This window comes from Poecilia latipinna, unplaced genomic scaffold (assembly GCF_001443285.1).
Source record: "Poecilia latipinna isolate Pla-1442-1.1 unplaced genomic scaffold, P_latipinna-1.0 Scaffold655, whole genome shotgun sequence".
NCBI lineage: Eukaryota > Metazoa > Chordata > Actinopteri > Cyprinodontiformes > Poeciliidae > Poecilia > Poecilia latipinna.
In genome coordinates, this window is record NW_015113271.1 from 180,417 (window position 1) to 231,997 (window position 51,581).

The 51,581-nt window shown below is 40.1% G+C and overlaps 2 protein-coding genes across 2 annotated transcripts in view; one reads left to right on the plus strand and one right to left on the minus strand.

Moving 5' to 3' along the window:
* Positions 1–202: 202 nt before the first annotated feature.
* On the plus strand, positions 203–37,378 carry agps (alkylglycerone phosphate synthase). Its single transcript, XM_015043882.1, has 20 exons — positions 203–493; positions 6,325–6,414; positions 7,511–7,601; positions 7,701–7,821; positions 7,913–7,987; positions 8,698–8,769; positions 9,746–9,825; positions 11,560–11,640; positions 13,279–13,404; positions 13,942–14,050; positions 18,991–19,118; positions 19,324–19,375; positions 21,473–21,549; positions 21,641–21,753; positions 23,630–23,699; positions 26,074–26,135; positions 26,915–27,004; positions 28,780–28,879; positions 29,976–30,033; positions 34,894–37,378. The coding sequence occupies exons 1-20, from the start codon at positions 297–299 to the stop codon at positions 35,013–35,015; spliced, it is 1,914 nt and encodes a 637-aa protein (XP_014899368.1). The 5' UTR covers positions 203–296; the 3' UTR covers positions 35,016–37,378.
* A 4,373-nt stretch (positions 37,379–41,751) lies between these two features.
* pde11a (phosphodiesterase 11a) overlaps positions 41,752–51,581 on the minus strand; it is a 44,585-nt gene continuing 34,755 nt past the window's right edge. The window contains exons 15-20 of the mRNA XM_015043883.1: positions 50,242–50,342; positions 49,997–50,074; positions 49,843–49,906; positions 49,543–49,617; positions 47,811–47,894; positions 41,752–44,452 (exon numbers count right to left, since the gene is read on the minus strand). Of these exons, the coding sequence (XP_014899369.1) occupies positions 44,219–44,452; positions 47,811–47,894; positions 49,543–49,617; positions 49,843–49,906; positions 49,997–50,074; positions 50,242–50,342 (636 nt within the window). The 3' untranslated portion in view covers positions 41,752–44,218. The remainder of the gene's footprint in view (positions 44,453–47,810; positions 47,895–49,542; positions 49,618–49,842; positions 49,907–49,996; positions 50,075–50,241; positions 50,343–51,581) is intronic.

A 51,581-nucleotide genomic window follows, 5' to 3' on the forward strand; every position in this document is an offset into this window, starting at 1 on the left:
ATGAAGCCTCCTGTTCAACTCCTCTGGGATTTGGAGTAGATACTAATCAGTTGCTCCTAGTTGTAAAAACAGTAACATGTTGCCGCGTTTATTCATTATAACTGCTGCCTGAAAGCTTGAAAATCTGAAATAATAATTTTTTTTGAATGTACCTTTAAATACCATGCCAATGTAAACATTGTGGCATGAAAGCGACATTTCCTGCATGATGTGAAGGCAGCACACTTTCTCTGCGCTGACTTCTGACAGGCGAGCTCCGTGAGATCAGTTCCCTCCCTCCACAACACGGAAGCAGCATGGCGTCCAACAGCAGCGGAGACGAGTCCAGCAGGCATCAAACAGCACGGCACAGACTAAGCGTTATCGCCGGGCATCTACAGAGACCCACAGACCGTAATGCGGCCCTCCTAGCCGTGGACTGCAAAGCCCAGGGGAGCCAACCGAATGTCAACACCAGTGACAGGGGCGAGGGGAGGACGGTGCCTAGGAGGAGGTACAAGGCTGTGATGGAGCGGTCCAGCTACTGTCCATCCTTCTTAGCTTTTGCTTGCTGTTTAGTTTAATTAAGATGCTAGACAAGACCTAAATGTGCATCGCGTAGCCACAGACTGATACACTCTTCCTCTCTGGACTTAAATAAGGCTGACGAATATTGATAAAGCGGATATAGGTTAGCTTGATAGGCTAGGCTAACGCGTTTCTACCACAGATGAGCCATTCATTTGCTAGTGAGTGGGTGCGGCTTGGAGTTTGGTGTAAACTCCATGAGCTTATTATATGGTTTAATTTGTCATGCGAGACTCCCTCGGAGTCAGCAAAGTTGTTCAAGCCTGTGGTAAATGTTGACATAACAGCTTATTCCATGTTTAGCTCCCGAGATAGCAAACATTACGAAACTAGGAGGCGGAGTGCCACTTAAACCCCCCCAACTGGTCTCTCATTGAGCCAGTTACTTTCGTAAACTTTTTATCTTTTTATTATATTCAAATAATTTAGGACTAGCTACGGGGTTTGTTTTGTGTTAAGTTATTGGGTACTTTATAAATGTTTGTTGTAAAGTATGTCTGCAATAATTAGGTTTTATGTAGAGAACCGGTGAAAACATATCGCTCAGATGAATGTCAAAAACTTTGGTCCTCTCCAATGATCTGATTGGCCAGGGCTGGTGGTGGCCTGACTTTCAACCTATTATCAGCTGCGTTTCTGCTGAGGAAATGGCTCCACTATATGCTGACATCTAGTGTTAGTTTAGGATAATGATTGTGACTCCAAAATGTCATGGATTGGCCTTGGTAGAGTACTGTCATCATGTTGTGACCCACATGAAACTGATGATTGTTTTTACAATATTGTGTCTTCATCCTTATCTGTTTTTACTCTGCGATAGCTTGACTGTGACATAATTTGATTAAATATTTGTTCATTAGTGCTGATGTGTTTCTTCAAAAACAAGATTTTGTTAAGCCTCGACATTGTGTCAAGCTTTAGTGAGGCATTTAAGTTATTCAGGATGGAATAATGATACATCTTCAGTTTATTTCACATTGACTCTACAAATTTTAGTAATCCAGATATTCTCAAATCAACATAAGCCAAAATATATTCATACAAGCTGAAATGTATACACATCCATTCATTGATCCATTCATCAATTATCTTCCGGTTAATCCAGGGTTGGGTCAATGGCAGCAGGGTAAGCAGGGAAGCCCAGGCTTCCTGCTGTCCACCCACTTGGGCCAGCTCCTACAGACTGGTACAGGGCCTGCACCATTTAAGACGCCACTCCAATCTGTCTATCCATCTCCCACTCCTTATACATAGGCCTCACTATTATTTGCACAAGTATTAGAAAGTTTCAGAGAAACCACTTTTAAAGTCACCAACCAGGTTGCAAACATCTGGCATGATGTGGCCAGATAGTTTAAATCGATTTGTTTCTTGGCTTGGACATCATTTTTGAGCTTAGTTCTCAAAAATTTTGATTTCAAGACCTTTCCTCGGGCTTAATGTTAACGTCCTTTATATCCCAGGCTGATTTTTGCTGGGTGTTTTGAAACGGTGTCTTATTGGAATACCCAGTTGTTTTAAATTTTCAAATATCTAACTGAAAAATTGTGACTTTTTTTTTATTTTATTTTATTTTTTTTATAAAATTGGTGAATTACTTAATTGGCCACTGGAGAAAAAAGATTGAGCTGTTTTGGTGACAGTAACAGGACCATACGGTGAGGCTTTCAAATATAAGAATAATGGTCATGAATAGTGGTGGCAGCATCATGGTAAGGGCCTGTTTCAGTGATGCACAAAATGGGTGGGATTGATCTATTCAATTGGTGTGTGTATTTCTGAACATTGACCTTCTTAACCCAGTGCTCGCAAACTGCCAGAGTCCTGCCACTTTTAGATCTGTCCCTTGTCCTACACACTTGAATTACATGATGAAGCTGACTCACTTCCATACAGTCATGCTCTACTGAGCTCATCAGCTACCGTAGGAGGACCGCAGGAGTCCGGCCCTCGAGGACTGCAGTTTGAGACTCCGGTTCTAACTGGTGGCAAACAGTACCTGTTTGGGATCTTCTGTTACTTCTAAGATAAAATAAAAATACTGAACATAAAAATAAAATTGGCTTATAGAGCAAAATTCTAAACTTTTGGTGGGGTGCCTCCATATTCATGTTGAATCAACAAGTAGGAGGCGGTTTTAACACTGGTGTGTTTCAACACCACCACAACCCCAAACACATCCAAACTTGTTTCGGAAGGGAGAAGCCAGGTTATCTCAACGCCTCTATTATTACCCATATATAAACTGTTTTGAAAGTCTATGAACAATGTTTAAAAGCCAGCTCCATGGCTTAAAAAAAATGTTTAATGAGCTTTAACCCTTATGAAAGGAAGAGTGGTAAAATATCTATACCCCTAACTTGTTATGACAGGAGCTTGTTGTTGGTTACACACAGGGTGTGGTTTCTCTGCAATGAGCTAACGGACATTTTAAAGCAAATATTAGTGGAGGTTATGAATTTGAGCTCTGTGTATAATTTTGACAAGCATTGAAATAGGTGAAATTTAAAATTCATGTCAAATTTTCACCCAAATTCATCTTTTTGAATCTTATTAAAAATGTCTTTTGTTGTGTGACTATGCCATCAACATGAATGATGGCTTCACGTGCATAACTAAAGTTAACCTAAAATGAATGCAGATGATGAGTGGTCAGAGCCGCAACTGTTAACGGTGTGTTCAGGTCCACGAAGCAGGTGTGGGATATAATCTTTCCTCTTTGACTTTTGCATAACCAAATACCTCTCTGCGATCATACAATATGTTTTGAGATCTATCCTTACTCAGACTGTTCTTGCATTGCTACTTGGATGCTTTCAAGCTAAAGCAATGCTGAATTGCAGGGTATGCTTGCTCTGTGAGTGCATGCTTCAGGCACTGCATCGTCCACTGACGCAATGTTAATGGGATACTTCCTTTGCCAAAGTCAAAAGCTGAAGGCAGACATAGAAGTTTAAGAACAACGACTTGCTTGAACTGGACTATGTTACAGTAAACCTGGTAGATGGAGGAAGTGGTAGTTTGATTTTGGTGCAGCTTAGACTTAAGGTGCAAAGGAAAGCACTGAGAAGTACCTTGGAAAGGATCCTTCTGCCAGATGCTCATGCTGAGCCCCATTTGTTAACTTTCCTTCATGTTGTATCTAATGATTAATTACTCTTCTTTTTGTTTTGTCATTAACAGCACAACACCTGGCATCCATTTTATTTATTTATTTATTTTTTTACGGCTTAGAAACAACAAACCGTGGGAAACATTTTAGTGAGGGATGGGGTGCATAAACTTCAAGAAGAAAACTTGAGTTCACATCTCAAGTTACAGAGCCATGTGACATAAACTTGCTTATTGGTTACTACACAGCTACGACCCAACGTTTTGGCAGAGGCACACAAACGCAGCTTTCAGAGCTCAGAGTTTCTTTGGCTTCATTAGCTTGGACAGAATTATCAGTTAACTTTATGTCTGCATTTTATAATTGGAAACGTATGCAAAGTAGGAAGAGACACCAAACAGTAGCTGAGCTAATTAGAAATACAGCAATCGTCCAGGCAAGGATCAGAATAAACCCATTTTCTCTTGACTGGCATTGATTGGTCAAAAGCTGAAAAATCCCCATTTCCACTAGTCACTAGATACTGAAACATTATTTTTGATCCAGATGCATTAACCAACAGTATGGATTTTTAAGTTCAGTTTCATTTCATTTGCTTAAGAGGGATAAGGTGCATTAATGAACATTTTGAGCAACGTTCTACACATCAACTTTGCATTTCTAGAGCTAATTAATCTTTATAGTTTTGTGATGGCGTCAACTTGTTTTGACTGCAGCAATCTATTTTTTTTCCACAAACAAAGCTGTGTATCAGATGACCCGTGCCAAAGTAATCTGTCCGAAATGTGAACTGACGTTTCTCCAAAGTTTACTAGTTAAATAGTAAAAATAGTAGAATAAAAATCTAAAACAACCATTTCTTCTGCCATCTTTTCGGACAGTATAAGGGTAATTACACCAAAACTCTGCAGTGCACAGAGTTACACAGCTACACTGTGGCTGATTTTTGGATTTCTGTAAACTCACTTCATAATGGCCTTGAATGGTTGGCTGAGAAGGTTCTGCTAAATTTCCTTCAGCTTCAGTTTTGGCAAAAAGCTACATGAACAAGACAAGCAGTGACAAATAACCTCCCTCTCATACGTTTTCACTCCTTTTTCTGTCATTTTTCAGTACATTGCCTAAGTCTTCAGGTTTTGGGGGAATCTTTTGCTAAAATCATAAGGATTAGAGTTAATATTTTAGCGTGCTTCATGTTCCAGTGCCTTCTGGGATTTAAGATTAGTTTTAAGTGGTTTGTGTTTAATCTGGTGGCCCAGATAAACTCGTGAGCTGTGGACCTTGAGCTTGACGTGTCTGCAGTGAAGCATCACCTCCACATGGAAATAAATTGATGTTTACCTCAAAAGATAAACATCTGTCTCAACCCTTCATGGTTACTTTTTATACTGTGAAGAATGTAGAGTAAGAAGAACTTCGTACTTGGGGAAAACAAGACGGAGATGGAGGAGTTTCTTATAAGTTTAGGTCAAGAAGGCAGACATATTAAAAAGAAATGCTTAATGAGTAGGCATTAGGTTCACGCAGTATAACAACCACAAATGAAAATACTAAAATCACATTATTTACTCTAATTAAGAATCATCTATTGGCTTTTTGTTAGGACTTAAAACAATAGTTGTTCAGACTTCTGCCACGATAATGGTTTTGATTATTGCATTTCAATTATATCTGGTCAGTTATTTCAGATATCTGCGCAGCTATTCAGACTGAAGTTATCAGCTTCACAGAAATGGCACTTGCAGTTTCAAAACTGCTTTAACATGATAACGGTAATTTATGGCACTCCACACTGACTGTGTTATTTGTTTTATTGTTTCCACTGTTTCAGTGTTTTTGAACAGCTGGATCTATTTTTATCATCATGGTTGAACTGTTGCAGCCTTATTTCAGCCAGCTGAGTGGCAGTGCACTTGTGGAAGAGAGGCACTTTTTGTGTTACTCTTTGCTCTAAGCAGCTGTAGAAAGTTTTGGTTCCTCAGTAGTGTGTAGCGTGTAGAGTCATCATTTTCTTCGTAGAAGCACCATAATGAAAGATTTGAGCACTTATGAAACCCAAACTTTGCATAACCTCATTGTCAGGACCAACTCATCCCAACTTACAACTCAGACAGCTCTTTCTGTAGCTGGATATTCTGTTTTGATGTGTTTCCTTGGTATTGTGCTTTTATAAAGCAGTGTGCAAAATATTTTTGGTTTGATAGGCACTCAGAGGATATAAAATGTTTGCCCGCCTGCCAGATGCAGCCTCCTCCACTAATAAAGTGGCTCCTAGACGGCCTTGTTTTTAGATGAATGGAGAAGTTTTCACTAAATTTCCAAGAGTGTAATATTTCCTTAGTTCGACACAAAGAATTAGGGTTTTCCTGTTGTCAAAATAGAGATTCAGAGCATGAACAGAGTTATTTGTCCTTTTTGTTTAGAAGGGAAGATGCTTGACAGAAATGTGTGGATCCATTAATTATTTAAAAGGTTGAAGATTAAATAATAATATGTAAAGGTTTTGACAGGTTAAGGTACCTGAAAATAACAGTCACTTGTGTGTGTTTTTTTTTTTTTCAATATAATCTGCTCTGATACTTCTAGACCAAGCTAAAGAGGACGAGTGGCTTTACAAACCTGTTCCAATATTTATTTTTCCACAGGCAGGAGATTATGAAATGGAACGGCTGGGGATACAGCGACTCCAGATTCCTCTTCAACAAAAAAGGCCAAGCTGAATTTACTGGGAACAGGTAAAATGGAAAATAAAGTCCTTTCCTCTGATCATTCTTATCAGTTTGTGACTCAGAGAGCCATGTTTGCTGACTTTATTCAAAATTTTTTAAGCTTCCTTTTGTCTGTGTGTGACTTAAAGCCGAAGCTATGCAGTGATCTCTTTCACAGTCCCAGCTTTGAACTCAGCTTGTGAAATTAATCAAGTTCCTCCTTCTCTCACAACAGCGTGGTGCTTCTGCCACCTAGTGGTTGGCATTTAAACGGCTCATTGTCATTTGAGAAGGTTATCAGTTGTGATTCTTCAGCCTTCCCAAACTGTTGCTCATTAACAGGAGCGACCTTTCACCCCGTTCAGTCGCCAGTCATTTGGTATTGGGTGAAAATATTTAATTTACAGGTACAGAAGGAACAGAGTACCAGTTTAACTGGATGGAAGCGGTCAGGAATGAACTCTGTTTATTCCAAATGTTTAGAGTAGAAAATAACGTATTCAAAAGTCTACGTGCCTTCCGCAGTGTTGGCAGAAGTTGAGCAGCTTCTTGTTTTTGTGGTCAACACGGACATCTTTTGTTTTTTCCAGGCAGAAACAGAACACAGAACTAGAATTACATACACAAAGATGTACCTTCGTTATTATCTAAACAGGATGTTGCATTTCTCCTTTCCTGCTGTCGAAGCACGTCCACTTCTTCTCCTATCCACCTACTTATGACCTGTTGCAAAAATATTTACACAGCCTGCATATTTAGGGTCTTTATCTTACTGGAAGGTGAACCTCCGCCCAAAGTCTTAAGTCTTTCCAACTTCAACATTAAGATCTGGTCTTCTGCTCCTCGGTGTTTGCTGTGACAGAAGGTTTATCAGGATGAAATCTGTTCCTCGGCGTCTGGGACACTGCTGCTCCCCGATGGGCTGGCCCAGTCTTTGCCAGCAGCTCAATTATGCAAGGAACAGTGAAGGTGATCAGAGGAGCAGGACTGTCACTGCTGTTCTGCCCGTCTAACCTCTCTGGACTCGGTACTCTGTAATTAGTCACCAACTTTCCCCCCCCGACTCAACTAATGCACAGTGCTCTGGTGAGTTTATACTCACACTGTTTCTTTTCTAACTCAGGTATAGACTGAGTGGGATGATCATCCCTGGGCTGAAGGACTGGATGGAAGGCACGTTTGGTGCCAATTTGCAGCATAAAACTCAAGCAACAGTGAGTCCAATTCTTTTTTTTTTCTCCATTCTTTCCATTGTGTCTGCAGTGAATAGAAGCACACAGCAGCTGAAACCACAATGTTTTCATTTGTTTCAGCCTGTTCTGAATACCAGTGCTGTGCAGCCTCCTACGCTAAATGAGGCCTTTGTGGAAGAACTGAAGTCCACAGGTATTCCTTTCTCTCATGAAGCAGAAGATCGGGTGTTTCGTGCCCACGGTAAGAAAGCTCACTTTACCCATTTCAATTTTTGGTTTGAAAAAGTTTTATTCATAAACGTCACACTTTTTTTTTTTTTTTTTTGCTGCAGGCCACTGCCTACATGAGATCTTTGCCCTGAGAGAGGGAAAAATCGGCCGTGTTCCAGATATGGTGGTGTGGCCAAGTGAGTGGAAAAGCATCATTATGGGGTGGGAGGTTGTTTTTCCCCTCCACCCACCTAGCATAACTGATCCTCCTGCTGGCTTTGGTGATTTAAAGGGTTAATCTCTGCAGAGGCAGGAATATTAATATGTATGAGTGGAGGCTTAATAGGAAGCGTCAGGGGGGAGGACGGTTGTCATCCTATCCTCCACAGTCTGGCCCTCCACACTACAATCATGAATTATGTTTCTCAGATTGGTTTTCTCTTGTTATGGCTGGCACTATTTTATCATGCAAATGAGTGTTGACTGATGGCTGGAACTTGATTAGCAACCTCCCAAATGGGCAGCAAATCACAGAGAAACTGCACCCAAACTCGGATGAAAACCGGTGTGGAATATTCACTCTCCAGCCCTTTGAAGCATGTGCAGTTATACGATTCAAATAATTATGCTTGATCTATGATTTTTATTCAGGGTTTCTCCTTACATGGAGCAGCGTATTCAGTCAAGAAAACGATAGGAAAGGAAGCATTTTTCATCACCTTTTGAAGCACTCGAGGGCAGTCGAGCACAGACATTAAAAGATACCCAGTGTGACTGCTGGTTGCTTGATGTAATGATCCAGGAAATATTGAGTAAATCTGTATATTATGTCGTAGTTGCTTTGCATGATGATTACGTTTCTGTTGTTTCGACTGGTGTTTTTAAATAATGGTTGCTTTTCTTTCAGATTGTCATAATGATGTAGTGAAAATTGTGGAGCTGGCTTGCAAACATAATGTTTGTTTGATACCTTATGGAGGTGAGTCATAGAATCAAAAGTTTCCATCAACCTTGTAAGTTTCTGCATTAATTTATGCTTCTGAAACATGCTTCAAAAGCTTTTTTTTATTTATTTACTTCTCAAGTTGGAAACAAAACAAATTGTTTGGGAATATCGATTAATAGTGCATTGATAGAAAATGTGCAATAATTCCACATTTTGGTCATTTTTTTCCATCTGTGCTTCCATTTCTCTTACCTTTGGTATCTTCAGTACAATCCTATTCCTTTTTTATGGGATGGCTGAGATTCCATAAAACAGACTTAATGTCACAATTGTATGCAAACTGTCTACACATAACACTGAAAGTATACCAGCCATCAAATACTGCATCTAGTGTTCTGAAATGTTCTTTCATTGATACTGTGATGCCTTTTTTTGTGATGCCATTGTCCAGTCGTAGAAATTTTAACAAAGTTGCAGAAATAAATTGGCAAGTTGCTCTTCTGACAGTGTGTTGTTAAAATAAAGGTGCACGCAGTGCTGCTATTTTGCTATTTTAAAATATACTAAGTATTTTTGGAACATGTTCCTTTAATGTCTGAATTGGAATTCCATGCTCTTGTATTTCTAAAAGAAATCTGCTCCACTACAACGAGAAACTCCCGCTGGATTTTTAGCTGGCAACAAAAATGCACTTAACTCAAGAGGGACATCATACCTAAAGTTATATCCAAGACATTTGAGCAAAGCATGAGTCTAGAGCTTTTGGACACAGGGTTCAATCACAGTTCATAGCTTATTTAAGAGCTTCTCCCACTGACCTTTTATGTGAGAGTTTGTCTCGCGAAAACCTTTTTATTGAAGATGGCTGTATTCCGGTCAACAAAAGTTTTTTCTTTGACAAATTTCTATCTAATGTAACTTAAACAATCCCTGATTCTACTTGCACAAGCCTTACTATGACAAGACTGAGAAAAATGTGTGTTTTTAAAGTGTTGTTTCTCTTTCTCAGGAGGGACTAGTGTGTCTAGTGCCCTAGAGTGCCCACCGGAGGAAACTCGATCGATTGTCTCTCTGGATACGTCACAGATGGTGTGTAAATACTCATGTGTTTCATGTGTATGAAATAAAACACACAACACATATTGTCAGAACTATTTAAGTAAATTGAAATTTAAAATCTCAGATGAGTTTGGCTAAGCAGTTTTGTACAAGTTTTTTTCAGTTTGTCAATAAAATGTTTGCTCACTGTATGCAGCAAGGGAATAAGAGTTGATTAATTAGGACATAATGCTCAAACAAATACCTTCAATAAAATACGCCAAGCTATTCATTCACATATCCATTTCCATGCTTTTCTAAGGAGGTTTTTTGGGCATCATGCATAGAAAGAAACATTTTGGTTTGTGACCATTTTACTGAAAAGGATTGGAAGTTATACATGCACCATTTGCTGAAGAGAAATTTATAAATATTGCTTTTTAAAAGTATCAATTCCCATTGAATTGTTGCAGATTTTGAGATGCTACAACCACAGCCTTTCAGCCTTTTATAGGAACACTTACTGGGCGCTGCTTTGCAAAAATAAATAACTATCTAAAAAGTGTGGCATGCAGTTGTATACAAACCCATTTGTTTTGGGTTTGGATGCAACCAGGATGTCAACCTAGAGATTCTGTGAGAGCCTTGGAGGTTTGTTGGAGAACATTAGTGAACTAAGATTATCATAAAAACCAGGGAAACTGCTAAGAAGGCCGTCTCAAAAATGGCCACCATCTAAGAGTGGTGAGGCGAAAGCCAGTATTGTCTTTAAAGTTTGCCACAAACCATGTGGAGGAAACGCCCAACATGTTTTAGAAGGTGCTCTGGTCAGATCAGATAAAAAATAAAAAAAAATCATCCCTAATACAAAAGACAGTGTGTGGAAGGAAACTTAACAGTACAAATGGCCCTGAATACGGCGCTCTGAAACTCGGTGGTGGCAGTATCATGCTGTGGGGATGCTTTTCTTAAGTAGAGATGTAGAAGTTGAATGGAGCTAATTAAGCTAAAGCTATTTTGCAAAAAAAAAAAAAAAAAAAAAAGCCTCTAGATTTGCAAATCTGGTTCAGACATATCAGAACAAACTTGCCGGCGCAACTGCAGTGAAAGGTTGTCGGTCAAAATACCGTCTCGGGCATGAATACAAATGAAAACCGCATTTCTCAAATTTAGGCCTTTTTAAATGATCCAGAAGAAGTCACTGTAGCCATGATAATGCTTTATATTCCACTATGTAAAAGCGCAATGCAGCCCTTTGATCCGGTGGTGATCTACAAGCTGTTAGGATGCTGTTAGAGTTGCTTGGTTCCATAGACAGCAGTGATCAGTGTTGGGTGTCAGGGGCCAGAGGTAAAGCGCCAACCATGAAATCACATGAAAGTAGCAAAGTGATAGGAGCATAAAGTTTATTACCTCTGAGGAGTGATTGATGGCAGAAATGACATGACTTCCTGCAAGTAAGGCTGAGCTGCATGCCCAGGGGACCGAGCAAGAGGCTTGCATTTGGATTCATATGCTAACTTCAATTAAGAGAACTGTTATCTCCATCCTGTGGCACATCTGCATGCTGTTACCCTCAAATACCAATGGAGAAAATATGAGCATCGTTTAAAGAATGGTGTTGGCCGACTCTTTCTAAAGAGTTGACCAGGTCTGAGGATTCTTAGCGGCACTTTTGATTACAGCCGTTTAAATGACACAAAACCTTTTATATTTGTGCCTTAAGGTTAAAGCATTTGTTTAAATTTTTTTTAACTTCCTCAATAATTTCCTTGCCTCTTCCAGAACCGCATTTTGTGGATCGACGAGAAAAATTTAACTGCCCACGTGGAGTCCGGGATCGTTGGTCAGGATCTGGAGAGACTGGTAAATACAGCTTATCCATCCGTAATGATTCTCACAAAGGGCTAAGACGGGCTCCGAACTACGCCAGCGCCCCAGCTGTGTGTCCTTTTTGATGCTGCTGGTTCTTGCCTGCTGACCTTGGCTCTCTTTGCTCAGTAGATTTCCTGGGATTTAGGAAGGTAGCAGAGAACAGAGTGCTGAAGGAGGGAGATTAGTGAGTGAGACGGTGGTCGTGAGCAGATGGCACCATCAAGCTAATTCAGAAAAATGGAGCGGGAGCAGGCGTTTGATGTAGAGGAATGCGTGAGCAGCATCTAAAGCAGACGCCACCTCTGCATTTAGACTGAACTGAGGTGATGGAGCAGATGGGTCTGAAATATAAACTGCTTTCCAGAGGGTGACTGTGATAAAAACAAAACCTGACTTTACTTTGGTGCTTCTGGGGAGTATTGTTCTTATTGTTAAAGGTCTTTGTTCTCATTACCGTTCACAATCATGGCTTAGATATTCTCCTAATGACCTAAGCAATATCTTGAGGGACCGTTCATGAATACCACCAGTGGTTGTTTTTAACCTCTCCTGTAAGGTTTGTTTTTCACAAATCAAGTGCATTTTGAGGTGCATTATAAAATTGCACATAAAGTTTTACATTGCATTAATATAATAATTCATCAAAAAAAGGGACGTTAATATAGAGGGAGAGAGATTGTCCACTTCCTGCCCAAAATGTTGGATCAAGGTCCTGACCTGTGCCTTTTTGCATGATCATTATGGGAGTCCCAGCTAAAACAGTTGTTGAGTTTCGTGACATTCAAAGCAAAGTTTCTTCTTTAGGAAGCAGGAGAACAGCTTTTCTGTAGTTTTTGTCTTTAAAAGCACGCAAATATTCTGATTTAGACATAATTATCCCCGAGGGACAATAAAGTTTCAAAAGAATCATTTTAAAACGGAGTAAACATGGTCATGTTCAGACACGCACAAACTTTGTCACTAGATGTGATTTTATTGAACACTTACAATGTATTTTTTTTATGTATCCTTTTTATTTATTTTATTTTTGCACATCAAGCTTCAGCTGTATCCATTAGTCAGATATATCTTTAGAACCATAAAGGCGTTCAGTTCAAGCCATGCTGGTGCACCCATAGTACCTCTAGTCAATGAGTAAAGTGAGATGCAGTCACCAAAGTAGTGTAGACCAGGTAATACTGAGGAAATAGTGTTTCATTCTATCGCGCTTTATAGGTAGTTTTTTTAAATGTTTACGTACCATTGACTTTTTTATTATTATTATTGAGGCTGAACATGTTTTGCTGTAGGTTTATAAGAAAGTCCAGTCCAGTTTAAAGCCTTTGTTTTACATATTATATTAGTGCTACATGAAGACTGTTATTGTTTGCTTTTTTATTCCTCTTGGCTGATGTGAAGTTGCTGTAAATATCTACAGAGCTATAAAGCCTAAGTTTATACATTGCTGTTCAACTATAAATGCAGCTACAGGGCAGTAATTATATTTTCCCCCTCTGCTTGCTCTTTTTTTTTTTTTTTTGTCATTAAAACATTCTTGTGGCTTTACAGCATCAAATGTTCCCAAGCATTTTTGCTTTTTTTTTTTTTTAACTACAACAACAGACACATGCTCTTTCACTTTTATCGCAGCTTAATGAGAGCGGCTACTGTACGGGGCACGAGCCCGACTCCATGGAGTTCAGCTCCCTGGGGGGGTGGGTTGCCACGAGAGCATCGGGCATGAAGAAGAACATCTATGGCAACATTGAAGATCTGGTGAGTCACCTCCCTTCCCTTTTGCCTTGCTGTGTGTTTGATCCACACCACGCAACGAGGGAACACAAGTTACAGTGCAGTAATTAGAGAGAACATAACTGGCAGCAGGGTTTTTGACTCTGCCTTCATTTCTAAACTTATGTTTTGCAGTAGTTATGGTATAAGTTATGAAAAACGCACTACATGAGGGGTTGGTACACAGTCTGGGAAAGTGATATTTATGGAAAAAATAGCTCCCTCATGCTTTTTTTTAACTTCCCTCGAGTTCTTTTTTTTCTTCTTCCCTTTAATCCTTGTATCCTACCTCTGTCTCCTTCCCTTTGTCCTCTCTCTGTTTTTTCCCTCCCCCGTCATTATTTTCTTTCTTTCTTGTTTTGTTTCTTCCTGTTTGTAGTTTTTCCAGATTTCATGTCCCAGTCCTTCCCACTAAGGGAATGGCCATTGTTTCATGCTTACATTTTCTATTTAAAAACAAAAGAAGAGAACAGAAAGCTATGCAAACGTATTTGATTGTTTTGATGTTCTCTGTTTGAATAGGTCATCCATATTAAGATGGTTACTCCTCGAGGTGTGATTGAAAAGAGTTGCCAGGGACCACGGATGTCCACGGGTCCAGACATTCACCACTTCATCTTGGGCTCCGAAGGTTTGCTAACTGGCTCGCGTGTTCTCAGTACACATTAACTTGTGCATATCTGCAAGAGCTTTGAGATAAAACAGCAACATCAGGACAGTTCTCAGGTGTGGCATTTTTTTTTTTTTTACACATTAACTCATCTGAAGTGGTATATGTAAGGAAACAAGGGGGGGTTGTAAGCGCTACTGCACTCCATCTGCAGTGCCCTGTCCTTGTGAATGCCCATGGAGAATAGTGCCATATGCCAAGTTTCCCTACATAATGAGGGGGTTCAGAGAGGCTTGGCATTGCTATGTTAAACAGCTGTGGATACCAACTTTATATTGGCTGTGCAAAGCTCAACAATCTGCTGCCTGGTTTGGCTGCGGATTGCTGCATAAGTCTCAATTTGTGCTGATTGGATGTGCAAAGCAGTATGTAGGATCGAAATCACAGAAATGTAATTTAACACGGCACATTAGTTTAATACACAAGTAAATCAGCTCTGCTCTTGCTACAATGATTTGGTGGTGATACAGATAGACTTGTTACTTTACACATTTGAATAGCCAGGGTTGTTGTTTTTTATCTTTTTTTCTGCCAGCTTTACTTTCTGTATCCTGATTGTGATTGGTTGTTTAATGCCAACTCCTCCTGCTTTGTATGTGCACACACAAACATACACAGCTAAGGTTGGCAAGGCTACTTAGCCTTGCAATTTAGTAGCCTATTTATTGTTTTGATGTTTAAACCAAATAATTTCTGGGTATGTGAAATGAGCTGCTTGTGGCCCTTTTCCACTGAGAGCTACAACCTGGGTTGGTGCAGCTTGGTACACTATTTTGTGGTCTGACATAAGGCTTGGCAATATGGACTTAGTTTTTTTAAATCATATTTTATGTTACTATTGTGATAACAGCAAATGTGATGACAATAACTACCTATTACTTCTATTTTAGGTAACTGTATGGCTGTAAACTTGTGGCAAAACAATCATATCCCCACAAACACAAATACTGCTCTTAAAAAAACATACCAATTTTTAATACACCTTTTTAGGACACCAGTTACATAAAGAAGTGGGATTTGTACCGCTAGCCTGCACACAGTAACTGCACTTAGAGTAACTGTGTTAAACCTCCTGAGTTTATCAAATCAATCAATCAAATTTTATTTGTATTGCACATTTCAGCAGCGAGGCATTTCAAGGTACTTTACATAATTAAAGAAGAAATAAAAACAGTATGTGACAATAAATAGATGAAAAGTAAAGATAAAAACATTAAAAATATTGAAGACATTAAAACCCACACTCTAACCCAAATTTAGCCATAAGGAAAGAAAGAAAAAAAAAAGATAAAACCATACTTTTATTACGGAATTTAAGCATCTGTTGTCGCCGGACTCCGCCGTCCGTTTAACACGGGTATTATCCAGGCCCCGTCGCCTGACAGGACGGAATTTAAAGATTTTTAGTCAAAACGCCATTTGACAAGGATTCTTAAACCTCAGCGTTTTAGTTAAAACACCATCATTCGTCTTTCCATCAGCTCCCTTGACCCTCCTAAAGAAACGCTCTCCCACAACATGATGCTGCAACCACCATGTCTGACAGTGGGATGCTGTATTCAGGGTGATGCACTGTTAGTTTTCCTCAAAACTGTGGTTTTGCACTTTGTCCATAATGTTGCATTTTGCTGTCCTTCTCACCTGAACACATTTTTGTACATCCTTGCTGTGTCCCACTCATGGCTTTGGAAAACGTAAAAAATAGCTTTTAAAGTATTTTGTAAACAACTACTGTCTTCATTCCACTCTTATATAAATGCAAGATCTGCAGAATGCAGAACTAATAGTTGTCCTGTTGACAGATTTTCTGTCCTACCTGAGCTGGCAGTTACTACCGCTCCTCCTAAGTTACCATTTGCTTCTTGGCTGCTTCTGAGATGAATGGTTTTCGTAGATCTGCAGTTATGGCCATACTCTTTCCATTTAAAGGTGATAGACTGACCAGTGCTACGTCAGATGTTTCAAATTTGGGACATTTTATAATCTGACCTTTAAGTTTCTCTACGTTGTCCTCAACCTGTCTGCTGTGTTACTTGGTCTTCGTGATGCTGATTGTTCGCTAATGTTCTCCTGCAACTTCTGAAATCTTCCCACATAAAATCCCAGCTGGATTTATACTAAGAATAAATTACAGTCTCAGAATAAGAATATAATTTACGTGGACTCTGTTAATTAATTAGGAAACTTCTAAGTGCAGTTGCATGCATGGGATTTAATTTAGGGGTATCAGAGTAAATCAGTCCTGAAAACAAATGCTTGCCAACTTCTCAGATTTTTATTTGTAAAAAATCATTAACTGTGATTTTCCACATGCTTTATAGTCAGACACAACTTTGTGTTGCTCAGAAACATAAAATGCCAGTAACATACATAGAAGTTTGTATTTGTTACTTTTACAACAACTACACGATATCTGCTCATATGACAACTTTATGAATCAGAATTAAAATCATAAGCAACTTTTATTAATGTAAATCAGATCATCACCTCCACATACATCCCTTACAGTTTGGGTTTGAACAAAACAGTTATTGTTAAGTTGAGGTAGAAAATAAGCCGGCTAAATGGGGCCAGTGCACAACATGGAGATAGAACAGGACTACATCACGTTTCTTGGACTTTGCGTCTCTCTGGGAGACCTAACACTGAAGCTAAAGGTCAGCCCACCATGTAGCCTCATTAAAATGATCAACCTCCTCAAGCTAAGAACGCCTCGCTGCAGTGTGACAGTAGGCCACTTAAACAGCAGCTACGCTGCACCAGCTATGCCCTGCATGCTAATAGCACCACATCCATTTTATTAGGAATTTGTCTGGAAGCTTAATCTGCTCATTCTCTGCACAACAAAGGGAACTGTTTATCTCTCTGACCTTGGAGTAGCCTGAATACAAAGCAGTTCTTCCTCCTGACTTCAACCGGGAGGAAGAAGTATTGGATTGATCACTAATCTCTCCAAAACTCCTTTCAGTGAAACAAACGAATGAACTAATGCTCAGAGCCAAATGATTATTACATGAGGGGAGGGCGTCACTGAGGTGATTGTTATGGAAAATCTTGTAACACTTTATTTACAAAATGTTGCTGCATCACAGCATTGGTTCTTTGTATTCTCTCTCATTTACCTCCTATTTATCCTCACTCCCTCATTCTCCTGCACTTTGTTGCGCTACAGCTCCTCCTCCACCTCCCTCCATTTCCCCTTTCTCTAAATCCCAATCCATGCTCTGACGCTCCTCCTGCCTAGGAGGAGGAGCAATTGAAGTCATATGTTTTCCACTGGGCCACTAGAGAGCAGCGTGTGGCATATATATCCACTTTACAGGCGCCATAAAAGCCACTATATGATTCAGAATGCCAAGTTATCTTTAATATAATGTAGTAATATGGAAATCAACGTATCCATCTAAATAAATGTGTTGCATTTATTACAGACTGAGCCAGTATAGAAGAGCAGAGAAAAGTAGGGCCTTACAGATAAGCGTTCGCTACGAGCCCCTGAGGATATGTGGAAATTTCCACATTTCTGTCAAGAGGATACGCAACAGGCAAAATAACACAATGGACTCACCAAAAAATTCACAGATTGACATATTTCCAGATGCATGCGGTGGCTTGCTTGTCACACTATAAGCTACTGTAAAGATACTTTATCTGAGGGACTATGAAAAATATTCCACAAGTCCAATTGATGTGCAGAAACTTTGTTACCATGGTTACGGAACATGGGTTTAACGGTAATAAAATTTTGAAACGCTTAACCCTCTGAGATTATTTTACCATGGTAACCATCCCTAATCCTCTGTATCCAGTGTGTTTATGTGTTATATGGACAAATGTGAGGTTCTCTATTCTCAGGGATTCCTATTGCTGCAAATATAATCCAACATATAGATTACAATTATTTTTAATGCTCTCCACATCACGATCTTGTCATTTTGATACATAGTGTTAACATGTGGAGCAAACACCTGCTACATTTGTTAGATGCTCTTATGTAAAAGTGCTTTTTGGATTTTTTTTTTATTTATTTATTTTTTTTTGCTATTCTGATATTCATAAAGGAAAACTTGGACTTGGATTATAACATTATGTAACATAATTAGTTAGGCTATTTTTATTGTAACCAAAAGAAAATATTTCTCAGTATTCCTTCAAATAGATTGACACTCTGGCCCAACAGGTGAGCGAGGGGCAACACTGTAAAACTCTATGCTCTATACAGTTGGAGTAAACCTCCTCCACCCTATTCCTTTGTTCTGGCACCTCACTTAAATTACTTCAAACTGTTGGACCTGTACGATGGAGGTTTAACTTAACGTTTTCAAAGAGAGCTTTGTGTCTTTTTCAGCAGGAACTTGAAAAAGACTTTTGCAAAGGTCATAATGTCAGCCAGTGGCTGCTTTACGTGTAAATATGTTGCTGTTGATGGCCCCCCCGCTGCCCTTGATAGGGACCCACTTTATTTCCTCTTGCACTCATGCAGATAAATCTTAGCTTTCCCCCCTGCGTGTGGTAGAGCACCAGACCTACCGTGAAATGTGAGACCAAGGTCATACGAATGACCCAGAGGACATGTACCGGACAGCCTTGTAAAATACTTTTAAACTCTGCTTTAAAAGGCTCAGCTGGTGTAAATTGCATTCAGATACAGAAAAACTTTATTGGTCCCAGGAAGGCAGCATCTGTAGCTTAACCATAAACAAGCCTGTGTTCTCACACGCTTAGGCATGTTCATAGTAAACGGCGTCAGACGTAGAGAAGGAAGAAAAACAAAATACAGATGTTTGCAAGTAGATTAACAAATGGCTAAAGTGAAACAGAAATACACACTTTGACCCAGATCTGAATCAAGTTGTTCAATAATAAAAACCATGTTCAAAAAATGTGTTTTGTTCCTCTAGGAACCCTTGGTGTTGTTACTGAGGTAACAATTAAAATCCGTCCCATGCCAGAGTATCAGAAGTACGGCTCTGTGGTGTTCCCCAATTTTGAGCAGGGTGTTGCCTGTCTTCGAGAGGTGGCCAGACAGGTATGAAGGGCGTTGTTTCTTTATATTGTTCTTTGTTACAGACCTGTATGTCACCAGTTCATTTTAATGTTTTACTTTCTTAATGATGTTATTGTTAATTTACATTATAACAAGATAGCCTGATCTAAACCTTCAACCTGAAATAACATCTGAATTTTTTGTTATATAATGTTTTTATGTATTTGAGCTTTATTTTGCTTTCCAGAGGTGTGCGCCAGCATCTATACGGCTCATGGACAATGAACAGTTTAAATTTGGTAAGTTTAGTTTGATTCTTCATGGTATGCTCTAATCTGACATTTTTCAAGTATGTTGTTATTCATGCCATAAATACTGTATTTGATCACTTTGACTACTTGTGTGTATGACCATCCAACACTTGAAACCAAATGCTTGATTAGATGAGAGGATTTGTGGCCTAGGCATTTTGTCTTAGGTTAAGTGGGAGGCTTTAAAAATCATCAAAGATATAAGAAGGAAATTGAAAGGAAGCTTTTTATTATTATTATTATTTTCAAGATTTTGAGAGACCATTAACAGATACAGGAAGGTTAAGTATTTGTTTTATCCTTTTGCACTTTAATACATCCTTTGCAACAGCGCTCGCTGGATTTAGAAATGTTGGCACCTCTTGGAAAATCTTAGTTAAGGTAAAGAAATCTTTTGGAACACCCATTAAGGTTGCTATACTAGCAATGCTAACTGTGGTCAGAGTTTAGTGTGTTGAGTTATTCTTTATATCTTTATTTTAAATTGAGTTTTCTCAAACTTTTAATTCATGTAAATGTATGTTTTAAAAAGAGAGTGCTGCAAACATTCATGCCACTTTCTACAGCTCCAAATTGTTAATCTGATTATTGTATTTGCAGCAAAACCGCAGCATGTGTACGAAATGAGACCAGGACTGAAGGCATAATGACAAATAACCTGGGCCAGAATGAAGTAGTTGCTCTGTTGAAGTTTTATGATGTTGTTTCCTGAGGTCTTGTGGAATGCATCTGGCATTACCGGAGATCTCTGTAAAGTTCCCCCGTCCCCAGGGATCTCGTTATCTCCCCTGTATTTCCACTTTTCATGGAGTAGGCACTTCTTAGCATTAAGTAGGAAAGATGAGGTGACCAATGGGTTTTTTTTCCACACTCTTTTTTTTGTTTTTTGTCTTTATACATTTATTTTTTGACCCCTACTTCAAACACAAGGCTCTCTTCTGCATTCATTGGTTTTAGTCATGTCCCCCCTACTTTTAATAATGCTGGCTACAAATACCTGACCATTGACATCACCTATATATTTTTGTACGTTACGTTATTTAATTTAATATTTTTTTATATGTTGACTAAAACATTCCGTCGAAAGAAAGGAATAAATAAGAAACCTAGAAAACCCAGAGAAAAGAGTTAAGCAAGCTTTTGCTTATGTGTGCATCATTTTGTGTCTGGATTTTTGAGTATTTAATTAACGACTTTGATAGCTGTGAGAGACCCCAAGACCCGCAATCAAATTTTGGAATGGAAACAATTAGGACACTAAGTGATGAAGAGACTTCGGCGTGGGGGGAAATAAATGAACTGTTAAGTCTCTGCGACATCACCCATGACTTCCCTGCTGTGATTGATAACCATCCCATCGGCCCCCAGCCCCTCATTTTCGCTTGTCCACAGGCGCTTTTGTGCGTCCGATCAGGAATAAATCAAAAAGTGAGGGTGAGGAAGACTGATATCACTGCGTCAACCCCACTACCCTTTGGAAACTGCCTGATTTATAGTTGCTGTCGCCGGCAGCTATTGGGCCTGTTATGAAGTTATTCAAATGTTACTATTTATATTTCCTTTTTTTTTCTGGTTGAAGCCCAAATACATCAGACCATCTCGTCCTCTCCGAATGGGAAACGATGCAGCAGAAATAGCTTGTCTAAAAATCAGACAAAGGTCAGTTTTAGTTCAAGACTTAGAGAATTTTGAGGTCAAATATGTAATCTCCGTTTTTTTTTATTTTTAAAACAAGCTTTAACAGCACCAGTGCTGATTTTGGAGGATTTTAATTTCTCTTTAAGATTTATAGTATAGAGAGAAAAATGTTAACTATCTTAAACTATTATTTCATCCCTTATAAAATCATTAATTATTTACATTAAATTCATAAATACTGGTATTGACCGACTTTTTTTTTTTTTTTTATGTCTTCCTTCGTGAGCAAGGACTTCCTTACCAAACAGTGTTAAAACTCAGCAGAGTTTCTGGGCTTGTTTTTGAGTCATCAGTCTTGGACAATTAACCTGAAAATCCCAGTGAAAACTTGATTGTTTTTAGTGTCGGATTTACATTTATTTGCTTTTTTTTTTTTTTTTTTTACAGGTCATGCCCTGAAGCCACAAGTATCTTCAATTTTCACATCATTTCTGGACGGACTAAAGAAGTTTTACATCACCAAGGTAAAAAAAAAAAAAAAAAAAAAAAACCCCGAACCTTTTTTTTTTTAAAAAAAAAAAAGAAAAAAAAAACATTCTCCTTTTTAATTTTCAGTTCAAAGGGTTTGACCCTAACCGCTTGTGTGTGGCCACCCTGCTGTTTGAAGGACCCCGCGAGAAGGTGCTGCAGCACGAGAAGCAAGTTTATGACATTGCAGCGAAATTTGGGTGCGAACACTTGGTCTATTCTGTCCTTTTAAATGTATTTAAATGAGGAGGAAAACACGCCACGTCTCCCTCATTGCAGGCTAGAAGAAGGAGTAGCAGTGACTTGGGTTAAAAGAAAACTGTCACACACTTTGGTGACGCAGTAGGTTGTATCTGTGTGGACTGTTGAGTCACCTCTAGATGTCCTCTTTCCAGCACAGTTGTAATGTTAAAGCGAGTCTGCTGAGGGAAGTGATAGTAGAGCAGCAGTCCCCTGAGGACAGCACAGAGAAAGATGACACAGCCTGGTAGTCCTCAGCTGATATGATTGATCATGTTACTGAACAGCTGGGACTTCCCACTATAGAGGAAACCACTGTCCCAGCCCCGCTTTTTAAAACACCGGCCTGTTCAACTAGTTCAACCTAAAGTTGCTTTCGCATGTTCAAGACCTGAGTTTGAAGTTGAAATTAAAAGGGAATTCTTTAGCTACAACTTCCTATTTATTTTTTAAATAATAGCAGACATTGCAGTTTAAACAGACAGGCTTGTCTAAATATTTTTTTAAATCTTTCTATTAAGTTTTCTTTTGGGAATAAAACTCCTCCTCTTGGGATTTATTTTCTGTTACCTTTAATTTGTTTTCAGCAATTTCTAAGAGTCTCTGAAGATTCAACAGAATTTATTCAAAATGTGTTTCTTTACCTAAGGTTAAAACAAAACAGACAATGGAAACTGAAATTTGCTGCTTCTAACGGAGCTGATTTATATTTATTTATTTATTTGTTTGTTTTTTTAATTAAATAATGGTTCACAGCTTTGATCTTGAAGAAATAGAGCAGTTTATGGAATCACAACATTTGCATCTGCTGTGTAATATTTATGCAATATATACTGTGGATGACTGATGATGCAACAATTATCACATACAATTGAGAATTGTATATTAGATATTAACAATAACTTTTAATTGATGTTTGGCCAAAAATGTAAATTTCCTGCCACACCGTGTCTCTTGCTGAAAGGTGTATTTTATTAGTCACTTAACCACATTATAGAAATCTGTTTTAATTAATTTGTTGTCAAAGTACGGTATGTATAAAAAGTCCACAAAGAAGATGACAGTCGACTCACCAGTTGGCTCCTTCTTGTCCCTATAAATGTTTTGCACAATATTTAGAAAAAAAAAAAAAAAAAAGGCCCCCCCCAAAAAACTGCTTGCATTAATATTCAGCTTTTACTGTAAATAAGTGTGATGTATTTGGTATTTAGCATGTACCTTCAGTTTTTAACACATTCCAGTCATCAACCTTATGAATGTCAAAAACCAGACTTTGTAGGTTACGTGGTGTTGAAGCAATACTTCACCTGTCAATGATTTCATCTTGGACGATGCTTATTTCTAACATCCTTCCTTTCTAGTTTTGCTCTGCTGCCTTGTGCTCAGACTTCCAGGCTTCCTTGGATCATAGAAAGCTATTAAAGCAGAAAAGGCGCATCAGTCTCATGTAGCATCCTCTCCATAATTGCATTATTTCAAAGAAATGGTGAACACCCATCAGATCAAGTATCAGTGATGGATTACTTGGGTTAGGGCAGTAAGGAATGCTTTCCTCTGGTGTAAGGAAACAGGAAGACGGGTTAAAAAAAAAAATCAATATAGCGATTTTCTAATGAGCTCGGCCTGATTAGTTTGGATGGTAAATGAAAATGTGATTACCCACAGCCGGTGATAGATGTGTGGCTGACCTGTGGCGATGCGTGGAGCGCAGCAGCATTGATCTGTACATTGTTGGAGTGACGAGCTCCAGGACAGCTGCTGTGAGGGCCATCCGCCTGAGCAACAAAGCTTGAAAGAAAGGAGCGGTTAAATATTAACCATGTTGTGTCTTTCTAGGGGCCTGGCAGCAGGAGAGGACAATGGACAGAGGGGCTACATGTTGACCTTCGTCATCGCTTACCTCCGGGTGGGTCGCCGCTCTGGCTTTTTCTCCGTCTGAGCTGATGGGCAGGGAGGCTGAGGGTTGACAGCAGATAGGATAGAGAATGAAGATGATGGGCTGCAGAATATGACCTCCGGAGGTCCTCCATCAGATCCGGTCACAGTTATCAGTGCGTCTTAACGCCGTGGAAGGAGGGCGCAGTGGCTCCTGACACAATAACAATAGAGAGTTGACGCAGGTCGGTCCTGAAGGAGGCCGATCTGATGAGCACGGGTGTGCATTTCAGTAAGCGTCTTACTGACAGCTTTATCCAAGGATCTAAATTAGAATTTTAAATGGGAGACAAAAGGGGAACTTATTGGAGGTGTTTTCATCATAAGTAATCATTTTTTGTATTTATGAATTCAAAAAGGTCACAGGAGGGCATGAGTGGCTTCATATCTTTATAGTTTTTTTGTCACTTCGTCTTATTTTTTCATCTTATCTTTCAGTCATTAGTTTGTTGACTGATTTGTTTGCTTCTTTGGGGTGCAAAGTTGATGCTGTCACAGTATAATTTCTTTTTTTCACTTGATTCCTGCTAGTCTTCCGTTCATTCTAGTTACAGGACTTCTGCAAATCCAAATAACAACAAGCTGTGTTTGATGACATTTGCTTCATTAAATGGAGTTGCATTTGCTTCAGATATTGTTTCCATTAGAGATTGAGTTTATCCAATCATTGAGGTTTTCTTTAGGTTTGTTTTAAAAGGATTATCTTCTATTAAAGAGACATTCTTGGAGGGAAATACAATTGGGGGCAAATTTGTTTACTGGTAAGTGTAAAAGATACCTTAATCTATTGTTACAGCAGCACACAAGAAATTGGAAATGTTTTGATTCATGAAGTAAAAAGCATTAATATCTTTCTGCTTTTGGTTCATAGCAAGCATAAACCGCAGATGAAGAGAAAAAATTAAATTCATTGTTTTTATTAATAAAGCTGCAAATGGTCATTCGATGTTTTGATACTGAAACAACTTATAGTTTCTTCACAACTTGGCAATTTTACCACCTCTTTAGCCTCTAAAACATGTATGCACCGCATTAAACAATGAGTGTCACCAAATATTTTACATTCATAGAGTCAAAATTTATTCTAATCCAGAATAGATTAGAATAAATTTATTCCAATCCAGGCGGCTTGTTACGATATACGTACTGTCTGCAGAGATATGGGGAAAATGATAAATTTATGATATATTTTGTATTTCTAGGTGGCTCAATATTTGACACTCCTGCTCTTAATGGCTCATAAAAACCACTTATGCCAATAAATAGTACGGCACTTAATTCATCAGGAGCAGACACAGAGGGGTTCTGTTTTTCATCTGGGGACTGAGATGGTCATAGGAGAAGAGCTACATGTATGTATACGTACCGTATTTTCCGTACTATAAGGCGGGGAAGAGAGACAGAGACTGCGGCGGCAGCGTGTCAGTTGGTCTGTGTTACCCAGAAGGCAGTTGGGCACAATATCGCAACACCAACACCTTGAGTGAAACAATGATTGGGGCAGCCTACTATATAAAGTACTCAGGGACCGCTTCTTTACAAATGTGTATGTGTAATAATGGAGTATGGAAAAATCACGTCCCATATAGGTTCAATACAGGACGGGTGGCAATCCTAACTGTAGCGTCTATTCTATGCGTCTTATAATACGGTGCGCCTTATATATGAAAAAAAGTTTTAAAATAGGCCATTCAATTAAGGTGTGCCTTATAGTGCAGAAAATACAGTGTATAGATTTATGTTTTGTATCAGTATAATGTTGAAGCATCCGTTGACAAGCTATTTTCTGTTTAATGGCAGAGTTTTATTAAAATTGAGTTGCCACATGTTCAGAGAATTAGAACAGAAACATACCCACAGGATCACAGATCCTCCACCGTACTTAAGTGTCTGTGAGGGTTTTTTTTTCACATATTCCTCCCTTGCTTCAGGCAAAATTCACCTGATGTGTTACCAGTGAAGCTCAATCGTGCTCTCATCTGACAAGATAGATAGTTTTCTGTTAACGTAAAGAAAGTCATTGATTATTAATTGAAACATAATAGAAACTTTGATCCCTTATAAAGGTAAAGTATACTTTACAAAAAACTTCATTTATGTTAAAGGAATTGTCAAGGAGACCTACAGTTGTTCCACTACTGAAAACTATTATTTCCTAACATAGAAAACACAACTTCAGACATGTTTAAGCTATATTTCACACTAAATCCCACAATTTATTTTGACTGGGTTAAACTCTTTTGAAGCGACCAAAGGGTCAAAAAGTAATTCCTGCCAGGTGCATGTAAATATGCTGAATCCATTAACTTTGCAGACCCCCAATGTTAATACTGTATCCTATGCAGGACTTGGGAATGGACTACTACGTGATAGGGGAGTCTTTTGAAACCTCTGTGCCTTGGGACAGGTAAGTGCATTAAGAAGGGCTGCAGGCTTTCCTCTGTTAATTTTTAATGCATTTTGTTCTTTACTCCTTCTGAAAGACCACTCTGCTTCCTTGACGACCCTCTTTCTTTTTCAAATTCCCAGCCTCTCTCTTTGACATTCACCTTCATGTCTGCTTTCTCTAACCATTTAAACAACTGCATCAAAGGCTGCTTTTCCTTCTCAGCTTTACTGCCACGCACACACACAAACACACACACACACAAACACACACGCACATATATAAAATGACGTGGGTTTATCACCACATGTGCTGTGTGGGGGCAGTGTAACGTGTATACCATGAGCCGCTGATCTTCCTCAGATCCATGTTGTGAGATCTGCAGTTCCAACATGTTTTATTACCCTGCTTTCTCGCACAACAAACACGAGCACGTGCAGCTCCCTGTTGTGTAAGATGCCTGACGGGAGAGACCAAGAGATCAGGCACTGAGGCAAGCATATGTGCCTGGCTCATTAACCACCCTCCTCCCCATCCTGCACAATCCACACCCGGCTGCACATGCTTAGGACTGGCGGCCATTTCCACACCAGTGGGAATCTCTCGCTCAGTGGTCGTCATGTCAGTCAGTCTGTTGTCCTCCTCCTTCCTGGCTTCCTGCCTTTTTTTTTCCACAAAATTAACCCTTTTTGTGCCATTAATGAATTCATTCATATGGATGTTCTTTACAAGCATAAAGGGCTACGAGAAAAGAAAAGAGCTCTTGAATTTTTGTGTCTTTCACATGAATTTTCTTTCAGGGTTTTGGACATTTGCCGGAATGTGAAGGCACGCATCATACGAGAGTGTAAAGACAAAGGAGTTCAATTTCCACCTTTGTCAACTTGCAGGTAACAAAAAAAAAAAAAAAATTTTCTGTGAAAACTAAAGGTGCACAGAAGGGATGTTTATGTGTCACGTAAAACTGTCAAACGAAACTAGAGATGCTGAGATTTTCTGGCCTTCCCCTGCTGTCGTCCTATAGTGTAACAGCAGGGGAAGTCTTGCTCACTCTCTCGCAGCCTAAATAAACCAGACATTCTTTTAAATAGTTTCTTAAGCCTCTGTTCTTCCTCTGACTTCATTTTAATCACATCACTGATACTGAAAGTACCTATGATAATTCCTCACTCTGTAACATCTTCCACAACGAAGAGTGTTGCTCAAACTTTGACCTGGTGGCTCTTGGTGTATGTAGTGTGCATATTTTAAAAACAAAACAAAAAAAGTCAAACCAGCGAGGTCCCTCAAACAGTGGTCTGGCAGCCATTTGTGATTATGTGTGGCCCAGTACCACAATTCAAGGATGGATAAAATTTGCCCTAGTGCATTGCTTGAAAAACTATTTTTTTGGATCCCATTTTCAGAAAAAATAAAGGTCTAAAAATCTATCTATAATTGGCAGTAGTAGGCCCGAATTCAGGACTTGCGTTTTATGAATATTTTATTATTTCATATTAAACGGGGCCACAAGCATCCAGCAACTTTTATTCAAAAGCAGATTTGGATTTTCTCATTCTTTTAAAAATGGCTAAATACAGTCGAGAGTGATCCATGACCTGTTGATATTTTTAGCCCAAGACTATAGAAAAAAAATCCATGCAAAACATTTGGACATTGCTAGTCCCTTTTTTGGGTTTTGGCTTTACAATGATTCACAGATCCTTTGCCTTCAAAAATCCAACTATCTTGTTTTATTAAAATTATAAGTTTATTTTTGAGAACATAATTTAACAAGTTCTTTCAACTTGAGGATTTTGCCCCACTTGTCATAAACAAGTGGGGCAACTAGTAGAACACTTTTTCTATTAGAAATAAAATGGTACTTCTGTTAGGGTTTTATAGTCATTATATATGCAAATCCACGATACAGCAGTAGCATGACTTATCTTTTTTCCCCCTTCTTGTAAAAATCACTTACCCTTCTGTAAAATGTAAAAATTTCCTCCGGAAATGTTTTTTTCTGTACTCCCGTCCCAGTTGCCTTGATCAGACGGACAGTGGGACAGACAGACGTCTGGCCGGCTGGCTGAGGAGCACCAGGCTGCCGCTCGCAGATTGCGTGCAGATTAAGCCTCGGCCTGATTATGCTGCAGCCATTCATTTCCCGGCTGCAGTCTGTCACATGATTGATTTGTCCATTTAACCTCTAGAACAGTCAGCGTGCCAGGTGATGGGCCATGTCAAATGAACAAGGGCTCTGCACCCTGCGCCTCCACAGGGAGCAGAGCCAGAAAATAAAACCACACACAAACTGGAGAGTTTTGTTATAGCACAGCGGCTGTTGAACTTGTTTACAACACCTGAGCTGTTTGCTTTGTTAAAATGCAATGCAGATGAATCTCTGATTTTCTCCTATTCAGTATGGCAGTGCTTTAAGATTGTCTGTGGTTTCTAGTATGATCGGAATTGAGGTCAAAGGATCACTGGAGGATAAATCAAACCTCCCACCTTCTCATTATCACTATTATGCCTGCTTTGGCAGACAGATTTAAAAAAAAACAACAACAAAAAAAAAAGAAAAATTCAATTGTAGCCTATTAGAAAATGCAACTGCTAAGTGTCAGTCTAAGATTTTCAAAGTTTCTCACTGAGGAGTTTGTTTAAACGTGTCCCGTTTGTGCAGAGTGACTCAGACGTATGACGCTGGCGCCTGTGTCTACTTCTACTTTGCCTTCAACTACAGAGGACTCAGTGATCCGGTGCATGTGTATGAACAAGTGGAGGTGGGTTCAGCTTTGGTTTCTATTGTATTCTTTCATGGGCAAGTTGTTCCGTAATCATGAGTCAAATGATTCTGGTTTCAGGGTATTTACTCAAAATTTATGACCAAAACTTCTAAAAAAAATATATATATATCTGACTGAGTAGTTCAGTTACTGTTTTTGTGCTGCATAACCCAAGCAAATAGATATTCTCCTTTCGGGTTATTTACTCAAGAGCAGAATTCCTTGTTCCTTCAATTGCACCACATTGTGAAGGTCCTGAATTGGCAAAGAGATCCTGATTCGTCACACTTCCACCGCCATGTTTGACTGTTTTATGTCAAATGTAACAGAATACACACTTATCACAAAGTTCTAATTTTGTCCACTGATTATTTTCCCAAAAACTCTTGGAGATGATGAAGATATTCTTTTCAAGCTTTTATTTCTCGAACGTCCTGGAAGTGCTATGATGCGGCCTTGGAGTAATTTTGGAGTCCGTTGATAATGGCTCTCACTGTGGAGGGCCAGAACCCTTAGATATGGCTTTGTGACCCTTTCCAGTTTAAATGCCAGTGACTGTTTTTCACCTGTTGTTTAATTTCTTTAGATGGGGCCTTGATGTGTTGTATTTTAACTTGTTCATGTTACCAGACGGTTTATATTTAGGTGATTTAAGACAATAATCAGCCCTGTATAAACACTGCTGCTAAAACAAGGGAACATATTCATTTTTGTTAAAAATAAATGAATAAAGGAATGATAATCGAGAGTAAACATCAGCTAAATTTAGGAATAGTACCAAAAACCAATATATGTCCTACCTGCTGCAAGAGAGAGAAAAAGCTGTATAGCTTCAGCCAGCTGACCGGCAGCATGCAGCCGCAGGTTTAGAAGGATCAAAATCCAGACCAGATATGTTGGCAAATTTTCCAGTGTCTTATCAAAACAACTAAATTGTAGGAACCACAGGACTACCTGTTAATTTTAAGGCCTTGATATTGGTAATCCGTCTGATTTGCCTTCAGCGCAGTTTGCCTCAGAACATTGATTTTTCCTTTCTTTTATTTTTTAAAGTAAATCTCTCAAACACTCTTGTTTCTGTCTTTTCTTTCAGCATGCAGCTAGAGAAGAAATCCTTGCCAACGGAGGGAGCTTGTCACATCATCATGGAGGTACTACAAGCTGAAAATTTCACACTCAAAACATTATCAGTTGCCCCAAATATACATAAACCTTCCTACTGGATATTCTTCTGTCCATCATATTTAAACATGTTGATCTGGGGTGCGCTGATAGCGATGCGGCCTGCTGCATGCCACGGAGCCGACCGTGCTCTAAATGTGCGTTCGGACCCTGCTTCCCTTCACACGTCCAGAATCCGCTCCTGCAGCTCGGATGAATGACTCCGACTCGTTTGTTCACTTCAGCAAAGCGTAAGCGCGGGAGGCCGGCGAAACGACTCCATGGGGCCCCATCAGGGACAACCGAATCGGCCGCCTTATCTATATTGCCATCCGCCTCGCTGTTTTCATACATCACTTCAGGCTATTCATCACACCTGTCCAAAACAGTATGCAGTGAATCAGCTGCAATATTAAATCACAATTTTTCCCGAAGGCGGGGACGGGTTCAAAATTAAAAGATTGCTAATAAAAAGGAGGCAGTGGGTCGGGGTAAATGATGCCGCCGTTATCGCCGGCTCTACGCTGACCTCCAAGCGGTGGCCCCGTCACCCCCGAGCGGCACGGGGGAGGTGACGAGCGGGGGAGAGGAGGGGATATTGATGCAGCTCCTGTGTGCGAGGCCCACTCTGTAATTGTGATTAATACCAGCGGCGCTCGCTATCTGAGTGCAGACAGGCCGGTTTGTCTGCCCACAATCAGCGCTTGACAAATGGAGCCTGTTCCTGCAGGTTTTGTGTATCAAACAGATGTAGTCAAGAATGGTGAGGTGGGAGGGCACTGCAGGAAATCTACATTTCTGTGGCCCCGTGTTCACAGCAGGTCACTGCTGCGCTGAGTGGGCAGAGGAAGGATTTCTGAACACTTCCTCTGCAGCTCCATCGCTCGACCACCTCGCTCTGTTCACCGCTGTTTGACAAAAGTATTTAAAAACTCAGGAATCTGCGTTTTAAATAAAATTATAGACTGGTTGAAAACCCAGAAGTCCAGGGCCTCATGTCATCTGTAACCAGGTGACCATGTTGTAGTTATGAAGAGTTCCTCAGCATCAATCATCAAGGAGCTTCATCAGTCTAGTAACTCCTCATTGAAGCTTCTTGGACAATAGTTCCTGCTCGTGTCCTGGCCCCATTTTGTGAGAGAGGCGCAGTGTTGAGGACCGGCGGCTCAGCTAACGTTCTCTTTTCTCTGCATGAATGAGAAGAACAGCATAACTTCAGGGTGGATTCCTCTGCTTCTGCACTTCCCCGCAGGCCCAGTTCTTTACTTCTTATTAGGATTTGATCTAATTAGCCAGCAGTTCTTAAATGTGACACGGTTTTCATCCAGCCACACCTCTGCAAATACATAGACAGTGCTCAGAATTACTGTCATTTTCAGCATAACAGTAATTATGTGATGAGGTTATTCCTGGCAGTTGGTTGCGTTGGAGTTTAGTTGGGCGTTTCTTTGAAAAACACAAAAGCACATCACACTTTGTAGATTTTAGATTTTAACCTGCAAAAAAAGTACAACTATTTATTAGTTCATGTCGCTTAACAAATATGTTCTACGTACGTTGTCTATAATATACAAACACATTGAACATTGAGGTTTGTTGTGAGATGTCAAAATGTGGGGAGGGAACATTTTCAAGGCGCCGTAGGAGGCAAATAAATGACCTCATTTAGAGAAGTTCACTTCTTGCCTGAACTTCTGTAGACTTTTCCACATGTGAAATATGAATTTCTCTCTCTGTTTCTTTTTTTTTTTTTTTGGGACGTGGGGGGGGAAGAATCTCTGAAATAGCTACCTGCTCTGCTTTGCATGTCTCAGCTGCACAGACCAGGTCTGGGGAGATTGATTGCAACAGAAAGCAAAAAGGAGAGAATATGACAAGATAGATGTGTAAATTATCACAGTGATGGAGGCAATGATGCAGTCCCAGAACCTTCTGTTTTCTTTCCTCTTTGAGAGAAGGGAGGGACGGTGGTGGGACAAGAGAGAGACGGAGTTCGGAGGAGGAGGAGGCTGTTGTCGGGGGGGCGTGGTACGTTCTTGGTTATTGGGCAGCAGCTGATTGGTCCCTCTGCCACCATCTGGAGGTCTGTGTGCCGCCGAGGGTCCCTGGTGACCCTGCTGTCGGCCCTGTTTTGTTAGGAGACGGGCGTTGCTGCCCTCGTGGCTGATCCCCATCTGGGTTTTCCTGGCTGCTGTGTGATATCATGGGGATGTGATGTGTTGAGGGGAGGGTCCTTCCCTTCTGACACTCTTTCAGCACTGCGGCTTCCTGCTAAGGATGAGGAAGAAATCATCGCACTGACTCTGTTTCGAGCTTTTATATCTAATCTCAGGTGTTGAGCTCTGAGCAGCACCTGTTTAAGCTTCTCCTTTCTGTTTACTTTGCGTTTCTTTCACTGACACAACTTCGAATTGTTTATATTTATCAAACTATGGTGGCATTTTTTTATACCCTTTTCTTTCCTGTGCTGTTTATAATAAGTTTTTCAGTAATGCTAATGTTATAGTGGAACCACAGATCCTTTTCTTTTTAACTAAAACTTTTACTTTTGGAAACTGTGTGGTAACTAGGTCTGTAGTGATACAGTAATCTTACGATACGATACACGATATTCTGTCCATGATACGATACATATTGCGATATTCATCAGACGATACAATTCAATACACTTTTGCGATTTTCTGAAAGATTTTAGAGGGACAGCGTATTTTGGTGACACTTTGTGACTGTTATAGAGTTGGATTGAATTAATTTAACAGAAAACTGATTAAAAGCACCAACCTGGCTCTGGTTGGACATGGACACAGACTTAAAGTCGACAGCTGGACAAAATGAATCAAAGAAGTGGTGAGAAAACATGTTTCTTTTAATTGAAACAGTACAAACTGTAGCTTACATGGATTACAAGCACCCTGCTCTGAATAGTTTGATACCTTTTTAACCTTGACACTTATCATCTGAAGGAATCACTCTAAGCCTGATGACCTAATCACTCTCCCGGCGAAGCAAGCAGTGAGTGAGCAAGGTGACAGTTGGATGTTACGATGCTTGAGGTTGAATATCGATTTTTTTCTAGGAAAGAAAATATCGATATATATCGCGATATCGATATTATCCTACAGCCCTAGTGGTAACTCAGTGATTTAATAGTTAATTAGTTTGGCTCTACTTGGCATGGAAGGATGAATCTATTTGTTAGAGATTTATCTTTTTTTCGCATCTCTATAAGTAAGCTCACAGGTGTGTCTGAATTATTTCATGTCTGTAGTTTGATAGAAAAAGTGATATGTATATTGTATGAGTTTATTAGACAGTGATGTATTTACACGGCTTATTTCTTTTAGTTTTGATCATCAGTCATTTGAGCTAGTGACCTGAGATTTAGTTCGAAAGAACGTTATATTACTATACAAGATCTGTAAGGGAAAAAATTACATTAATCTATAAATAATGGTATGACATTTTTGATATGATGGTAAACAGTTTTTGCATAATAATGGCAAGTCACAAAAGTTTATTCTCAGAGAAGCTGTATGCAAGCAACTGAACTGTCATGTTAAGTGGAAAGATAAACATTTACAAATGTAAATGGGATCTCACTGGATACTTCCATCTTAATCTAACTAAACCTGAACTGTTTTTCAAAAACAAATTGACCATTTTCTGTTTCTACATTTGAGAGGTTTGCTGTTTAAATTTATTTTATTGATAAAAAAAAAACAAACAAACAAAAAACTTCAATTCTTTTTGGGGATTCACCTGAGTTCATCCCAGCTCATACATGACCTCAGTTGATGTGGGAAATTATTTAACCTTTGAAAATGTGCATTTAGTTTCTACATGCTGAAGGAATGAGCTCCAGTCGGCTGTAAAACATGGAGTGAAGCAGAAATGTTTTGTTTTTACTTCAGACGGAAATGAAAGCCTGTATTAATATTTGTTTATATTTGCCCCGCGAAGCACCACCAGTTGTACTTGAACCACGGTTTAGGACCACTGCTTCATGCCAAACAAGAAGGAAAACCATTCAAAGCACAGAGGGAGTCCTCGGCTGCTGAGCCGTTTATCTTAGCAATATCAGCTTTCAGCACCGCATTACTCTCACTTTTCTGCCCGATGCTAAAAAAAGTAAATATTTTAAGTTATTCAGCTTTATTGACTTTATAAACAACAAGAACAAGTAAATGTTCTTGGTTCATTTCTTTTAGCACACTTCAAAGTTCCCAACCAGACCTCCTGCTGGTTGCAGATCCTCCACTGGGCGCCGACTCTGATGTGTGTGCGTGTGTGTGTGAACAGCTGCGAACCTCCCAGGCAGCCTCGCCAGGTTTTGTGGCGAAGCTGCTCTCCCTCCTCAGGTTTACGTTTCATAGGGAATCTCGGCGGTGGCGGCGGAGAGCCAAAGTCCTGCTGACAGAGGAACATAGAGCCGGTGTGGCCGTCTCTTGGCCGTCATGCTAACGCCAGGGAGCCGAGCTCAGGACAGCTCGGCCCCGTAGGTCAGGAGGAGCGGCGTGCTCGTGTGCAGGGAGGGAGTTTGACTTTAGCGGCGGTCTCGACCAGTGAGGGAGCCGGGAACGGACCGCCGCAGCCGCCAACCGACCCCTCCTTTGGGAACACACAGAGCCTAATGAGTTTGATAGTCTGCTGAGCTCCATAAATCATGCCATGCAAAACATTTCTCCTCTCTGAATAAAAGCATTTATCACCCTCTGTTTATTCACTCACTCTCACAAGATTGATTGGCTCCCAGCAGCCTGCTGAGCAATCAGCCATGCCGATTCCGCCGTTTCTCCCCCATGGTCGTCTTCCTCCACTTATTTATTTTATTTTTCTCTTCTGCCATTCAGTGGGGAAACTTCGGAAGGAGTGGATGAGGGAGACCGTCTCCAACGTCGGTGTGGGGATGCTCAAGTCTGTCAAGGACTATGTTGACCCAAATAACATCTTCGGCAACAGGAACCTCCTCTAAGTCCAAGTCCCCATCCATTATCTCACCTTCTGTTTCATTTTTTTCTAAAAGCTTCCTGTGCATTTTGGACTAACGGCTACTAAATGTGAATTTAAAACCCAGATGTCCATCAAACATGTCTCTCGGTGCCATTTAATGATTATTCACTCTTCTCTTTTACCATACGTCGCACTTAATCTGCTCAGCTTCTTCTAACAAGATTCAATGGGTGCAGCAAAACATTGACTTATCTCAGATTTGCTTCCTGAACACCTTTGCCAACATAGAAGAAGTTGTGTTATGGTCCTCCTGTGAGTGAGTGAGTGAGTGAGTGTTTGGCACTACTTTAGTGGTAAGTTTCTAAAGCTCTGTGCCTTTCTAAAGCTTGTGTCTGCCTTTCCTTCTCCTTTGTGTCCCACATTTGTCCTTTTCTCGTCTCTTGTCGTTCTGACCTTATGCCATATTAGACGCGTTTCAGGACCGAGTGTATCTGTGGGCGCCTGTCCTCCCGCCCCAAGCAGTTTGGGTCCACCTATTCCAAGCAAATGTTTCGTACGATTGCCGAAAGAAATACGCATACCTTTGTGTGCTTAGTTTTTGTACTGAAAGTTTTTACATGGAGTGGTTTGTAACTAATAAAGGGAAGTGGAAATTGAAGCCATTTTGAACACGTTTCTGTTTTGGAGGGAGGGGAGGGGCCTGTGAACGGCGGTGCTCACGTCGAACCAAAGACTTGAATCATCAGATTGTGTCTGATGCAGTGCATGTCAGAGGTTTACTCATCATTGGCATTAATCTTGAATTTTTGATCTCTGATTGATTTATTCCAGCTTGGAATGCTTATGTGACAATTTCAAATAGTTTTAGAAACAAGAATTAGATGAAGACGTTAAAGGGATTCAGCAGGATTCTTTGTGAATTCAGACTTGACTTTTTGTAGCATAGCCCACAAATCTTTGCTATAGTTAATGGCAGGGTTTTCCAAAAGCTCTGTGTTTATGGTCTCTAAAACTGTCTAAAATCATTTCCTGTTGAAAGCTTGTTGTCTGACTCAAACGTTCACCCTCAAATGAATAATAATTGGTAGGAGTGATCAGAAATGATCCAACTGTGCACTGGGAAGGATTGTGAAACCAGTGTCACCGTCCACGTTGCTGACCTGAAAAGAAGACCCCAGAGAAAACCTTTAAATTCTGATATCAGGAGTCAAAGTCAAACCAATTGACACATATGATGCATCGTACATTCTACAAAGTCGATTGAATAATATAGTAACTGGACTACTTCCTAATCCTTCATCTTACAGCAACAGTGATGACTGGAAGTTGAGATCTTGAATTTTTCTATAAGACAACGATCCTAAAAACCACCAAATTTGTTTTTGGTTCAGATAAAGGAGACTCGGGTCAGCTTTTGAGAATCTCTGACTGCGGCTGAAACAAAAAGCTGGGTTATGTTTAACAACCAGCAGGAAGCCTATCAATTTAAATCGACACCATCAGTTACGCAGTTTTACCAAAGCCACTCTGGAGAAAGGTTGTATGGTCAAAGGAAGCAACAGTGGAGCTGTTCAAAAACAATCATGAGATTCATGTTTGGGGGAGTAAACCAAACTGAGTCTTCCAAACTGTACCAAATGTCAAGCGTGGTGGCAGAAGCATCATGCTGTGGGCTTGTTTTGCTGTCATACAGTTGGCTCCAACAGGACAATGATTCCAAACACACATCAAACTGATTTCAGAATACGCAATGTAAGCTAGGATTAAGATTTTGGCTATTTAAAGGAAAAAGGTGTTATTACACACGTTTTTAATAACGGAGATTTCTCTCAATGATGAGTGCAAACCTCCTAGTGGCACATCCTTCATTGTCATGCAGTCACCTCATCAGCTAAACTGTATTTTTTTTTCCCTTTTAGTATATGCAAAGATTCCCATCCTGACAGATCCTGACATGTAAATATTTATGACTGTTAACACATGCTAAGACATTCTGCTCAAAACCACACGTCTTTACTAAGTTTGTTCCTCGAAAGATTCCTCGAAGAGTCGAGTAGTTTAGTGTTTCTATATTGTCCAAAAGCTTTTATGAACTGATACTGTAATGTGCTACATTTTGATACTCGTTCTCTGATCTTTGCCTCCTTTTTTTTCCTGGTCCACTCTGTCCCTATGTTGATTAAATACAACAATAAAACCTTCTCCAGATAACTGAGATACCCGAGACCTGACTTTTTACCCCCATGTGTCAAAAAATAAATAAACTCGCCTTTGAATGTTATCGCTTTTACCTTTATTGTTTTTGTCAAATTTCAGCTTCTCTTAACATCAACATTGAGTACATTTTGTCAATGCTGTTTGTGCAATAAACTAAAGTAAAAATCATTAGCATCGGGGCTTTTTTTTTTATCATCTCGGTACACGCACAATCGCAGGGCAAAGATGTTCTTGCAGCTCTGAAGTGTCTTAATTTATTCTGGCAGATGTGCAGCGCAAGGTCAGCAGAAGCCTGAAAGCAGGTTTGTGTTTTGTTCTGCCTCAACATGCGCCACGCAGAGCTCACGGTAATCCTGCACAGCAGAGTTGAACAGAATCCGCTTTTTGCTTCCTGTCAGGAAAAATCCACCACCCCACATCCCCCAACCCTCTCCTCGCTCTCGTTCGACACACACGCTCTCATTTGGGAGTCGTCCTCACCCACACATCCGCCCACACACAGCTGACTGACGTCACAGCCAGCCAGCAGCGGCACAGCTCAGCCTTGAGCGGTGAAATTCACTGCAGCCTTTGGCTCTACTTTAAGATTTTGTGAATGGAAACAGCTGATGCCGACAGAAAGGCAAAGGAGCATTCAAATCCAAAAAGTTTAAATAATTACAACAGTCTTTTAATTAAAACGCATTAAAATGGTTCAAAGAAAGGTCTTGATCTTCTTTTGCATCGTTGCCCATAAAATTTCAAATGCATTTCAATAAAATGTTCTGGAATCTGCAGCATTTCATTTATGCATTTTTTTTTAAGTGCAGATACTCATCAGTCCACAGGAGGTCAGCATCACACAGAGAGAAACCTCAACTTTGAGTCAACCATAGTTGTTTTTTTTCTCTCTTTATCCTGAATAATATTATCTATCTTTTTGCACAATTTCTGAACAAATCAGTTTAAAATGTTGTTTCTTTTCAAGCCAATGCATACGGTTTGCACTTTAAGCCAACTATTTCTACAGACTCTCTGAAAGTTTATTTGGACAGAGGTAGGTTTTTCAGTCGTTTTCAACAGTGGTGTAAACTTGTAAATTGAAAATGTGTGATTTTCATTTCAAATTATAGCATAAAATGTGTGGTGCTTTATAAATAGCCCCTTTTACATTAAAATAAATAATAAAGCAATGCCTCCACAGCCATGATGAGTCGTTTAACTAGTTAGTTGTGCGTGATCTAATATCTGTATAAATCCAGCTGTTCTGTGAAGGCCTGAGAGGCTTGTTAAAGAACATTAGTGAACAAGCAGCATCATTATGACAAAGGGGACTTAGTACTTGGCAAGGGAAACGATCTTTCAGCTGCTTAAGTGCAGCCTGGCATAAAGGCATAATTTGTTCCCATTTCTTTTGTAGGTTCTATGAAAAACCAAACATACCAGCACAGTTTTGACAGAAAATAGTATTTTAAAGTAATGGCAGGGTAGAGTAGGTGAAAACTGAAGGCATGGTGTGCTGCAATATGAACTCTGTGTTCTCTCGCGTAAAGAAAGAAATGAGCCCGATTTGTGGATAATAATTAAAAGTACAAGATCCTGATTACAAGTGGCTGAAATGAGCTTCCTCCTTCAAGAGGCCGGACTTGATAGGATGAGGATCTCGGGAATCCACATATTTGATACCCCCAATCACAAATATCCAATAAGTGGATACGGTGGGGTTAACGTTCATTGCAGTCCTGATGTTCAGGGTTGTAAGGAAAGTGAGTAAAAAGCAGCCAAAATCTAAAGAACAATTTGGAAAGATCTTCAGAAAGTCTGATGAACGGACTGATCAAGACCACCTTCGAAGATTACTGGATAATCTGCATCTTTGCAGGCAAGACCAGGATCTTTAAACAGCGTTGTATGTCTTAAAAAAAACGTTTCTCTCCTCTGAGATGTTCTCTGTTATTAACACAACACATAAATATGTTAAATTCATCCTTCAGGAATCTAAAAGTTTCTTTTTAATTATGTTTTATTGTGATATTTCCTCACTGGTTAGAGCATACGCAGTGCTGTATATGCATTGTGTTTCATTGTGTAATATGTATATAAACCTACTGAGACATTTTACATACTTAGAAAGTCAAATCATCAATGGCTTTAGCCATGTTTATGAGTGCATGTGAATTTCTTCTGTTCTTGTATCTATTTCTTTAGCAGTCTATAGAGAAATTTTGTAGCAAAAAGAAAATGTTTATTCAAAGATTTTCTATCGCTAGGTCTTGCAGGTATATGGACTTTTTGACATTTTATTACATCACAAATGTCAATGTACTTTGGGGGGAATGTTACACATCTGATTAACTTGAAGTAGTGAAAGTTGCTGAGCAGATAGAAGAGTTTGGGCTAAAGTAATCAAGAAAACGAAAATAAATGTGGATGCATTTCTATTTAGCCTCATTAATCTTCTGCCCCTTACAATGTTGTTGCAATGTTTTATTATACTTCTTAGTTCTTCAGAAACAAAATAAATCAAAAACATTTAACTGATGGTTTTTTTTTTTTCTTTATTCAAACTCTGAACAGAAACAGAAGCACATTTGCCTTTTTCATGCTCTGGCTTTCCCTCAGATTAGCCCATCTTGAATAAATCCAAAATCCAAACCGGGAGAGAAATACAGGAGGAAAAAGGAAGAAGAAACTTTGTCCACATGTGGAGCCCTAATAGAAAAATAGAAGAACAAATGTCCATATGTAACTCACGCAGCATAATGCAGGAGAATTTAAGTCATGCATGTCCGATGAGATAAGGTGTGCGCTAGTCAAAAATACGAGGTATTTGTCGGCTCGCTTTGTTTGCTACATCCTCAGCAAATTGGTTGGAGTCGAGACTGCATTAAACATGCGATTCTGGTCGTTTTCTGTCGAGCTCTTCAAATAAAACACAGTAGATCCATGCCTCACAATGTGCACAGTCACGTTAGAAACGCCGGCCCACAAAGCTACAACACAACTCATAAGGCATACCCATACTCAGAAATAATGCAGTTTGAGTAATACCAAAGGGAAAGCTTTGATATTAGATGGGCACTTCAGTTTTCATGTGTCAGTCTTCTGCAGGAAGGAAAGTTCTCAAACGGCAGAATATGTAGGCTCTGAGCAAAGCTTGGAAATGAAAGAAAATAAAAACTCTGCGGCTTTCTACAGTTTTAAAAATGAAACAAATGGATTTAGTCAGAGTCAGGCTGTCGACGGCCTGACTCTATGAAAGCTGTGCTTTAAGCAGATCTGTGCTTGACTGAAACACCCAGTGACCTGGTGGTGCCTTCGGATGGTGGTCTGCATGAAAAACAGAAATGCTTTCAATAACTTCGTAGGCTCAATCCTGAAAGAAGGAAGGAATGATACAGGGAAGAAAAGAAGATAGAAGACAAGTAAGGGGGGAAGAAGGGAGACAAGGGAAGAAGGAAAGAAGAAACAAAGGATATAAGAAAGCAAGAAAGGATATATGAGCAAAAAGAAGGAAGACAGAGAAAGGATAAAAGGAAGAAAGTAAAGATAAAAGGAATGACACGGAAGGAAAAAAGAGAAACCATACAGAAGAAGTTAAGGCAGAAGTAAGACATAAATAAAAGAAAGAAACAAAGTGGGGAGAAAGAATAGTAGGACAAAAGGAAGTAAACACAGAAGGACAAAAAGGAGGGAGAGATGATGTATAAAATCAAAGAGAAAAAGAAAGGACGGAGAAGAAATGACAGATATAAAAGAGGAAATATGAAAGAAAGGAAGAACATAACATCAAGGCAATGAGAAAGGGAACCATGTCAAGAAATACAATGTTTCTTTCTTTTTTTTCCATACTTTTCCTGATTTGGAAAAATATTCCAGATCTTACAAGCTGTGTGTGAATCCTGTAAATATCCATCTGATTGTAATCTGACTGTACAGATTATATCAAAAGGGTGATTCGTTTCACTTTAATGGTTTATGAACAGCAAACCTAAGAGAAGAGAACAAGATCCACCTCGAAGGTTTTCCAATCGCTCCACCTGGTCTCTCTTGATGATTCTGCACAAACCTAAAATGCTTCAAACTTCTGCAGACTTCTCATGTGCAATCTCAACTTTTGTGAGTTACAGAAGCTCGAGTCTGACTCCCAGCTAATATAAAACTGGCACATTGCCACTTGAGGTGCTATGAATAGCTTAATAATTAACCAAAATGTTGACTCTTCCTAAATGTTAAGTTCAATTTATGGCACCTATACCTGAGGAAACATCCAGTGGGGTACAAAAGGCGAACCAAGATCTACACAAAAGGAAATTGTTGTTTTGCTCTGCATAATCCAGGTCCCTGATAAACACGGTGCTGGTTTTAAGACGTGCTCTAGTGGTGTGTGCTGCTAGAGCATTTCTGCAAAGAAATAATGGGAGTTCAGAACAGAGACTAGATATTTCCATGTCCTGGTTTAGATTACCAAATTAGTTCTATTTGCTAAATGCAGGAATGGGAGACATGACCGGAAAAATTATGTTTTTGTCTTCGAGTGCATTTTTTTACTTTTTTTTTTTAATGTAAACTGGCTTCTTATCTTGGTTTTGGAGATATGGCTTCTTCCTCGCCGATTGACTTTTTAGTTTGTGTCAGTACAGAACGAAAGCATTTTTACAAGATCAGCCAGCATCTTTACAAAGTCAGGTCTCTGGGACATGGAACCCGTCTCCTTCCTGACTGGATTCAAATTTCTTCAGAATTTGAAGAAAGTAATATTAGAATAAAACACATATTTCTCACTATTCTGGCATTTAGCAAATCAAAGAGATTATGGCAATCCTAACCGACCTAAAACAGGAACCGTTTAGTCTGATTTAATGTCAGCCAGTGAAAAAAAAAAACAAGGATTCTCATGTGTCTTTTCAGAGTGATTGAAAATATCTGGCTGCAGTTGTATGTAATCTGAGAGGAAACCGGAGAGCATGCTCCTGATAATGAGGGACTGCACTGTGAAAGCTCGCTGGATCACAGAACCTCGGGTTCAGGATTCATCCGGGCCACAGAACAAATCTCTACCTGAAGAAAATCTGCTAGAATATGGGATGTCGGGATGCTTTTAAGGCCTATCTAGTCATTGCATACCCAAACCAAGGGCTGCGTCTGTAACCTTGGCACAAAGTTGAGTGTGGCCCTTATCTCCGATCCTTGTGGACGATCTGGTGAATCTGGTTCTGTTGGCGTCTTTTGGCCATGATCTTTATCATAGACTGGAGCAGCTCACTGCAAGGTGAGAGCAGCCGGAACGAGAGTTTGCATCTCTGAGGTCAAAGTCTTTAACCAGACCAGTGTGGACTGTGCTCTCCAGTTTTAAGGGTAAGTCACTCCTTCAAGCAGAGGAGTTGTGTAGCTATGTGCTTTGCTCATCAATGATGGTGTCACAGAGCAGAAGACGGGCAGAGAGATTTGGGGTCTCATCGCTATTGAGAGAGTTCCTACAGTTTGTTGAGGTAAAGAGCCAAAACAGCAAAGTTTGTGATGTATCTGTATTTTTTGTTTTGTTTTTTTTATGACTCACATGTTGCCATGAGAGATGAATCATGGGAGAAGGAATGAGATCCCAGAAACTAACAAAAATGATCTTCCTCCGAACAGAGGTAAGGCTCAACCTTAGAGTCTTAGAGCTATTGGTCACAGATCGTATCTACTGGCTTCCAGGGTCTTTTTTGAGGTTTACTGGAGCCCCTCCTAAAAATAGCAGATCAAGAACAATTACTGGAGGAATCTTATATCCCTTCTGGCCTGGGACTGCCAATACACTGGAGAGTTTCGCTGGATTTTTCTTCCGCATGTATTAGGAGGAAGACAATAGATGACCACTAGAGCTGTTCTTTGCACAGGTATAATATTTTTTTAAAGCCTGTTTGGCTTTAACTGATCAGGAAGAATAATCATGCAGGAATGGAGTTGATTATGTTTCCTTTTCGGATAAAGTTAAGTGATTTTTATGACATTTTAAATTTTCTTTGCTCACTGCAGCCTTTTATAGTCCAGATAATCATAACGGTGAGATGAGCTTTTATCATTGGTACAAAAGGCAAAAAAAAAAAAAAAGATACCCTGAAAATGTCTAACCATGGCTTTTGAAATAAAATGTGACATTTTGTGTTCCGGCTGTCAGTACTGAATCATCAGAGCTGAAGTTTCGCCCTGCAGAAATCCATGTGATATGAGAGCGACTTTCTCAAGGCACATTGTGTATGTTTGTGTGACAAGAGAGGCCCCCGTACGTATAAAACTCGGCCAAAATATATTTCCATTTATCGGTTATTATAATTCTTTGCGGCAAACTAAGGGGGTCAAGACATAGCTGCAATCGTTGGTTTTACAAATTATGGCAGAAATTCAACACGGTTCAACAAGAATTTCCATAACGTGAGAACCTCACACAGAGGCCATGCATTTTTCAGTAGGATCTGGAAACAAGGCACAGGAAGGGAGGGAGCACATAATTCAATTTGCATTGCAAGCCACAAGTCCTACTGTTTCTACACCTCTTCATCCTTCAGAAGAGGCTCTACAACAATCCAATCCAATGCATAAAGTTTCAAACAACTCAACAGCTTATTTACAGATTTACAAAAAAAAAAAAAAAAGATTCCTTAAACTCCGGACAAAATGCGAGCAACACAGAGAGAGATACCAAGAGCAAAAATAAAACACAACAGAGACAAACAACACTCTTTGTGTCTTTTGCCAAAGAAAAAGTCAGAGCAACACAGTGGTTTGATTTTCCCTCTCCTCCCCTGATGAGGCGTCATCGTCTGATCTTCAGTCGCTCTGATGAGCCGGCCAAATGCAGCGACGTCAGCCTTCAGCAGAAAACCTGAAGGGGTCGCGCCACGCTCCCGAGTGTTAAAGCTCATCTCTGGTTGCAAAAGCGAAGAGGAGCAGAGCCCAAGAACCTCTGCATGCGCTGCCTCTGCTGCAGGCTGCATTCTGGAGAATAAAAAAAAGGCCAGGGATGTGCCAGCTCTTCGACAGAAGCTAACTGGCCGCCTTGGATGGTGTGCTTTCAGAGTCGCCGCTGCAGCAGGGCGTGCTGCCGGCTTTGACCGCCGGGCAGGCTTTGGTTTCCGTGGCATCGTCATTGTAGGGGCCGGCATTGGCGGAAACGCTCTGGCCACTTTGTCTCTTCTTGTTCAGGTCCTCCCAGTTGGCCCTGTTTGCTCGTATCATATCAACCATCGGCTGAAGTTTGGGATTCAACTTGACAAGAGTCTAAAAAGAGATGGGAAAAGGAGAGAAAATCTTTAAAAAACAGATACATAGTGGGACAAAAATGATTCATTTCAGGTTCTATGATTTTGTGAAATCACTCACTGTGTTAAAATGTGTATTACTGATCATACCCCGGCGTTTCATTAAGAAACGATTGTGAATTATGAAGTTATTAAAGTTAACTCTGGAACAGCGTCCAGGTTGGTAAAATATTTCTAGAAAACTTGGACGTTTCTCTCGTAGCCTAAATTTGTTGCAGCTTTTCAAAGTTTCTGAGGCAGTGGTGGCTCACTTTGAGATTTGAACGTACTGCTGCTTAATAATGAACTCGGGCTCGGCATTGCTCATCAAATGAATAATTTAAGGAAGAAGAAATAAAACAATATATATATATATAGAGAGAGAGGGAGAACAACCCACAACAAAAGTGAAAACAAACAAGCACTTGATAGCTGCAGTCCATCAAAACGCCTGCTCTTTAAAGATTAGAAGCACGTGTGTAACTGAGATTAGTTGCTGTTGTCATTTTTTTCTCTGTTCAGGTGTAACTGGCAGGGTAAGCAAACTTGTCAACCTTCCATTTGATAAATTACCAGGCAGATAACAGGACGTTGCTTCTCCAACATTGTCTAACAAGTCACTGTAATTACTTATTGTGTCCATTAACTCTGTTTCATATGCAAATATAACATCTGTATGCGTCCAACTCACAAAAGTGAGGAAATGAGTGTGAAAAGTCTGGAGTTAACCCTTAACTTTTAAACAACAAAGTTAAGGGTGGGTGTAAAAGGCATACATCAAGTTACATATTTAAAAACATACCCCGAGGACAGTTTATCAGTATGGCACCAACAAGGTATACAAAAGGTAACACAAAGTGCTTTACAGAAAGAAAAAAAAAATATGAAGGAACAGAAGTAGTGAAGATAACTTAAAAGTAAAAAAATACATTGAAAGGATAGCAACATTTGTCATTTGTGAACAGAAATATTAATCTGTGATCCTGACTGAATATTTTTTGATAACAGTTTGCATTTCCACCCAAAATCTTTAATACCTCCACGCTTGAGATAATAAACAACAAATTTACAACATTTACGTCTTTAAACCTCTTTACTGGAGGTGCTGCACAGTACACTACTTCACTGGGACAGACAATGTTGTTTTATAGTCTCATATGCAGCATCATTTTGTAAACAAATATTATTTTTAAAAAAATGTCTTCTGAGGCCGTTGTGCTGGTTTTTGCAGCAACTGAAGGCTTGCATCATTTTTGCCACCCATGTCAATATATATTTAATAATTTTGTCTGAAAAAAATAAATGAGTAGATATACTATCTTATCAAAATTTGTAAAAAAAAAGAAAAAAAATAATAATACAAAATGCCCCCCGAATATTTGCTGTGGTTTTGCTACAAAGCTTCCAAAGTCTCTTTGGGAGGTTGCTCAGTTATTTGCGCAGAACGATCGCTCCATTATTTAGTCTCAGAGACACAGAAAGAGTCTACTGTCGCGTGCTGGGGTGTGAGGACGGAAGCTTATATAATCAGGGATTATTAATATTCCACAAAGTAGGGAGCCACCACACCAGGATGAGGAGATCAGAGAAATCAAGAACAAGATCTCTTACACCCACGGACAAAAATCCTGCCGCCTCTGAACTTTTCTCTGTTCGCCCCCCCCCCTCTCGCCCCCCTCTGTCTTTCCCTCCTCTTGCAAGTTTAATTGGCAGAAGCAAAACCGTGAGCTCCATATCTGCATAATCCAAACATCAGCCCTTCAGATGAGGCAGAACACCCCCCATACACTCACTGAGCTTTGACATGTTGGCGTCTACACACCACAGACAGCAGCAACAGGGAAACTACAGCCCAGCAAAGATTAGTCCATTCGAACTTGCACCGACTGATCTGAAGATAATTCATCAGCACTTTTGACTCATAATTCCAGAAAGTAACGTGCTTCTGTACAGTTTCACTGGAAAATCCTAGGAAATGACCCATTGCTGTGGAGATCAGTGATTTATTTCTTTCATCTGGGCTTTAACAACTCATCCTCTTTGTGATTTTCATCAATGTAACTTGATCACGCGTCGTGCTTTAATAGAGCTGATCTCCTTCAGTAAGTTTGCCTTCTTCTTCCTCCCACACAGCTGCTGGAAGTGGGAGGGGCAGATCAGCCCCGGCTGACGTCACACAGAAACACACACTTCTATACAGCCGCTTCTTAAAAGGGCATTGGAAAATAGGCCGGCTGTTCACAGAGTACTGTATCCTAGCGTTTTAAGGGAATGTTTAGTGGAAGGAAAAAGTGTGGCTGAAAAAAAGGGCAGAAGCAACAGAGATAGCCCCAGTATTGATAGAGTTATGAATTCTAACATTTACTTTCATGGCTTTTCACACACAGCCAAAATAACCAGTACCTGGTTCTATGACATGGGTATCACTGCACCTGATTAGCCACCAAACTCCTCACCTAAACCCTGTAGAAAATCTCCGCAGTTTTCTAAAGAACACGATGCAAACAAGCTGGAGGTCACTTACAGTAACCAGGGCTTCCTGAAAACCTCAGCAGAGCCACAGACCGATGCTCACTGAGTGGATACACTGTACAGTACCACACTTTTTCCTTCCACTAAACTTTCCATAACATGTTTGGACTCTGTGATCAGCCAGAAGCTTTGTATCTTCACCCTCCTTGTCAAATTGGCAGTTTTTCCCTATGACTGTGTGGTTCATATATCTATTACAAATGTTTTTACTTGCCTTGTATTGTCATTTTTAAAGGCTGAAAATTCAATTAAATACACAAAATACCATTCTCTGTGTGATATTCAAATTCACTAAGACAGACCCGGACAAGTTAGAACAGCAAAAATCTCCCTAAAGAGTAACCGGGAAGTAACTCGGATTCATATTTTTACTTTGCAAGGATGTCATCTGTAAAAGAAGTCAGAATTTCCTTTGTCTAAAGCTAATAGAGGCCAAAGGTCAACCCACTGCAGACCGTCTTACAGAGGAGATTCAAGCTGACTCACATCTCCATTCACACGCCGTCTCACAGTCACAAAGTGCACGCTCGCTCCGCTGCTCTGAACAAGAACAGGATGTAACCTTGAAGCTTTTTCAGAGCTCCTCAGTTGAAAGCATTTCTCTCTTTCACAGAGAAACCTGCGCCTGCAAAGAAAGTCAAACACTCGCTGGCGACAGTTTCACTGCTGCCGTCAGCGGGGGACAATAACCGAGGAAGGACGGCGTCTGCTGATGTCAGAGGCGGATGTGCAACAAGCGTGACACAGTGAAGGCCGGAGAGAGCAGCCAGTCGTGTGTGTTTTTTTTTTTTTTTTTTCCTTTTTACCTCGTACAGAGGCGAGCAGATTCCATCAATCCACTCCAGCTGCAGCCCTGGAAGCTCATCCTTCCGGTTACGGTCAAAGATGGCCTGAAAGGCAAAAAAAAAAAAAAAAAAAAAAAAAAAAGAGAGAGAGAGAGAGAGAGCAAGAGTTGTTTGCTTTTATGATTTCCATGCTCATACAGGCCCTGAAGTGTTGCTTTTGGCGCTCTCCTTGTAGGAACTTCTTCTTTCCGCTCTCAAGTCAGCTGAGTTTATTTCACGCCCGTTTTCTCCTCTCCCTCATTCATGCAGCCCGAGCTTAACAGGCTCCGCCGAGGCTGCGCTTCAGAGATAGTTACCGGGCTACGACTCAGAAGTTAATATTTCATTTCCAACGCCCACACACAACAGAGAGCTAAAGGTTCAACACAAGCAGCAGACCTGAGGCTACTGAATTACTTATTTCAGAGGGGAGGCAATGTGGCCAGGCTCGATTACTTAACAGTCATTAATTGCAGGCAGAAGCCGGCCGGTTTTCTCCTTTCTAGGCAGACAGTACACCTCTGGCGGCTGCAGCCGTGAGGGCAGCTGAAATATTTCTAAACGAAAGCGACCTTTGTAATCAGGAGCGAGAAATCTACTATTTCTACACCAACATGCAGTGTCACTGTTCATACCGTTTTCATATTTTGTCTTGTTTTGTCAACTTCACTGCGTTTCATTGGGATGTAATGTGGTAAACCGACACAAAGGAGCGAATGATTGTCCTCTCATTGTTGTGGAAATGATGGAAAAGAAGAAATCTAGAGGCATCTGAAGTCAAATGCCTGGTATGTAAAAAGATCTTTTTGGCTCTCAAAACAGCACACTATGTAAGGCAGAAAAGCGATGCAGCAACAAGGTCAAAAATCCCACTTTTCGTCCAGTGATTGTTCTGAACACAACATCCACATAACGGAGGCAGCTTTACGCTGTGGGAATGCGTTTGTTCAGCAAGGACAGGGGGGAATCCTGGAAGAAAAGCTATTAAAGGACAACGACTGTAAACAGCCAGAGCCACAATGGGACGGCTCGTATGAAAGTATTTCATTTTGTAGATTGGTCCCAGTCAAAGTACTGACCTAAATAGAATGAAGAATCTGTGACAAGACTTTAAAATTCAAGCTGTTAAATGCTCTCTATCCAATCTGTCGTACGTGTTTCGGTTATTTTCCAAAGAAAAATACAAACAATTCTCGGTTTCTAGGTGTGCAAAACTGGAATTACCATGAAAACTTCTAAGAATAAACACAAACATGCTCCACACTTTTTAGATTTTTATTCCTAAAATCCTTGGAAACCACACACAACTTTCCCCCTGCTTTAAATGTATTCACTACATTGTGTTGGTCTAAAGTCACAGTAATATATATATATTGAAGTTTTGGGGTTTATGGTGAAAAATGGGACGGGAAAAAAAAAATCAAACAGCATAAATAGTTTTGCAAAGTTCTGGATCTGCAAAACTGTCTGTGGGTTTGCAGATGAACCAATAGGGAAAAAATGTGCTTTGAATGCAGGGTAGCGGAGCGGTCAAGCTGACCCTACACTTTCCTCACGCTAAGAGACACAAGCTCTCGTGTTTCCTACAAAGTCAGTGTGTTTCCGAACGGCAGAGAAAATATATCATTGTGTCGGCATCATCAGCTCTCGGAGGGCACCGGGGGTGAGAGAGGCTGCAAAAAGCACAAACGCTGAGCTGGTCTGATTTACTCACAGAGGGCGTGAGCTTTAGCTCCAGTCGTTCTCGGTCTCCCTGCTCAAAGAACTCACTCGTCACCAACTCTGCAACCTGAGAAAAAAAATTGAAAGAAAATCCTACCTTTTAAGCACTAAAAGTGTGGAACGTAGCGAGCTGAATCAGTTTATTATAGAAAACAACCAACCCTCCCCACCCCCCTCCCAACTAAGCATCTTTGTTAGGAAGCAAAAGAGATTGAAATCATCTAATCTGATAACTTTCAGTCCCATGCGAACGTAAGAAACGCGTCAACACTTATCACGGCATATTTGTCACCTTGCGTGATATTTCCCATGGCTTCGTGACAGCTCCAAGATCGCAGGCTGTCATCATCATAGACCTGAGAAGAAGGAACGGGAGTTATATTAGGCCTCGGAAACTATGACGTAATTGGATTTCTACTTTCAGGGACAACGAGAGACAACGTCACCTGCACATGTCTCTGTGAGCCTTCACATTCCAGTTGTACTCCCCTTTGCTGACCAGCTCAAAGAACGTGTTTCTTTTCCTGAAGGGAAAGAAACAAAAACCTTCCAGATAAAGTTGCAAATCGCATTCTGTCCACCAGGGGGCGTTGTCCGCTAGAACAACCACTCCGAGGCTTGAACAAGCAGATTGCTGAGATGGGCCAGTGTGCTTTGTGTCGTGGATTCAGTGGGTTTTAGAGGGACATACTCGAAGTAAAGCGTGAGGTCTGTGGCCAGGATGGACTGTTTGAGCAGCTGCATGAGGTCGCTGTACTCCGTGGAGGAGAGGTTGCAGAAGATGTTGTGACCCTGTGGAGACAAACGTGACCATTACATGACAGAAAGAGCACAACGCTTCACATCAAAAATACCGGCAGGCTCTGCGTGAATTACTTTTTAGATTTAGTATTCCTACCATCCAAAAAGTTCATTTTTCAGGACATTTTCTTCTATTGATTTTTAGTATATTTCTTAATAATAAACTAGTGCACTCAATTGTACTTCATGAACCATTAAAAGTTAAATATTTAATATTAAAAAGCTAAAAATGACTGTTACAATCCTACCGAGGACAATTAGTTCACCTGAAAATAATAATATTATAAATTCTGACTTTAATTTCAGAATTTTGACTTTATTCTTTTTGGGAATTCTGAGATTAAAGTCATAATTCTCAAAAAAAAAAAAAAAAAGTCACAATATCAATGCAGATAGGCTATTGGGAGCAGCCAGCTTCAGTGACAAAGAGTTGTGCAAGAGGTGAACTGACATTCTAGAGCAGAGGTTCCCAAACTGTGGGGCGCGCCCCCTAGGGGGGTGCCGTGTCATTGCAGGGGGGGCGCGGGAAGCCGTCTGGATGAAAAAAAAACAAAAAAACATGAACACTGTATGCGCTGGGTTTTTACCTTAGAATGGCCAACTCTCTGTTATTCCTGTCAGTTTGATACAGTAGAGGCTTCCACACTTCCCATATCTGTGTCACTTTTATCAGCAGTTAAAACTGTTTAATCCGTTGTTAACATGTTGTAACCTGTTTTTCCGAGCCGCATTTAAACGCAACATGAGCGTTAAGACGCTCGCGCTGGGTTTCCACCTGTGAAGGAGACCTGCTGCTGCTGGGCGGAGCTACGTAGGTTTGTGTTAGAATCACGGCAGCAAACCAGCAAAACGCAAAGAACTTTTCACAGTTTTTCCCTCCAAACTAACCGACTGAGTCGAGTAAAGTTGTTGGATGCAGGTAATGTTAGCTAAAAGATGACTAGCTAATATCAATACAGAACCTTAAGCTTAACAAGGCTACCGATGTTGGTGTCTATTTTCAGCTACGTACATTCATTTTGCCCCCAAAAAAGTCGATTCTCCCCTCCCCCGTCACACGCGTCGTTTCAACCAGACAGCCATTTGTAATCCATAGGGGGGGCCCAGAAAATGTTTGGAAACCACTGGGGGGGCGCAGAAGAAAAAGTTTGGGAACCACTGGTCTAAAGTAATAAAAACTCCACAATTCATGATCTAACAGGAGCTAGAAGTCGACATTCCTGCCAAGGT

Coding starts and splice junctions, on each gene's coding strand:
- agps (XM_015043882.1), top strand. CDS start 297: ATGGCGTCCAACAGCAGCGGAGACGAGTCCAGCAGGCATCAAACAGCA. Junction 11,641..13,278: donor GTCAGGATCTGGAGAGACTG/GTAAATACAGCT, acceptor CTTTTATCGCAG/CTTAATGAGAGCGGCTACTG. Junction 23,700..26,073: donor TCGTCATCGCTTACCTCCGG/GTGGGTCGCCGC, acceptor TATCCTATGCAG/GACTTGGGAATGGACTACTA.